Source organism: Aethina tumida, chromosome 1, assembly GCF_024364675.1.
Source record: "Aethina tumida isolate Nest 87 chromosome 1, icAetTumi1.1, whole genome shotgun sequence".
Lineage (NCBI taxonomy): Eukaryota > Metazoa > Arthropoda > Insecta > Coleoptera > Nitidulidae > Aethina > Aethina tumida.
Window position 1 is genome coordinate 60,033,100 of NC_065435.1, and position 61,833 is coordinate 60,094,932.

At 29.2% G+C, this 61,833-nt stretch overlaps 6 protein-coding genes across 9 annotated transcripts; 2 read left to right on the top strand and 4 right to left on the bottom strand.

Moving 5' to 3' along the window:
- The first annotated feature begins 36,290 nt into the window (after positions 1 to 36,290).
- LOC109602814 (E3 ubiquitin-protein ligase COP1) lies at positions 36,291 to 37,878 on the top strand. 2 transcript variants are annotated; one of them, XM_020019253.2, is made up of 6 exons: positions 36,291 to 36,388; positions 36,453 to 36,575; positions 36,627 to 36,938; positions 36,993 to 37,115; positions 37,547 to 37,662; positions 37,715 to 37,878. In XM_020019253.2, the coding sequence occupies exons 2-5, from the start codon at positions 36,469 to 36,471 to the stop codon at positions 37,659 to 37,661; spliced, it is 657 nt and encodes a 218-aa protein (XP_019874812.1). In that variant the 5' UTR covers positions 36,291 to 36,388; positions 36,453 to 36,468; the 3' UTR covers position 37,662; positions 37,715 to 37,878. The 2 variants fall into 2 exon arrangements, with proteins under 2 accessions (XP_019874812.1, XP_019874813.1); XM_020019254.2 differs by having other exon boundaries at positions 37,719 to 37,878.
- A 3,425-nt stretch (positions 37,879 to 41,303) lies between these two features.
- On the bottom strand, positions 41,304 to 44,167 carry LOC109602810 (40S ribosomal protein S11). Of its 2 annotated transcripts, none has more exons than XM_020019249.2 (4): positions 44,070 to 44,167; positions 43,576 to 43,689; positions 43,097 to 43,302; positions 41,304 to 41,457 (listed from the first exon to the last, which is right to left on the bottom strand). In XM_020019249.2, the coding sequence occupies exons 1-4, from the start codon at positions 44,079 to 44,081 to the stop codon at positions 41,334 to 41,336; spliced, it is 456 nt and encodes a 151-aa protein (XP_019874808.1). In that variant the 5' UTR covers positions 44,082 to 44,167; the 3' UTR covers positions 41,304 to 41,333. The 2 variants fall into 2 exon arrangements, with proteins under 2 accessions (XP_019874808.1, XP_019874807.1); XM_020019248.2 differs by lacking the exon at positions 43,576 to 43,689 and adding an exon at positions 43,727 to 43,861 and having other exon boundaries at positions 44,070 to 44,115.
- A 1,479-nt stretch (positions 44,168 to 45,646) lies between these two features.
- On the bottom strand, positions 45,647 to 50,841 carry LOC109602816 (ATP-dependent RNA helicase DHX30). The gene is made up of 12 exons (XM_049961116.1): positions 50,810 to 50,841; positions 49,711 to 49,798; positions 49,566 to 49,645; positions 48,518 to 49,235; positions 48,086 to 48,299; positions 47,574 to 48,030; positions 47,259 to 47,522; positions 46,562 to 47,197; positions 46,325 to 46,511; positions 46,080 to 46,272; positions 45,947 to 46,026; positions 45,647 to 45,892 (listed from the first exon to the last, which is right to left on the bottom strand). Exons 2-12 carry the CDS (start codon positions 49,791 to 49,793, stop codon positions 45,721 to 45,723), a joined length of 3,084 nt encoding a protein of 1,027 aa, XP_049817073.1. The 5' UTR covers positions 49,794 to 49,798; positions 50,810 to 50,841; the 3' UTR covers positions 45,647 to 45,720.
- A 370-nt stretch (positions 50,842 to 51,211) lies between these two features.
- On the bottom strand, positions 51,212 to 53,614 carry LOC109602817 (glycosaminoglycan xylosylkinase homolog). Of its 2 annotated transcripts, none has more exons than XM_020019261.2 (4): positions 53,072 to 53,614; positions 52,595 to 53,019; positions 52,333 to 52,529; positions 51,212 to 51,439 (listed from the first exon to the last, which is right to left on the bottom strand). In XM_020019261.2, the coding sequence occupies exons 1-4, from the start codon at positions 53,483 to 53,485 to the stop codon at positions 51,420 to 51,422; spliced, it is 1,056 nt and encodes a 351-aa protein (XP_019874820.2). In that variant the 5' UTR covers positions 53,486 to 53,614; the 3' UTR covers positions 51,212 to 51,419. The 2 variants fall into 2 exon arrangements, with proteins under 2 accessions (XP_019874820.2, XP_049823560.1); XM_049967603.1 differs by having other exon boundaries at positions 52,329 to 52,529.
- A 145-nt stretch (positions 53,615 to 53,759) lies between these two features.
- On the top strand, positions 53,760 to 55,294 carry LOC109602818 (deoxyribonuclease TATDN1). Its single transcript, XM_020019262.2, has 6 exons — positions 53,760 to 53,934; positions 53,987 to 54,166; positions 54,230 to 54,422; positions 54,472 to 54,669; positions 54,721 to 54,933; positions 54,987 to 55,294. The coding sequence occupies exons 1-6, from the start codon at positions 53,910 to 53,912 to the stop codon at positions 55,078 to 55,080; spliced, it is 903 nt and encodes a 300-aa protein (XP_019874821.1). The 5' UTR covers positions 53,760 to 53,909; the 3' UTR covers positions 55,081 to 55,294.
- On the bottom strand, positions 55,143 to 59,107 carry LOC109602811 (transmembrane protein 214). The gene is made up of 9 exons (XM_020019250.2): positions 58,911 to 59,107; positions 58,675 to 58,850; positions 58,147 to 58,618; positions 57,668 to 58,093; positions 57,466 to 57,608; positions 56,288 to 56,423; positions 55,997 to 56,232; positions 55,825 to 55,943; positions 55,143 to 55,483 (listed from the first exon to the last, which is right to left on the bottom strand). Exons 1-9 carry the CDS (start codon positions 59,038 to 59,040, stop codon positions 55,363 to 55,365), a joined length of 1,959 nt encoding a protein of 652 aa, XP_019874809.1. The 5' UTR covers positions 59,041 to 59,107; the 3' UTR covers positions 55,143 to 55,362.
- Between the last annotated feature and the right edge of the window lie 2,726 nt (positions 59,108 to 61,833).

Genomic DNA, 61,833 nt, shown 5'->3' on the forward strand with positions numbered 1-61,833 from the left:
CCGATAAAGGCATTAGTTGATGCGAACCGGCGAATAACAACACGTGAGATGGGATTGGGTTTAAATTTAACAAATTCAACAGTTTATGACCAGTTGAAAGGCCTGGGATTATCCTCGAAGCTCGATGTATGATTTCCCCATGTTCTCACAGAGAGCAATCTGTGGCGCCGCATTGACGTCTGCGATTCGCTTCTCAAACGTCAGGAAAATGATCCGTTTTTGAAGCGCATCATCACTGGGGACATATACAACAACGTCAAACGCAAGAGGTCATGGAGCAAAAAAGATGAACCGGCTCAAACCATTTCCAAAGCCGATATTCACCAAAAAAGGTGATGCTGTGTGTTTGGTGGGATTTTAATCGTTTTTTTTGAGACTTTACCGGATAACACAACGATTAATTCGGAAGTCTACTGTCATCAGCTGAACAAACTGAATGATGCACTTCAACAGAAAAGGCCAGAACACAAGTTTGGTCACTCGCCAAAAGCTTTTACGGCTTGAATGGGATACAATGCCACACCCACCATATTCTCCAGATCTGGCACCATCGGATTATTATTTGTTCTGGTCACTCCAAAATTTTTAAGAAGGTAAAACCTTCACCTCAAATGAGGAGGTGAAAAACCACCTCGATCAGTTTTTTTCCAGCAAAGACCAAAAATTTTATGAGCGTGGAATTATGGTACTACCAGAAAGATGGCAAAAGGTGTTGGACCAGAACGGCCAATATATAATTTAATAAAGTATTTGTTTATTATACAAAAACTGTCTTTCATTTCCACAAAAAAAGAAAACGAAATTACTTTCCGAACAACCCAATAATACAAACTCTACTAAGGATAAATTCTAACTATTAAGAGCATGGTTAAATACATACATGAAACTTAAATATATTTGATTGCGCTATTTCATTGGTCAACCAAATCAGAATAATATATGCAAAAAAGTATAGAATATTGAAATATATTATTTACATAGATTGAACAAAATTTGAATTTTACCCTTTTATGTCTATAAAATTTCTAAATAATTGTAAATAGTAATTAGTTAAAAATGTACTTGTGTAAACTTAATAATAATATTAAAAAAGTCATTAATTAAAAATATGAAGTGGATTACGTAAACCACCGAAATGATGATTAAAAAAGCCCTAAAATAATAAAAAAACGTAGCCGTGAATAGCATAAAATAAAATTAATTCCCTGCTTTTAGCATATTACAGTTCCATTCTTCTAAAAATGAAACTGAAACCATAAAGCAATAATCAGACCGCGTATTAGTTTCAATTAGCCAACGTGTTTTTTTATGAATGTCCTTTCGAGTAAATTATTAGATACGTATCACATTAACTGGATTATTTAATTATACGCAAAATTGCAGAATTCCTGGAAAAGATGTATAATCAATAGGTAAGTGCCCTTTAATTATTTATAGATGTTGATTTCAGACCGTAATAACTTAAAAAGTTCATTAGGCGATTCGTTACAGAGATAGCTTTGCAGTGTTTTCACCAGTAATGTCATAAATGCATAAGTAAATATGAAAATGTGCAACCATCACGCAATATTCTTATCTATATTAACTCCGGCCATTATGTACTAAATAGTTTCAAACATGGATGTTTATTAAAGGCAACTTGTGACACGGTCATAAATTTTAATGTACTCCGGTATAAATCAGAAAGTTCGTCAATTTCAATTGTGGAACTCGCCCAAACTTCCAAACGAAAACTAAGCGGATTTGCGTGGGCGTGTGCATCGGTCGCTCTGAAGTTACCGATAAACTTGAAAATTTCCTTTTTATTATTTTCAGCCGATCGGCGTTTAAATGGGCACAACGGTTGATTGCCTGTGTCTCCAACACGACACAAAGGATAAAATCATAATTGCGAAACGCCGTACAATATAACATATTTCTTTACTTATGTTTAATTTATAACAGGACATATTGTGAAAGAAGGTGCGGCCGAAATGCATACAAACGCTTAGGTTCGCCGGTGCACCATCATACACTGATTCTCGGGAAAAATTGGGCGATTAAAAAGAATGCCCAATTTCGCACGAACATTTGTTCAGATCGATAAGAGAATATTTCGATTTAATTTGTTGAAAATAACTCGCGAAACTGGGCCCGCAATTACATACCCTACACATGATGTCACCATATTTTTATTTAATTCACTTAAAATGGTATGAGTGGCATTTTGTCATGAATTTTACTGTATTTCATTTAGGTATAACAATTTACTTTTATTATACCGTTTCTATTACTAAATTGCTACAATAAACAAAACTACATATAGTAAAAATGAAATTAAGTTATGTATGTTACGTTGAAAAATATAAGAAAGTAAAGACTTATACAATGTGACACATTTTGTAAAAATTTCACGCATTTATTTAAGTTACATTGCTCTACTTAAATCCTTGTTCGTCGAAATATACAAAATATTACACGAAACTTCATTTAGTCATGACTTCATTCATCATATTCATCAATAATAAATTAACATAATTAGTAACATGTTTTTAAATTAATTTAGTGGATGGCAACGACTGCCGTCAAAACTTTTATTAACTAAAAAACAAAAATAAATATATTTTTTTTAACTTTCTTGTATCTTCAAATCATACATTAAAGTTTTTGTAACAATGTTTTAATTATCAAAATCTTAAAAATCTTATAATATTATGTGTGATGTAGAGTAAAAACTTGTTTGTATCTAAAAAAATAAATTTAAAGGGATAATTTTACGAGCTTCGTAAAAAGAAATTACATATATTTAAAAAAGTTGAGGTCATCATCCCTATTAAGGATATTTAAATTTATTTAATAATTGATTTACACAAATCATAAATTAAAGTGGATCATAACAACAGTTATAATTGTCATAAACTGAAAAATTTTATAATATTATGTGTGAATAGCGTAAAAACTTGTAAGTTATACGAAATATATTTTTTATTATCTAAAAAATATAAAAATATATTATTTTTTAAATCCTGTTTGTATCTAAAAAAATTTAAACTTGGAGGGACAAATATACCAGCTTCTTAGGGAGTATGCACAACCCATTATACTTGAAAAAATTGTGATCATCATTATTATTAAAATATTATGATCTAAAAAGTATAAAAATAAATTATTTTTTAATCTTGTTTGTATCTAAAAAAATAAATTGGAAGGGATAATTTTACGAGCTTCTTAGAGAGAAATCAGATCTCCATATATTTAAAAAAAATTGTAGTCATCATCTTTATTAAAGATGTTTTAATTTATTTAATAATTGATTTACATAAATCATAAATTAAAATGGATGATAACAACTGTTGTAATAATTATCAAAAACTGAAAAATCTTATAATATTATGTGTGATAATAATGGAAAAACTTGTAAAAATACATTATTTTTATCTTGTTTGTAATTAAAAATTTTAAATTTGAAGGGACAATTTTACAAGCTTTTTAAAGAGAAAGTACAACCCCTTATATTTAAAAAAGTTGATGTCACCATCACTATTAAAGATGTTTAAATTTATTTTATAATTAATTTGTACAAATCATACATTAAAGTGGATGTAACAACTATTATAATTGTCAAAGACTGAAAACTGTATATTATATATGAGTTGCTGTAAAAACACGTAGTTAACGTAATATATTTTTTTATTATCTAAAAAATATAAAAATAAATTATTTTTATAATCTTGTTTGTATTAATCCTTGAATCACACTATTAAATAAAGCCAATTACACTCTATAAATAGAAATGATTAAATTAATAATATCCAACCAATATTTTGTCTACAATCTACAAAAAAACAGAAACAGTTCTTCCCATAATTGGCTTCTAGGTGCTTCCTCGTGCTCCTCAAAACTGAGATCATCCTAGAAAAACTGCAACAATAAAATTATACGTCAAATATGGGAACGTAAAAACAGCCTTGCTTTTTTGTTTTGACCATGATTCTTGATCTTGGACAAAAAGATGTTGATGGTTTAACCAAAGGATGATTAATTTTTAATTTGTTTTCAGTACATAATATAGTCGTATGTAAGTATTAATTATTAATTCGTGGATGATTGATGATTGTGTGCTAAGTATACATCATCTCTTCGGATTGAGGAAGTGCTATTGTGTATTGAAACACAATACGATAAAAACGATATTAAAATAATTGGCATAATGAGCAGGTGAGTCACCTGAAATCTTGAAATGATTAGATTATTGCTTAAAGAGAAAATAATCTGAAAATACTAAAGAGATACCGTTAACATGCAAAAACATGTTGGATTAACCACTAACGCGGCACTAAATGTGATAAAAATAAATGTTCTATTATTCACATGAAAAATTTCATTATCATATAACTTAATCAAACGACAGTTATTTAAACATTTATTTAACGTTATTCAACTAAAACTACGTCATAATACATATTTTATTTTATATTAAATATTATTATAATTTTGAATAGTAAAATACGTATGTGCGACACAAAGTAAACTAACTTTTAATTACGGAAAATTTATATTATAAAATTATTTTTTGTTTATTTAGATACATTGTAGTCCATTTAAGGTAGAAGCAGTCCCGTAAGTTTTTTATTTGTAATTCTATTCTAATAGATAATAGCATAAAAGACTACGTACGTCATACAACTTGTTTTCAATTACCAACATTTTTTATAGCCAAAAAATAAGAAATAAACAAAAAAAATTTACGTTTAAATAAGTCTATGAAAATGATAAAATCATATTTTTTTAATAAATTTGTTTGTTCTGGTCAACCATAAAATAAAATGTGAAAAGTATCCCAGAATATCAAATAGTGATTGTATTAATCTCTACATAAGTGCCATAATTTCGATTCCGTCACCGATTATATATATATATATATATATATATATATATATATATATATATATATATATTAGAAAAGTTTTTTTTCATTAAAAAGCATGCGTCAAATGGCTTGAATATTTTAGTATTTGCATTTGGAATAAGACGGTTATTGATATCTGAAATTCTAAAAAGTAAACGAAAATATCAAACTCCCTTTTCAGCTACAGGGTATAAAAATTTACTACAAAATTATAGACTAAATCATTAAAACAAATTCTATATAGAGCAAAAAAGGTTTTTGCTAATCGAATAATCATTGTTGGCACCCCTAGCAGGAATGCAAGCACCAATTCGATATGGCATGCTTTCTATTAAATTATTAATTTCTTCTTGGGAACATTTCCCAATTCTTCTAAAGTTACCTGTATAAGTAGTTCTGGGTTGCCAGAGATATTATAACGACTTCTAATTCTTCTTTTAACATTATCCCATAGGTGATCAATGGGATTTAAATTCGACAAACAAGAAAGCTTTAATTTGGTTACATCTTCCATTTCCAAACTTCTAGCAACTCTACTGGTGTGTAGAATAGCATTATCTTGCATAAATGGGAAAAAATCCCCGAAAGCACCTCTCCAGAGGCTTACTACAGATTGTAGCACCAAATCCACATACTTTTGACAGGTTACTGATTGTCTAATGCGAATCACCAATCATAATGTCATCCCAAAACATAATACTTCCTCCTTTATATTTGGGGATCGATCGGGCAGCACGGGACGTCTTAAAACACGGACCCGCCGATCGTCTGATTTTATGCCAAATATAGTCTCATCCGAAAATAACACATTTCCCTAATCTTCAATTGTTCAGTTTTCATGCTCCAAACACCAACTTAAGTGGCCAACTCTATTTTGCGCTGATAGTTGTGGAACCCTTAATGTCTTCTGCTAAATAATTCTAAAGCGCAAAATCTTTTCCTAACAATTTTGACCGAAACCCAAATACCTGTAGCATGCATAAGTTACCTTTGAAGCTTTGAAGCTGGAATGGGATTTCTTTTCGCTATTTGAGCTAAAAAGTGGTTCTGGCCTTCTGTGGTGACTCTTCCATGACTTCTTTTCAAAACTACAACCTGTGTGATCTCTACCGTTTGTGCAAATTCCCTCTGCGACACAGTGAAATTGACACTGCAGGAAGAAATCTTCAAAATTACATTTTTGTACAAATATTCATTTTTTATTCACGACTAATTTTTTTATGAAAAACAATCCTTTTTGTTAATGTTTTGTATTGTTAACATTATAATTGTTGGAAATAGAGATTCATAAATAGTTACTCCATGTGTGAAAAGCTTTGAATAACTTAAATATTTTAAAAAAAAAAAGAGATGATATCGGTTCAATATTTTTCGTAAAATTAAAAAATGCTATATTTATATAGTCAATATCATTTCCAGTTGAACTGGAAGTAGCGGAAGGAAACAAATCAATCAAAATTTCAGATTGATATCATCGTTCTATAAACCAGTAATAAATAAATCAGTTACTCTGTATTCAGTAAATTTAATCAGAATTTTGACAAATTTAAATAATATTGCTGCAACCGTACTTACCGTTAATGTCTCCAAATAAAGCATTGCCTTAAGGGCAATCGAATATAAAATACAATTCGTAAATAGCCTTATGCGCAAAACGGATCGTTAATATACAATATGCAATAGATTAGTTTGAATAAATTATACCGCATTGGTAATTGATTATCTCTGCTTGTTAATATTGGAGAACTAACCGTTAATTCCACATACATGCCCATACACCACAATCCAATCAATTTTGTGTGCCGATGCGACGTCTTCCTTGGAAAAATATATTGAACAATAAATTTTAAATTAGTATTGATTGTTTGTAAATGAAAAAAAAAACCCGTAGCTCGAACGTAAAATTCTCCACTTCCTGCTAGTGGCTGTACCGTTAAATTACAACTTAATATTCATTCTTTGTCTTGTCGAGCTAATAAAAATTCAGATCATTAATAATAATACTGAATATATTACACATATTAAAGTCAACATGGAAATGTGTTACAGAGCTGAAGGAAGCGGGCCAGACGAAACACAACCAGAATTACTAAAGTTTTGAATAGCCGTAGTAAGTTTTAAATGTTTAATCCGCTTTGGACCCACCTTTGCCAGCCTTTTTTTTCCCGTTCGATTTAGTAATACTTTAAATCCGATTGCAGTGTGGTAATCCTGCCAGTAAATATATTACCATATACGTTGGGTCTACACCTAATACGGAAATGCGGAATGAGCAAAAAGTTATATACATATCATTAATTTCATGTTTTTATTCCTGTCATAACGGTTAGGCAGTTTTGCATATGTAATATTTATGTAATAATAATAAGAATAAACATAAAGGCGTTTATTGTGATTAGATGCACAAATAGTTATTGCTGGTATGCAGTAGCTTAATAAATAACGCGGACACGGGCGTTATGTAACGATTTACGGTAACATTTTTTTTTTCATACATATAATATTAAGAAAAATCAATATTTATTGGCAAAATTAACAATTTAATGGTGATTACAGTTTTAGTAATTCAAAATTCGCAGCTGTTAGACATTCATTCATTAATTCATTTTTATGGCAGTGAAATGGAGGAGAATATTTATTTTCGTATATCCCTGAAAATATATCGGAATAAGTTCAGGTATTTAGAAGACACACAGTATATTCTTGTATTAAAAATATGTAATTTCTAATAAAATCAGCTATTAACATTTTCTAGTCTAAAAATCTGTATTCCTACTTCATTTTAATGATTTTCTCTATAAAAAGGTGATGATGGCCCTATTCCAAGTAAAAGTTAAACAATAAAAATTATAATAACAAACTTCGCAAAGTAAGAATACATAAATTTAACTTTTCATAATTTTTCTTATTAATTTACTTTTACATTAAAAAAGAATTAATTTCTAAAGAATTTTGGAAAATAAAATACTAATTTTTGAAGTTTTCAATAAGCATGCGATTACTTATAAAATCGAGTAATTTATGTCCTGTCAAAATTTGAAAAATCTGATACATTTTGAAAGACCTAAGTCACTTATAAATAAAGCAATATAACTTCTCATGACTCTACTACTTTATTTTCAGTACTCAGGAGTAAAAGTATTCCAAATAACAAAACCATGCAAAATCGAACTAAAGTGGCATTTTCTATATAGTTTTAAAAATCTTTAGCATAAAGGTGCAGTGGTCAATAAAATATAAAAATATAATAAAATCAATAGAATTGATTGAAAATTTGAAAAATTAAATAATATTCCTATTCGATGTAAAAGTTAAACAACCAAACTTTGTTTTGCGAAATATATATATATAGAAACTTTTTCCTTATATTTCGAATGAATTTTGAGGCATAAAATATTAATTTTTGAAATTAATTTTCAAATATATTCTCAAATACACTATATTTTCTATAATTTATGTCTATATAATTATAGTATTTAAAAATTTCAAATACTTACGATTTCTAATAAATCATTTTCGTCGGTAAGAAAATGCCATAGTTTGAAAAATCTTACATAATATATAAATTTATAAAATTTGAATTTATATAATATATTTCAATTTTTGAAAACATTTAAATTTGTATTTACAAAGAATTTTGAATGAATTTTATGTCATAAAGTTGTGGAATTAATTGAAGAAGATATTTATTTTGATATATTCTGAAAACATTGTCAATTTCTTCATTCATTTTAATGAGATAGTAAATAAAAAAATAAAAACAGTATGCCATTTTTTTAAAAACTTTGAATATTTTGAAAGATCTAAAGCTAATCTTTTAAGTAATCGTTTTTCATGTCTCTTATTTCATTTTAATTACTTCCTGTATAAAAAAGGTACAGTGACTAACAAATATACAAAAACAAGAACATAATTTAATGAGGATCAAAAGATTAAATGATATATTAAATTAAAAATTAAACAACTACAAATAAACAAAAAGGTTTTTTCAAAGTATGAATAAATAATTTCAACCTCTTTTTTGATTTTGCATTTCATTTTTATGAATTAATCATCATTTGTCCCATTATAGAAAGAATAAACAAAAATAGTTTTTTTTACAAAATAGGAATATATAAATAAAGTTTTTCTAATTTTATTTTAATTTTTTAATTTATTTCTACATTAGAAAAAAATCAGAATTTAGAATGAATTTTGAAAAAAAAAAATTTTTGAAGTTAATTTCCAATATATATTTTCAATTCTATTATATATATTTTTCACATCAATTATCTCAGCAATACAATTTATTCAAGAAGCATTCAAGACTTACAATACTATAGAAAAAGCTTGTATTTTTTAATAAAATCTAATTAAACATCTAAAGCCACTACTAAATTATTTTTCATGCCTCATATTTCATTTTAAATAATTCCCGTGTAAAAACTTAAGCTATTCCACTTCAAGGCAAAAAAATAAACTATCAAAAAAAGTTAAGAATCCATAAAACTAAATTATTCTTAATTTTGTTTTTAACTTTTTAATCTATATTTATTTTTTTGAAATAATATTCAATATTGTCACATCTGTGTAAATATATACAAAACTAACAATGGGAAACAATCAATATTAATACTTTATTCTAACTTACTCTAAGGATGGGGATGACACTAACCCCTACATGATCGTACCCCACCTTCTATCTCACTATATCACTCCTCGTCTCCCCGCAACTAGTCAACCGTCCTACATTTATATTTTAATTAATTAAACATTAATGACATGACTCCCATGATTTTCTTATTCAGTACGTAGTACCATCAGAGCTAGTGTTCATATGTAACAATATAATAAATATAGATAAGTCTGAACGAATCTCAGATTATTTGTTTCAAAAATCTTGATCAGTATTACTTTGAGAGTGCCTTATAATTTTTATCGGTAATGGAATTTATTCAAAAAGTTATTATTTTGAAATATCCTGAAAAATTACCAGAAAACCTAGTTCCGAACGTTAAAGGGTTACAGTAGTTCTAATAAAATCATCTAAAGGTGGTAATTTCTTAGAGTGTGAAAAATGTGTGCATTTAAAAGGATAATCCCTACATGAAATTAATGGTATTGTGAATTCCTGAAATAATTTGATTTCGAATATGCACTCTAAAAATTTCAAAATATTTAATATTTAATATATTTTAATTTAAATTATTATGCAGACAGAATATATAATCCGACATGATGATGTGACAGCATATTTTACCCTACATTAAAATAAACAGAATAATCAATGTGGCACTCAAATTTTCAGTTTACTCAGTGAGAAACTCTATCATAATGTGGCATAATATTGACCGTAAGCATATCACATAAGGGACAAAATTCTATACACTCAAACTTATTGTTTGTCTTGATAGTAGAACAGGATAATATTAATTTATTGGTCGAGCGCACTTAGGGTAAACAAAAAAAAAAACTAGACACGAAAAGAAAAAATAAATAAATAAACCTATAAACAATGCCCGGATAAATGAATTCAGTAGATTATGTTTATGGGCTTTACTGTTAGAGCATGAATGTTGGTAAATGTGCGGCGCTAATATTGTAGCATTACACGGAACATCAACAACAATTACAATGTATTTGAGCTGGTCGTAAAGCGTTGCTGGTGCCATTCGAAATATCCCCCTATATCAAAATCAGCCTCCTTGTGGCGTGTAAATGCCTTGTTAGGCGCTTTGTTCATATTGGATTAACACACCCACAACTTTGATTGATACTGACCATAAATTATGTCGGCAACGTGAATTCTTTATTGTGTTTTAAAATAAGCTGCGCAACGTAAATTACGTGTACAGGAGACATTCTTCGGTGGGATATCGTTTTTGAACTTAACATTAGAACATTTTACCGCATTCCGTTTATGGAAAGCGTAATTTATGGTACATTTATGGTCAAAGTCAATAATTATAAATGATATCGGCTTATGAAACTGAACTTAAACTGATTCTGATGGATTGACGTGTTTCTTTTAAGTGACATTTAAATTACCGTAAATACGGTAAAGTATGTGGGTACTTATTTTTTTATTATCATTATTATTATTTTACGTAGTCGTCTTTGTAATGATGCCGATTGTCGTGGTCATTGGTCCGTTACGGGGGATGTTGATGTGTTCTTTGTGACCCCGTAACTTCGCAGTATCGAATTTCACAATCGTACAACGGAAACAATGCTGCAAACTCAATAAGAAGAAAATAATAAAACATGACTTTGAATAAACAGTCTAGAAACACAAAAGATTGCACTGCATTACATCAAGACAACCTTGGTGATAAACAAAAGGAGAAAGACGATGCTCTTTTGTCACTCGGCTAATCGATATTTGAATCTGCACAGCTAAATGTCGACTTCAGACCTTTAGGTGTTCTCTGTACCATAAACCATTTGCCGAGATACCCGACTCACCGCTCGTTTTACGGCAATATTTTATACGCACCATGCCATTTTCTGTAATTTCCCAATGTGGATGGATTTTTACGAGAGGACTGAGAAATGAATATTCTTAAGCAATAATTTATTGTTGCCATGATCAATTCAATCACAATATAGTGTTGTGCTGTGGTAGTTATTATAAATGTGAAAAAAGTGTTGTTTATTTAATTGCTAGTTATTTTCTTCACACATCTATTTTTAATCCTTTCATTTATTCACTATGAAATTCTAAGTATCTATATTTAAGTTATTTAACAATATTTCTCACATAATAAATACGATTTCGTTATTTTAATATATTTTGTTGAACTTTAAAGCCTTTAATGTTTATTGGTGAGATAAAGTCAACGAAAATATTTTTGTTTAATATTTAATGGTATTTAAAAATATGAATATATTGTTTATTGCATAAGTGAACATTGAACAACGTCCAATATTCAGTATTTCAAAAGAAAATTAAATTAAAATATCTGCATTTTAAGGCTTATGTTGTTCCTTTATACAAAGCATTTCATAAGAAATAATTAACTATTATGAAATATTAAAATAATACAATATTTCTTTTTTATATAAATATAATTATTCACTAACAAATGTATATTCAACTACGTAACAAACAAACTATAATAAAAAAAATAAAAAAAAAATTAACGACATTTAATTTGACGGTCATTTTTTTTGGACCAGGCTTATAATTCCTATGAATATACAGTAAAATGAATAGACAGATATTGAACAATTAGTTAAAACAAAATAATATAATTAATATTTTATTGCAAAACCTTTATTTTTTATAACAACGCGGCGTTGAGTGAACTAATTTTTGACAATGTTCTTTTGAAGCGGGCCACTCTAAAAAATTAATTTTCTGGTCATGAAAATCTTTGCTTTGCAACTGGTACGCTTTGTGTCGTTATCATGCATAAAAACCCAACGCCAGAGGCATTTGTTGTTTAGTATAAGGTATTCCAATATTACCCAAAAATTTTACGTAAACATATTGATCCATTATGCCCTTGATCCAATGTATAGGACATGTGTCATAATATTGCCTAAATCATAATGTTCAATCCACCATGCTTTACTGTTTTGTACTTTCTGGTGCCATGAGAACCATATAATTCTATGTTACTTTCATCAATCCATAAGATATTTTACCATTTTGGTATATGCCAGTGTGTTCTCTGGCATTTTTCGAATATGCCTTTTCTCAAGTAGTTGAACTTTTCTTGGTGTTCTGGCATGAAGATTTGCACGCAGACGACGTCATTTAATTGTACTAGTTCTAACAGAAAGTGATAAATACTTTTGAATTTAGCTTACAAGGTAAACGGATCGACTTTAATTTGCCAATCTTACGCTTCGATTAGTTTTTTTGTGTTCTTCCACGGGTCAGGACATTTCTAATCATCTTAATAGAACATTGCAACGTTTCCTGAACAAATATTTGAGAAGATTTACCAAATACAACGCACACACTGCTAATATTTTAAGTCAGCTAAGTCGAGTAAAATAAAATGTATTTAAAAACACAAGTTGTTATTCGATAAATCTATCTAATGTACAAATATTTGTATGGTAAATATCTATTTATTGCTATAATTATATAAAATGGATAGATACCTATATTTATCAAAGAGATGCTATTATTTTGCACGCAGCTGCATATATGAACTCAAATATGTCCGTCTTATTAATAACAATTTGTTAAAAAATCAAAACTTTGATTTTGAAATATGTTTTGTTTAAATTGCTTTTTAAGGAATATATATATTGTCGTAAATATGATATATCATATCACATTTTTGAAAAGCTTAATTTTTTCAAATTAAATAGGAATTTGATTATCTCAAAATTTTAAGAAGACATTATTTCCGTGGTATATCATATTACTTAAAAAAGTGTATGTGTCTGTTTTTACCATTCGTAAAAAAATAGACAAATAATTGAACAAAAAAGTTATTTTACTTTTCTGAAATCTGCCAATCTGCACGTTTGAACGTTTCAAAAAATTGAGATTGGACATTTATATCTCTTTTTGACTATCTGCTTTGGAAAATGAATCACTTTAGAACAACCTGTATATTTATATAATAATAAATAACTTTGTAACAATGAATTATTTCATACTAAAACATATTAAATAATTATTTCTCATTTTTATTAACAATATAAAGTTAGGCTTAACTAATAATTTATTTTATTCTCTAACTACTTATGAAAAAAATTTCAAAAATTCTATTTTCATAGAAATTTCAAATTACAAAATTTTTAATTTTTGTGAAAGAAACAAAAAAGAAAAAATATTTAATGTGACAAAGCTTATATTACATACAGAAATGTAACTGTTTTAGTATCAAAAAGTGGATTTGAGGAAATAAACCTTTTTAAAGAAATTGAGCTGGACATTTAAATCAGTTTTTCTCTAGTTCTTCTGGAATATTAATTTATTTAATACAACCTGTGTATTTATATAATAATAATACATTTTCTAACATTGAATTATGTTGTGGTCGGACATAATTAATAATCAATTAATATTTTTATTACATACGTATAAAACTACATAAAACGTTACAATCATATTTGAATTGATTCTGAAATAATAACTTTAACCAAAAAATATTATTTAATAATTTTTGAAAAACATTTTAAAACGTTAATAAATGAGAGCCCAGGCAAACTATAACTGAAATTATTATTATTAGTTTCAATCATTAGTTTTATCAATTTTTATTTACAGATTATTTATAATAGCTAACTGAAATTAAACTTAAAACTGTATTACTAATAATCTGCTGTTAAAAAACAATATTCTCTATATGATTGCAAAAAAATAAATCAATACAACCTTTTTCAGCTTTTAATTATTTTGTACTCATTAAAAACATAATTTAATTCCGTACTGTTACATAAATAAAAATTGAAAAACAAAGAGTACAGTAAAATATAATTTTATTAAGAAAATTCAATTGTCTTCACTTTTACTCTGGACTGGAAAATCAACCAAATTAGGACAACCTGCATATTTATATACTAAAAAACAATACATTTTCGAACGTTGAAATATACCACACTCAAACATTACTATTTATTTATTTTAATTGTTCCTGAAAGAATATTTTTTAGTATAAGAATTTTTATAGCACACTGAAAATTGTTAATAATGAAGAGCTTAAGCACATTATAATATAATTGGGTGTACTTTATGCTTTTTGTCCCAATAACAAAATACTTAATTTGAAGTAACGAGTGATTATAACCGGGGTGAGTATGTGTGTAGTGATTTGAAAGAATGCTGCTTCGAGCCGAGTGAAAAAGTGGAGCTGTACAATTATCTTAATTAAGGCCCCGGCGTGTGTACAAAACCGAAAGTGTTACAGTAACGATAATCTAGATTAGTGTCACTATTATACTAATGTTACATATAAACAGCTCTTTAGTTTCTTTCTTGGTGCTTGATGATGGCTGCGGTTCTGTTGCATAACGTAATTGTTATCTAGCCCAATAAATAATATTTATTGCTTCCTGTTCGATGGTTAAATTGGTATGTAATTATTTAACAAACCCCAAGAAGTCATTAGTCCGATACAATGCAAGTTTATTTGGTAAGATCATCTGAATAGATACGCGGGCACGTAATTGGTCATTTACAGGGCATAGAAAAAAGAGATTGTATGTGGAGACAATACTGAAAAAATTGCGTGATGCACATTCACGTGAGATCCTCAGTCATTTTTGATCTGCCACTGGTGAAACACCATTTGTAAGTTGTAAATGATTTACAACTAGCTTTTTTTAAAAAAAAATTTGGTCGTAAAATTTTATGCGTATCTGAAGAAAACAAAATTGGACCTTCGGTGCACCTTTGAGAAAAACGACTCGAGAGAAATTTAATGGGAGAATTAAAGTAAGCAATAATTATAAGTTTGTCTCAGACGTTTTCAACTATTCATTGCATTGCGAAGGGAATTTACAAGACAGGCGTTTTTAACTGGAAAATGCGTAACCTTACATTCTATCACTGAACAAACAGTTAGATGCAAATATTAATAAATAATTTTCCCCTGGGTAAATGTCACTTGCATAATATGTAATGTATATGCATGTCTAGCAGTGAATTCTTCATACCGAAGCGGAAAAAGTTGATACAATCTTTTCATTATCAACACGCCCTTAATATGAAATGTTAATTTGTTGATTATATAATTTACAACAAAAGTGGATTAATTACAAAGATATTCAAGTTTACCGCATACCAAAATATTTCATACAACACAAATATTTATTAATAATTGTGAAAAAATAGGTTGTTTTAAAACAGAGTCATAGTTAAATATGGCAAAAGAATATTGTAGTTTAATTGTATTTTCCTTATTCAAAGGTTTTTAGTAATAACTAAGATATAAGTGATCAAATTTAAAATTTTAGTTTGGACAATATTCAACTTCTGTTTACACCAATCACTTTGAAAAAAATATTGTTTTTAATTATATTTTCATAATTATTTTATTACAATTTGATATGTAAAAAACACCAAAAATCGTGTTTTATTTCTTAGTCAAATCATATTTTTGTATCCCTTATGAATGGTGTTACCATTTCTATATTATTATTTGATTTAATATTTTAAAATGGTGCAATATTTCAATTAATTCTTTTTAACAACAAACAAACATTGCTAGGCATCCATTAATTTTCACTAGGACAAATATTTATAGTGTTCTTTATTCCCATTAAATTCGTTGAATGATTGATAAACAAAGTTATATACACTAAAAAATTTAAGATATAGAATATATATTAAGAAATATAAAACTGACAAAGGTTTTTAAAGTACGCTAGATTTCGTGCAAGGGAGCATTCCCTTTATTTTACAACAAAATAAGGATTAAAACCCAATTTCTTAAGTTGGTTATTAAAAAATATGTTTACAATTTAACATTTTTAATCATTAATGTGTAATAAAACATGTAATATATCGTGATTAAAATGCTTTAAAATTAATTTTTCCTTTATAAAATCAAATGTAATAAATTTGCTTATAAACTAACATCTGTCTCATAATTATATTATTGGATACTTATTGAAGGTATAATTGTTTAGTGTGATTAGAAATCTGCAATAAAATTATATGTATATATTATATTGCGGTTTACAGCCGAGATATAGATAGTTTATAGACTATGAGCCTGATTTTTTTTTTTGTTTTAACAGCTAAGCTTATTAACTGATTTAACGTTTAATAAAGTAGTTAAAATAATCTGATATATGCACATGATGTTATAAATTGATGGACTAAAGCTTATTTTTATTATTAAAAACTGATGTGCTGTACATATACATTTACCAAATATCAAAAAAATTTATGTACTAGATATTTTCTTTGAAATTTCAAGATAATATGAATTTTTTAATGGAAACTATAGTTAAGTTTGATTTTAAAATACCAAAACTCAAGCTTTCTAAATATATATAATATGTGATAAAATAAATTTTTATAAAGATATATCTAGTAAATTTCAAAATAATTAATATTACTAATTTTAAACAAATTATCAAACTTCTGTCAATTATCATATTTAGTAGCTTTAACATACTTGTGTGTAAAAAATACTATTTTGTATATGAAATTTATCAATTAATAGAAAAGTTTGATTATTCTTCGACATTTTAAAGGCAAATTCAATTGAAATAAAAAAAAAGTTGTTCATATTGAAATAATTTGTATAAATGGTCACAGAAAAATCACAAAATTATATATTTATTAAATGATACATACAACTTAAAAAAAAATAGTTAATATTTTGTTGGGTACTCTTTATTGGTTATAACCACCTATAAACGGCGAGACACAAATTCTTAATTATTATAATAATATTCTATTCACATAATATGGACAATTTATTTAATTTAATGGTTTTTAATGTTTTAATCGAGACTTCATGTTGTTCCATAAGTTTTCAATTGAATGTAGATCCAGACTTTGTGTTGACCAATCGACAACTTCAATATTAGTATGTTTTAACCTATTTTGAACAAATTTGATAACATGCATAAACATACAAGAAACTCATTATTTACCATTGGCAAATAGTTCCATTACATCTCTCATAATGTACATGAAACGATCCGTTCTAATAACAATTTTCTATAAACCAATCCACAAAAAGTTTCCTCCACGTGTTTAAAAGTTCTTGTAGTGTCTTCCTTATTTAGGGGACGACGAATGTATTGTTTAACCACTTAATTCTATTGAATTCGAATTCATTAGTTCAAAGTCCTTTTCATCAAAATTCTAAAGGAAAACATTCATGTACAAAGTTTTGTACGGATATTCTTTTTCATTCAGTCGACATCTGATTGTACTACTAGACGCAATAATATTGTTTGACTGAATTAAATCATTTTTTGTGTGTCTAGAAAACAAGCAAAGATCGATTATTCTAATTTGTCTGTCTATTAAAAGTGTTGCTTTTTGGTTAGGATATTTTAATAATATATTTTCGTTGTGTTAATAATTTTATTATCTATTTTTCTGGATAATTTTTTCTCCCTGAAAGTTAGTCCAATCCAATAAAATATTCATACTAAAATAAATCCTTTCTGTTTTATTAAATTGTGTCACAAAATATGTCAGTTTAAAGTAAAATCTCAAAAAATGTATAAAATATTGAAATATATTTTATACATTGACTGATCAAAATTTGAATTAAATCCTTTTATCAAATATTAATTAATAAAATATATTAATTTTGTACTATTTTTCTGCCCACCACTGTATATGAAATAATAAGAAATATGCAAATAATAAAATTTCAGTTTTTTATTTCATTAAATACACCATATAATTTTAAAACAATTAGTTTCAATTATTTGTTACTCTAAATACTTATTGTAAGATCGAGGCCAACACTTATACAAATATGAATTATTTTGTGTTCGATCTAGATCATATTCCAACCGAATGATAAGCAATCCAAACGTGCCATCGTGAGAATGAAAAACTGACACTCTTTTCACCAACACGAAATCTAGGTTTCTAAACAGGAATGGCGAGTTATGAAAATTCCTGCACCTAATTTCCCCGTGACTAACACGCAGACATGTATGGAGAGTACAAGTCGAACATGATTGAACAATGGACGCACACGTGTAATTAGGCAGATCCTAAATAACGCAGCGATCATTACCGGTAGTCAGGCAGCTTTCCGCTCAGTTAATATTAACTATAAATAAATATGTACCCACGCCTTATTTCCATATTAAGGAAGGTCAAGCAAGGTTAATCTTATTGTTTTTAACGACATCGAATAAAATGTGAATACCGTTACGGGTTATGTAAAATTATGACCCGTTGAATTTTTATTATGACCGTTTAATTTTAATTTGACTGTGATTTGTGTTTTGTGAAAACGATCGCGTTTAAAGTGATGTCGGAATGTGCTTTTGGAAAAATTTAAAGCTGCTGTGCTTGATTACTATCACATTCTGAAACGTAATTTTTGGAAAAATTTTAACCAGTTAGAACAACACATAAAGATTATGTATTTATATCAATATCTAATTTTAGTCATAAAAGCTTTCTCCGAGCCTGTTTTAAAAAAATTGATCTCTATCTGGTCTTGAACTATCTACAATGAGCAAAATCAACCAATTCGGGACACACTATACAATATAAGTGATTTAACATCTTCACAAGTAATCATCATTATTAAATATAACTGTATATTTTTAAACAATTTTATTATTATTTTATGTAAATATAAAATCATCAAATTTTAAAATATTTGTGTTACAAAAGAAATAAAAATTGACAAAAATTTAATAAACAAAAAAGTTGTTATTCCCATTGTTGGTATTTAAAAATCTTAGATATACTTATTAATATCAAATATATTTATGCAAAAATTAATTGATGTCTTCTTTTTATGTTTGCCGCCACTGTATTTTGTATTGTTGGCATTTTTAATCTTGTACGAAGGAGTTTAATGACTCCGGTGACCTTTTTGATGTTATTTTGATATAAATACATACAAGATTTATTACGTAACTAATGATCCAGTTCATTTAGTACATATTAAACAGTTTATGTACCGAGTGGCCAAATAACAGAATAATCTTACAAACTACTAATTGAATATCTATGTAAAAAAATATTAATAATAAAAGTCCTCCTTAAAGAAACGTGAAAAATATTTTAAAGTTTCTAATATGATTGCAAAAGGACCCCACTAACTTATCCGAAAGATTCATGACAACTTAACTGTGCTTGAATGACCGTCTTAGTTCCCCGATCTAAATTCTATTGAGCACCTTTGGGAATTACTAGACCAGCGCATCGGATTGAAAAACGTCAAAAGCAAACAAGAACTTCTTCAAATTATACAGAAGCAGTAGCAACAAATTCATGTTGACACATTGCAGAGACTGATAGATTCTAGGCCTAAAAGGTGCCAAGCAGTGATAGAAGAAAAGGTTACGCCACAAAGTATTGAAATATTTGAGATATTGTTAATTATTATTATTATTTTTAATAGTATTAATAAAATATTTCATACTTTTTTCCAGATCAAATTGATTTTTTATTTGAAAAAATATAAAAATAAATGTAATGATCATTATGATCAATGGACCGATCTTACAGTAATTACATTTATTCATATTTGCAACACATTGAGGAATATATTAAGTAACATTTTTAACAAGTAAATAAATATTCCATTCTTTTTTCCACAACTTTATGTAAATAAAGCATAACACAGCAAGAAGTTTGTTTGATCATATCTGCTTTCTCGACAAAGATATAATGAACTGAAAAATAGCAGACGCATTTCAACTATTTTGCTACAAGCACCCTCGTTACCCTTTTAAAATATATGTTGCCACAGGATTGTAAAAACAAGTAACTTAATAATCTTATTCTAAGACATATCACATTTTATAAGCATTAAAAATGAATAAATTATCTTCCATCCTTAACTGAAAGCTGATATATACTATGTTGTTATTTCCTTAGTACAACGGTAATAAAAAAATACATACATATTAATAATATGAGCAGCAATGTTATTTTAATGCCTTGTCATATCTAATTTATTCCACATTTCATCCACCAAATGACCCAAAGAATTGTATACATAAACCAGTCTACATACACTTCACTCTCATGATTAATTTCTATGGTAATCAATCAATCTCTATGTCACATTGTTGTACCAACGAATGAATAAAATGTTTTTCACATTAGTTAATATTTATTTTTAAGACCCAGTTAATTTTTGTCATTTTCAGCATTACGGTTTCGAGAACTGTGTCAAGGCACCATCAATTACCCGCTTAAACTTTTCCTGTAAATACCAAAACAATTATTTCACCAGTTTCGATTTTAATCTGGTAGGCAGCAACATCGAAAATAAATCCGATAATTGAAAATAATCTGCCATTTCCTTTGCACAATAAATTTTAAGCAGATAAATTATACATCGTTACTCATTGGAGCATCGCAGAATAAAAATAATGAACTTAATCGACGAAGACATTGTTACTTCATATTACGTGAAATGTCAACTATTCCGCCGATCAAGCGTCCCATTCAATTCGTAGCCGTCCGATCAAATCGTACTCTGCCTGCGAGAACTACAAAAGATTCTGTTTGTACCATTTGATATCTATGTTTTATCAGAATGTTAATTACGCACCAGCTTAAGAAGTAAAGATCTAAATAAAAATATATTCTAAAGGTCATATCGAACTAAAAGAAAAAAAAAATAATCTTAGTCGGTATTAATCATTAAATTTAATTCTCAGGTTATACTAATGAATATTTTTTGAATAATTTCACAATATTTTTGTACAAGAACTGTAAAATAGAAAATAGAACAACTGCTCCAGTAGTAAGAGTTCAATGATTTTTCGTGTATAACTTGAGATATTAGAGTGTAGTAAATGATTAAAAATTAAGATAAAAATATTAAATGTCATCATCTAATAAGGCAACCAATTTCGTCCTGCAATGCCTCCTCTACTTGACATTGAAAATCCACCAAAGACTTGGATGGAGCGTTGAATTTCGAAGTCTCCTGCCCATGATTTCCACACATATTCAGTTGATGATAAGTCAGGAGATCTTGTTGTTCATGACCATAAATTTATGTCAAAATGTTGGAAACACTCCAAAATAATCTTCCCAATATAAAGTCTACAATTTCATATATGTATCATTAGATACAGCATAATGGCACCTCAAACTATCATGATGTTTGAATTACCCCTACATAAAAAGTAATAAATTTACCTTTGATCATCATGAATGACCAAGCAAAATAGGAACTTATCATTGAAGATGACTTCAATCCATTCTATATATAAAACTGTCGTATTCTACCAATTTTTGGCGAAGCTGTTGTTGTGTGAAGGAAAACACAAATTGAAGACGTTAAGAAAAGAGTCGAAAAGACTAGATAGATAAACATAGTTTCTGTAAATTACCGGTTAGCAATTGCATGAGTGGTTACAAATGATTCACTTAACGTCTTTCGGAACCTCTCGTACATTCAAACCACACTGTCCAACCATTCCAGACACTACTTCACTTCTATCAAACCCATTGAGGTAACTAAAATGGCATTTGGAATAAGTGAAAGAACACAACAAAAGAGAAATGACGATTGAACTTTATATTATATAAATTTAACTTACATAAAAATTATAAAAAAATATAGACAAAATCTAATAATTTTTGTTTTATATTGACGAATGTACCTACATACCAAATTTTGTAAAAATTGGACACTTCGATTCAATCCTACATTGAATCTCTATTTAAAAATTTGGAGGTTTTAGCTCAAAGGGACAGATGAGACTTACTTCAGAACTTTTTATAAATTTGCCCAGTAATTAAAATAATGAAAATATCTCTTTGACTCTTCCAGACAGTACAACAAAAAGGATGATGATTGTTGGCCGCAGCAAAGATTTTTGGTTCGTGATAAACGGCCATTTTATTCTTCCTCGGTACACTATTCCAAAACGAAACACCCACAGTCCAACGCATATGGAACCTTTTTTCTTTACACGCCTTATAAGACTTTGACGTCTGCCCATAAATATTCTCCGGTTTGAATTCCCGGATGAAAATTGTTTTTTTTTTTACTTCGTTTATGTGGACCGCATTCACGAAGGACATGCGTGCAAAAACATGTTGCGCCGATCGTAATTTAATTTATAAATTATCGCGGCTAGACACAAGCCGATAAAATCCCTGCTGAAAATATGCTACGATCAGCGGGAGTATTATTTTTTCGCTTTGGACGCCGGCACGGTAAATTTTTGATGCACTCAGTTTAATTTGTGTGTTTTCTGGCCGAATTTCACCGAGGAAATTTTTGTGCGCACGATTAATTTTTATCGTTCCGAGACTTTTCTTTGCATTATGTCGCCGTTTTACTGGGACCGCATCCTACTCCTCAAAACCGAGGTGACTAAAAATTGTGTGTGGGTTACAACAATGGAACATACGGACCAACAAAACACCGAATACAATGAACAAATAGACACAATAACATAAATTCAAGTATAACGCCCGAATCATTAACAATATATCAAAACAATGAGGAAAAATGCTTGGCATGGACTCGATTAAAATGAGACGTCCGTGGTGGATGTTTACGGACATAATGACACACGAACTGTTGTCGAAACCCACACAAAACATGTGCCGTTAACCACGATCATGTAGAATGGACCTACTTTTTTTAATTATTGTCTAATCTCGGACGACATATTTCCGACGTAAACAAACACTGTGACCCACTCGGAGTTGATTTGCGGTCGTTTGCGAAATTCTCGAGACTGAAACGATGCATAATTTTGACTAATTGCCGATTTATTGTGGAAGTCGTGGGTGACTGAAAACCAGGGGAAATTACATGAATCATCGGGCCAAAGAATGCAAACGGGGCATGAGAATCGGACCCAAAAGAAAAACGGACCGTTTCGGAATTTTATCGTTCAGATCAAGTGGATCAATCAAATGGTATTTGTTTAGGTGGACCACACTGCGTAGGAAATTCTAATGAGAACTTAATCCAATACATAATTAATGCAATTAATCAATCAATTAACCGGATATCATTAAATTATTTTAATGCGATACGATGCGGCGCACACATCCTCTGGCAAAACCACTTTCTCGTAACAGATTTGTGTTTTTCTAGCCATTGGAAAACGTCCCATCACAAATTTTCACATAATTCGAACTCCTTCGTTGTAATTTATTCATCCGAACACAAAGAACAAGGAAAAAACAAAGCGAAATTTTAAAAGGCATTGACATCAGGTAATAAGTGAACACGTTTGACAACTATTCCAGGCTTTTATTTTAAATCCATTAGTGGTTGGCATACTTCAGTTTGAATAAGTCAACGATAAGATATTTGTGTTGGATACGATCACATGGCAGTATGTTAATCTACGAATTAGTGGAGATACTGAAAACACATAATATCTATTTAGTTCTTCCTCTATGTTCTTCTAATGTGGAGTTGTCATCTTCAGAATATTTAAACCACACTGGTTAAAAATTCAAAAAGTTTACAATTACATTCTTGCAACTTGTAAGTCGATACGTTCGAAGCAGTAACCATGATATGAATGACAATATGTTTGTGTAATTCATAAGCGGTTTATAAAAATTTAAGTGACCACTTCAATTATGGTAATGGACTGTATCGTGCACTCTATCTACTGATTGTGAAACGATAAAATCGTCATATCAGCCATCAAACGTATAGAGTACATGAAACTTTTATCTGACATGGTTCTGCACATATCCTGTGCATGCATGTAAAATGACCGATTAAAAGTTAGATATTCGAAACGTCATAATAAACTTATTAGAATCGACAAGGTAATATTTCGCTAATTGGATACGTAATTCCAGAGAATGTGGCGTATACTTGTAATTGATTAACTGAATAGTATAAATGTTATAATATAAGGAAGATTTCATATTATTATAAGATAGGTAGGTAACAATACATGAAATATAAGATGTTTGATTAAAACCATTGGTTATTTTTGGCAGCACATATATGTGTATTTCATTTTTAATTTTTCAAAAAATTTTGAATCGTATGTAGGCATATTAAAATAAAAAAATATAGATAAAACATTTTTTATTTAAATAATGGTATACTAATGCTTCCATAAAAAATATTAAATGTGATTTTAAGGTGTGTGAATATTTTTTCCAATTTCTAAATTAGTGCAATTATTTAATGAAAATCATCATAATCAATTAAAATATAATGATAAATTATATAATAATTTATGATTTATTTAAAATATTTACCTTTAAAATATTTTTTATTCTTATACTTTTTTCGAGTTATTATTTATTAAAACATAGTCATAAATAAAAGTCCATGTTAAATAGGCACCACACTACAATTGAACAAAATGTTTAAAACAATTAATTGTTTAACAGAATGACAATATATACAATTTTTTCTATGTATTTTTTTAATTCTCATTTTTTAACAATTAAAACAAATTTTTAACGATTCAAAAAAAACATTAAAAATGCTCAGAAGCCATAGTTATTAAAATATTTTATCAAATCATCCTCAAGTAAAATAATAGTCTTATATAATAATATATTTACAGATTTCCTAATTACTTAATTATTATTTCTATTGTAGCTGTCAATAAAATTTAACGTTCAATTTCTGAAGATACTGCAGCGACTAATTAGAAATGAAAAATAACAAGTCACTAAAGACCGATGATATAATGATACATGGAAAATCATTTAAAAATACATTGTTAAAACATTCCTCGGTATTAATTTATGAAATTCTCCCGGTAGAAACAGGTAGCCAACGGTTTCCGTTTTAATGCGCCATATATCCTCCGTGGGGTCAGTAACAATTAACTGGACCAAAAATCTCCCATTGATTTTATTCGACAAAAATCGAAGCCTATTAAATCTTGCAATTTATGTCCGCGTATTTCCATTTAAATCGGCCCCAAGATTGTCTCGACAAAAGCTATTTCAGTTTATTCCTCGCTGCACAGTTATGCAAATCGACAATCAAATTATGGCCAAATCGATTGCACAAAATCGTTAAAAGGCTAATTTACTGTAACGTTAACGATCCGCGGTGTCAATTTAATTTATTGTTTTTGATTGACGGGCTTTCTTGGGATAATTAAATAAGGACGGGACGCGCCCCTTTATTCCGGTGCAAGGCAATCGCACAAAAGGTTCAGGAAATTATACTTTTCCAATACTAACTGTAAGTTCATTAATAACAAAGGATATAATGCTGCAAGCTATCCGAAAGAAAGGAAGAAAAGTCGCATACAATTGCTATAATAATTAATTTTCCATTGTTGTATTTAGGCGATGAACTAAAAATATGGAAAAAATAGTACCTACTTTTTGTGTGGTAACCTAAACATAAATTAACACACTGGTGATAGGCAACCAAAACTGTGTTTATAATCATTTTTATTTTTAATGCTGAATGCTGACTTCATCTTGGACAGTAGATAAACATACAAGAAAAGTCCATGGATACTTTCGTATACTTTTAGTAACAGTGTATATAAAGTAGTTGTAAATATTGCTCATTAGTGGAGAAATTCTTATTTTAAGGATTTAAGCCTGGTGATTGTGCAGTCCATGATAAAACATCAATTGTTTGTCATGCACAAAGCAGAAGTTTTCACCAATAGCAACAGTTAATGGAAGGACAATTGTTGCAGAAGGTTGTTTAAATATTGCTATGCCCTTAAAAACATATTTGGAAAAACGAGATCAGTTCTACCGCCAACTCCCAACCATTATTTTGCCACCTCTTTGTCCAATTTTCAGATCCTCTCTAAACTCTCGATCTATGAAAGTCTAGATGAAAACCCAATCGTCCGTGGATAAAACTGTCGCCCAATTATTTTCAACCCAGTTTTAAGAATCTCCACAACATCCCAATTTTGCCCCAAAGTAGTGCCAATAAAAGAAGAATATTGATACTCTATAATGTAGATTGGCTTCATAAAATTTGTTTCTCCTTTACCAACTCAAGTTTTGTAAGAAAAGATTGTCTTCTAGCACTTAATGTCAAATATCGATCCGACTGAAGACACTTTTGATACATTTCTTGCTAAGAAAAATGACGTTGTTTATATAATTTGATGCAAGAGACATTCAACAGTCCGGTAGAATGAAATATATCAAAATTAATATAAAGATTTTTAAAGAGTTTAAAATATTTAATATTCGTAACAAAAAATAGAAGTAACTTTTCTTTTTTATTATGCAACTGGTCAATCTAATTTTATTTATTCAATGGATAAAATTATAGAAACGTTTTACTTTATTGTCTCATTGGTCGAAATGAAACTGTGAGAAAAATTTTAATTCAGCGTTACCAAGATCGAAAGAAACAAACAAGAAGAGATGGCTAAAAGTAAAAAATAAAGAAACTGGCTAAGTAGTACCTACGAAAAAAATTGTCTGAATTCGAAAAACTGGATAATTCGAATGTCAGAAAACAATCTTATCGTCAACTAAAATTTAATCTTTATATAATTGTTATATATTTAAAAGGATGATAATTATATTCATAATGATAAATTATCATGATATTTACCCTTCCACAATCATTAAGTCATATTTTATCAATAATAATTAAATTAATATCCACGAACAATTTGTATTGCCCTAAACTTCATTTAAAAAATCACATAAGCACTGTTGTTATTAAAAAATTAATTAAATGTAAAATACTTCTCTGTCTTTTGTACTAGCTACCTAACAGTAAAACTGATTTAAAAACTCTTCGTCAAAGAAGATTAAAAATCTCATTACTTTTGTCCTCATATGTATGTGATGTAGACCCCAAATTTTATAACAATTGGACCATTGATTCTATATGTTTTATTTCTACTATCACTTATTATTATTAATTTCACAATATTATTTTTGGTGTTTTTTCAAAATAATTAATTTAAAATTATTTATGTATTAATATTAATTTAAAGTTATTTATATATATGCCCCAAAATCTTATAAAATTATAATAGAAAAAATAAAATATTTTATATGAGGTTTTTAAAAGAAAGAAAATCTTGAGATAATAACAAATCAAGAACGGAGTCGATAACTGAAATTAAGTTATTATTCTAGAAATCCGATTTATGTTGCACCAGGAACTTGTTCGAGTTGAAAAATTTAAGACACGGGCAGCGTTTCCTATCGATCCAATAGTTCATATCCGTTGAATTATTGTAGAGTGCAGTAACAGTAATTAACCCCGGCAATACAAATTTTAATGAACAACATTTACGATGGTTCTTACGATGTGGCACGTCCGTAAATAGTAAATAGTGACCCCGGCGACCTGAAATTAATAAATAAATCATTGTTTAGCCTGTACGCCGATCTCGCGTTACACAAGTGGTACAGGGTGTGGAAGCTGTGCCCGGACACGTCATATCGCCCGATTTAAATGATCAATTAACCGTTGTCGTATTCGCATGGTATTAAGTAATGCGCCGCAGAGGCCTTAACATTCTTTCTGCGAGGTATTTCAGCTGCCGTTGGGTACACCCCTGCAAGAAGTGGACCTTGAGGTAGTTTTTTTTATTTATCGTAAGCGGCATTTATTGTTTATAAAACTGGTCTTGTTGTTGTTATGATTACGTTACATTCGGGAATCGCACGGAAAGTGCAGTTTTACTATCGGTTTGAATGTAGGATAATGAAATGACCGAGGCAATGAAAAGAAGAATAAAAGACGAAAAAAAGCGTGGGTAAGTGTCGGTAACTTAACACTACAAAGCCGGAGAAACGATTCTTAATTATTTTTACCACAGTTCTTAAGTAACGGAGGGCGGTGCGAACTTATGTGGTTTTACGGCGTTCGTCCTTGCACGTCTTATTGAACAATAATATTTTGACAAATTCTACATTGAGGCACGCCATAAAAAAATCGGGGAGGGTCCCTTGAAAATAACTACTTTATCTCGAGTACAAACAATTTTGCTCGTATTTGTTGGTAGAAGAAAAAAAGCTAACAAACGAGCTCTAATTAAAAATGTGAGTTGGCACAATTAATAATGGGTGGAGCGTTCAACACTAGGTCCCGGCATAACAGTAGTTAATTAAAAACTCTCATTAAAAAGACGCAGTCAAATAAATGCAGATATAATGTTAATTGAACATAATGCTACACAATAGTGTTAAATTAAATAGCGCTCAGATGTATAATTTCGCATGCATAATAGTAAATAACAATAGTCAAGGTCGGACTTTTCATTAAGGTCAATGAAACAACTATAACTGTGATAAAATCGTATAAACTACTTTTCTGAAACGACATATCCGCACCTAGCACGATACAAGCTATGCTTTTTCCTTAATTTGTGCAATATAGATATAATCTCATTTCGGTAGCAATTTTATGCGTAACAATCAGAAAGTTTTATGATGATTTAATTTTAATAAATAAATCTACATAAAACCGTAGGTTTAATTAAACTTTCCTATTTTATCTCGGTAATTAACTTAACTAACATTAATTTTTGTTTTGAAATGTTTATAAATCCACTTAGGTATATCATCCAGTATTCATTTTGATATTAATGCATAAACACTTCCTTAAACAAACAAAAATTGTTTCCAGTTTCAATAGTTAGATTTATTGAGTATTTATATATGTATTTATTTGTAGAGTAAGTTTTTCGTAAAAATTACTTAATTTTGCATACATTTTAGTCTATAATAAACCAATAAACGGATTTAATTGATTCCAAAATGTATAATATCTTTGAAAACAAATATTTAACGCTAACGTTAACTTATTCGTTAACTGACTAAATGTTTAATGAGAAAAGAACTGCAGATTATTCATCTTTAATTAGGAACTTTTTGGTAAACTGATTAAATGTTAACGAAATTAACCTTTTTATTAACATAAAACTTTGTAGATTGTTCTTCATTATTTAGAAACTCCGGTAAAAATTAATTCTGTATATTTTCAAAAACACGTATTTATCTATTATTTATTTAACTTGAACTTCATGGTCAACTGATTAACTGTTACTGAAGAAGTTTTTACTAACATATGACTTTATGGATTATTCTTCATTATTTAGAACCATACCAAATAATTTTAAAAAAATTGTTTATCATTAATGTTATGATTAAATGGTGATAGAGTTAAGATTTATTATCACATAATGCGGATTATTCTTCATTATTAAGAAAGTTTACCAAGAAACGAATTTGATTGATTTCGTAATATATAATGCGTTTAAAAATATATATTTATCATTAACCTTAACTAATTAGTTAAATAATATTAACGAAATTAACCATTTTACTAACATACGACGTTATAGATTAATCTTTATTATCCAGAAACTTCAGAAGAAAACAACAGATTTTACTGATTTCAAAATATATAATATTTAAAAAGTATATAAAATTAACTTATTTGTTCACTGCTTAACTGTTAACGATGTTTAATATTTTATTAACTTATGATTCTGTAGATTATTTTTCATTATTTAGAAATTATAATATTTTTGAAAAGAAATATTTAACAATAACGTTAGGTTATTCGTTAACTGATTAAATGTTAACGAGTTTGACCTTTTAATTAACATATGAATTTGCAGATTATTCTTCATTATTTAGAAACTCGAGTGAAAAAACAGATTTGATTGATATCGTAATATATAATATACCCAAAAAAATATATTTAGCATTAACGTTCACTTATTGGTTAACTGATCAAATGATAACGAAGTTAGCCATTTTATTAACATACTACATTAAAAATTGTCCTTCCTTAATTAGAAAGAAAAAAAACAGATTTAACTGATTCCGACACATATAATATTTATAATATATAAAATTAACTTATTTATCAACTAATTGCAGTTCATTTTTCATTATTTAGAAAATTCTAGCAAAAAAAAAAAAGATTTTATTCATTCCGTAAATATGTCTAAATAATTAACTTATTGGTAAACTAATTAACTGTTAACGAAGTTAACCTTTTAATTAACTTCGCAAATAATTCTTCGTTATTTAGAAACTACAATGAAAACATATTTAATTGATTCTGTTCATATATTTAATATATGACTTTGTAGATTATTTTTTATTATTTAAAACATTATATATAAATAGCAATAACCACTGTTTATCGTTAAAGTTTTGTTTATACATACAAGACATTGAAGTTTATTCATCATTCATTATTTAGAAATTTCATCAAAAAACGTTTTTAATTGATTATAAATATATAAAAAACATATTTAACATTAACGCTTACTTATTGTTTAACAAATTAATTGTTAACGAAGTTCACTGTTCTCAGCAATGACTCTCACTCAAAATTTTTGATAAATGAAGAAAAACAGTATTTCAAGAAATTTATTTCCCATTGGTCACTAATAGGAAGCGCCGCTTATTAATTACCTTTTACATAGGAATAAGACATCGTTTAATGTGGAGATAACGGTTTTTAGAAGAGTGATATCCTTCCATTAGCATCTCTCCAACGTTAAATTATGTTGAATGTTGTCAAAAATGTGTGTGAACCGACGAACGTCTAATTACATGAGTGATAGGAAGCCCACATCGACGCTAAAGCCAAATGATAGATTATCGTGGCTATGCAACAGGAACAATTAACAAATTACCTATTATAACGGATGAGATATTAACTGCCTGTACTTCTGTCAGTAGTCGCTCTTGCGGTAGCGGTGTTTTTGCTGAAAAATACTATAATTGCTATATTCAAGGTAGAGACACTATATAAAATTGTGTCGATAGTAAAGATATTTTGATGTGTTATTACTGTTTTAGATTATGTGGAATTTCACAACAGGAATTACAGAAAGCATTACTTATCAAGTGCGAAAAGACAAAATTGTATACTTGTGTAAAACAAGCCAAGGCGAATAAATTAAAGATGAATTTATTTAATTCAACTACGAACTGGATAAGTAATTCTAGATGAAGGATTATTCAATAATATTATTATCTGCAAAAATTTCTTTCAAATTTATATATACAATTAACACATGACGTACCTAAAACCAGATCAGACTTTAATCGAAACCAAAGTTTTAAAAAGTATTAAATCAGAATAAATTATAATCTGGATTTTATTGATTGGCAACAAAATACAAGTTTTTACAAAACTGGACCGAAGGTATTTGAATAAAATATTTTTAATAACTCTATTACATATTCATAGTGAATAATTCCTTTATACGATGATCACAATACATCTCAATTGATTGATTATAGTATTTACAGACCAGATAGAGAAAAACTGACTTAAGTATCCATTATTAAAGTTTTTTAAACGTTGATTACCGTAAACCACATTTTGATGCCTTTGACCGTCCCTGAAATATTTACGAAAACTGAAATTTGGTAGATCTAGAAAAGATGTAATAACTTATTTATTTTGACAAGCGGTACAAGTATTTGTTAGATAATGTAAGATATAATCATAAAGACTAAAGCACCCCATACCATAACACCCATTTTTCGGTGTACATGTCGCTCAACATCAAATTGAGGTTGACATGTTTCTCCCCGACGTCGTCTGACTCTTTTTCTCCCGTCATGTCCACCCAAGCAGAATAGTGATTCATCAGAGAAGAGGGTTGGATGTCATTCCATATTCCACTGTAGTCGTTATCTTCGGCGCTCAGCGTTCAGAGATACCACAAGATGGGGTCGATAATGCTGGAGTCCAATTGCCCTTATACGGCGGTAAACCGTTCGGACACTTACAATATGCCCTTGTTCTCCTAACCACACATGAGCCAAAGATCTAGGTGTCAAAAATCGGTCTCTGAAGGCCATTTTAGATGTCGATCTTGAATTACACCTATGCCCCTACGACGTCCGGTGCCTACAATATCTCAACAGTAGGATTTATATTACCGATTTGTCGGCCCTTTCCAAGTTCACTTAGCTGGCGATAAAATAAAAATCACCAAATTTTAATCGTTTACTCCTTGCTATAACATTTATGTCTTACCAAAGCCAATAACAACCCCCTACTTGGTGTTGCAATTTATTTGGCACAGAGCTGGTACATGCTTGGGACTGTTTTAAACTAATGTGGATGAAGAAATAAACAGTAATTATAATCAACGTTAACAACGTGATTTGCTACTACTACCTTTGCGCATACCTGTATGATATCATACCGTATATTGCGAACGCTTCGTTTAAAAATTACCGTTACCACCGCAGTACAAATACACCACCACTGCACTAATCTTATGTGGACGAAGCGTAAGACATTTATCTGTATATTTCCTACTCTCCTCAAGTACCACGAAGAGTTCACTAAAATATGGATAGATTGTATGCCTTATTTGCCTGTCTACGTGATTCAACAAATTCTTAGGTTGATATCTGGATACTGTTCCGACCAAGATAAAATATTTATGTTTTGTTCTCGCAACCAGTCCGTTACCACTTTAGACTTTTGTTTTGATAGTGACATTGTTTCGTCAATGTATACATAATATGGACCGCTATATGACATCGACAGCAGAGAAGCTACTTCCATACCATACAGTGGATAAAATAAACTTTTTATTCAGTCTCAACTCTACGTCTCTCTACGGGACGTCCAACATAGAAAGAACCATTACTTTTAAACAAGTTGAACTTGTTACTAAAAACTACAGTTTTTCTCTTCTGTGGTCCAATGAATGTGACGCTAAATGAAATGTAATGGGGCATTAACATTTTTTTTAAAGAAGCAGTTTCTTTCCAGGTCTGAATCCAGACAAACCAGTATTCACTAATTCCTAGAGTTTTTGAATTGGTATGAGTCAGGCCCATTTTCACTAAATTGATTTTGATGTGAATCAACCTTTTGTTGTTTTTAATTACGCGAATTATACATTTATTCGTTTTCGTCCAGAATTTTTAAGTTCCACCACATAAAATCAAATAGTAATTAATAAAGAAAAAAAAAATTAAATAAGATGGCCCCCTACTGTAAAACAATATTTTTAATATATATACACTATTGCTCATATGTAGAGCAACATTAAAAAACATAATCATTTTATTAAAAGAACAATTCTTTCTAATTTAAATTAATTTTATAATTAATAAGTATCTAAACATTTCGTGCCTCAATTTATACACGGTTATCTTTATTTACGTAGTTTTTATACAACATTTCGGACAGGGTTCATAAGTAAAGCAACCAAACTCTATATTCAATACAATTGATGTTATAATTTATTTCTGTGTCCGACATCGATTCTTAAAGCTAAAAATGTCTAGAAGTGTCCAGTTAACGATACAAATTAAACAACAATTTGTAAAAAAGTTCCAAAATGGTGAAAAAAGAGCAAAATTGCAGTAGATTTAAATTTAAACAAATCGATCATTTCAAGGAATTTTAACATAAGGAATACACTAGAAGGAGTTCCCAAAAGTGGTAGAAAACGTAAGACTAACAGAGCTGTGGACAGGAAAACAAAAACGCTTGTTGTTCGCGACACTTTTATCGGCGCATCCCGCATAAATAAAAAAATAAACTCAGAATGTTGGTGTGTACCATAAAACGAAGACTAAAAAGAACTGGTCTCTATGGCAAAAAACCAACAAAGAAGTCATTAATTTCTGCAAACTATAGAGCAGCGAAACTACTATTTGCAAGAGAACATGTGAACTGGACAGATGGGCAATGGAAAACAATTTTGTTTTTCAATGAAAGTCGGCTCCAATTATTCGAATCTGGTGGTATTTCATAGGTGAGGACCAATTAATGAAAAGTATAATCCCAAGTACACTGGACCCACTGTGAATCATGGTGGAAGAGGCGTTATGGTTTGGGGATGTTTTTCTGGTTTTAGCATCGCCCCACTAGTAAAGTTAGACAGGATAATGGATCGTTTTGTTCATCGTGTCTCTAGAATCATATGCTTCCATTTGCCGAAGGTTAGATTGTGAAAGGTGAAACTTCCAACACGACAATGATACATACGACTAAGTTCATAAAAGAATGGTGCGCTTCTCAAACAGTACGTGTCATGGCTTGGCCAGCACTAAACCCAGACCTCAATCCAATAGAAAACTTTTGAGAAGAAATTGATTGGAAAATCCCTGCAAAAAAACTGTCAAATATGAAAGAAGTTCAAAATCACTTGAAAGAAATTTCGAACGATTATATTGAAAAGCTACTAAAATCAATGAAGAAAAGGTGTTTAGAAGTTATTAAAAGCAATGAATATAATATTAGATACTAAATAAAAAAAGATTAAATGTACGTAAGGTTGTTTTATTTTAAAGTTGCTCTACTTTTGACCCTTGAATATAACACTTCGTTCAATAAGTCCCGAGACTAACAACGAAAACAACATATTTTTTTCAAAAATCATTTTTATTCATCAATATAATCTCCTTTTAGAGTGATACAATCGTTTCAACGCTTTTCCAACATTTCTATACCATGTTTATAAAAGTTATGCTTCAAAATAGGATTCAGTTTCGGCAATGACCTCCTTATTCGAGCCACTAGTCGCTGGGGTCTAAATCTGGCGAATACGGGGGGTGGGGATGCAAATCAAAGCCCAACTCGTTCAATTTTGCCTTTGTTTTCATGGACATGTGGCTTGCTATTTTGTTCCACTGAAAGCAATCGCGGCACCCACTTGGAAAAAACCTGTGTCATTTCTGCAATCTCACGGACCCCCACTTTGCGATTTTTCATTATGATTTTGAACATTTCACCCATTTTTTCCAGTGTAACGGCTTTCAATGACCTACCCGAACGTTCCCTATTGTTTGTGTCCGTACGACCACGTTTAAACTCAGCATACCACCAACAAATCGTTGGTTTGGATGGAGAGGAGTCCGGGTAATGTTTTTCAAGCCATTGCTGGGCTTCTACGGTGTTTTTACCCATGTTTTATCAACATGCGAAACTCCCTTTTCTCCATTTTTCAAACAAATTACAAAGTGACTTTACTCTAACCTCGATAACTCTACTGTATGTGGTCCGATCGACATAAAATTTTTACACGTTTCATGTAAAGGTTCGTACTAGAGAAACGTGGCCAGTTTGGTACTACTAGGACCATTTCTGGGTTAGTCTCGGGACTTATTGAACGATGTGTTACATATATATATATACAATTTTACCATTTTTTTTCATTTAAAAGAAAATTTTAACCCCTTAACTTTGATAAAATACATGGCCAAACTGTGGTTCACGAGCCACACGCGGCTTTTTGAAAGATTATTTGTGGCTCTCGATAAATGTACCCGAGTTCTCTTTTCATTCCAGAATTATCAAGAAAAGTGAAAAAAATGTGTTTAATTTTTAATATTTAAATTCAATACACACATTTTGTACTTTTATATATATATATATATATATATATATATATATATATATATAGTTTTCAATAAATATAATATTAATATATTTCTGTAAACAATTTTTTTAATATCTTTTTTGCACACGTATTTAATTGCAGCTCGCAAAAAATTTAAAATTTTGAAAAATGGCACGAATTATCAAGAACCTTGGCCCTGAAATATATTAAAACTCGTCCCTAGACGCCCGCAATATTCAAATTCAACCAATATAATATACCATGTACATGTAAATAGTTTTTCTTTAAACAATTTGGTACATGTAAACAGCACCTTTATTTGAAAAACTACGGAAATTCCCAGTTTAAACTATCCAAACTATCAGAATAGACGCATGCGCAGTACAGCTCTTCAGACGGTTTCCGTTCTTTCTTCGGACAAGGCAAATGCGATTTAATATTGAACAGTGTTACCAAAGTAATATTTAAACAAAACACTTGAAAATCGCTGTTTAATTTGGCAGTATATCATTTAATCATTTCCATAGCTGTGCCTTACACGTCACACCGCTGCTCCAAAAAAACTTTTCATGTATTAACTCCTTTCTTTTATTTTATTCCGAATTATCCCGCTTGTGTCGAGTAAGTACTACTGTATAAAATGTTTATCTGCATATCCATTTTATATTCCATTTTTCCAATATAGGCCCCCAAAAGTCACGATGAGTTGTCAAATATGTCGAGCGCCATTTACGAAAGATTCGGATGTTGCCAGTACCCCATGTGGACATCTCTTTGATTACAATTGCATTGTAGAAATACTCGAAACGTAAATTATCTCAAATATGCATTTGATTGTTTATTAATCTTTATTTCGCAGAACGGAAAGATGTCCAAAATGTGACATAATATGTACTAGTGACACTTTACTCAAAGTGTACATTAGTTTTCACGTTTTCGAAGACCCAGAGGAGCAGGAAGAGGAAATTGGGCAGATGAAAGAACAACTCGACACTAAATCTAATTCTCTTAGGGATCTGAGAAGGGAGTACATAGATGCGCGCATGATATGTAATGATCAGATTAATGAAATTAAACAAATGGAGTTGCAACGTGAACTGGCGGTGCAAGGTGTCAACAATATGAAAGAAGATATACTTTCTTTAAAATATACGGTTTCCAGAAAAAAAAAGTAAACCTTTTATATAATTTACATAAAATATTTATATTGTTAGAATTATTCTAGATCAATTACGTTTAATGTCCATGAAGGTGTGGCAGCAAGACGCTTATTGTTTAGACACTCTAGAATACGGCAGCTTCATAGAAGGGTTATGAGAAATCTTAATGGCCAAATTAATCACGTAGTGTAAGTACAAGCACAGTCAAGTAGATTTTAGATGGTAAAATCAGCAATAAAACGAACGAGGAGGAATATTTTTCTGGCTTACATTTATAATATTTTGACGAAGCCATATCTTTAATAATCCTTCTTACTCGTTTTAATGCCGATATGAATATCCATCCAATAATGACTCGATTATTTTAACAATGTACTCCACATACTATTCGAACAACGGGAGGTCAAAATTCGTGTATGCGCGCACCATCTGATCAACATCTTCCATTTAAATGGGTAATTTTTTACATGTATTTCAAATGGACTATATATATCACTATAGTATCTACAACATAGAACTTCCAGCCCACTTCGTTGTATAAAATTGAAAATAGGTGGAGACCGCTAGCCATGTAAATGTGTAATAGCACTTGATGATGCTTCCTATATTTATTTTTTAGCAATACATACGAAGACTTTAAACGTAATCAAAATAGAGAAAAAATCTATTTGGAAACCAAACTAAGGGCATATAAGAGAAAACTAGAAATGTTTGAAGCGGCCAGTCGCATTTAAGGTAAAGATATTGTAATGTATTATAATTTTAATTAACAATTAAATTATTTCAGTTAGTTCGAAACATGGTCTTCCATCTGAAGCTGCCAGAGGATTAGGCCCAATTTGACTGTTTCCAATGTAATAACTTGTTTTTCTTCTGTGTAGAGTGAATATAGTTTAGTTTAAATTTGTAATTTTTAACATTTCAAATATAGATTTTTGGATGTTCCACTTAGTTATCATTAATGTTTTATCAGATTTAATAAAAACAATTTCAAAAATCGCTTCGATTCACCGTAACATTTAGAATGTGCAATAACCTTAATGAAGAAACTAATGAAAAGTCCTTTCTTCATTTTGTTTACTCAATTTTAAAAATAAAATTATCTAAAAGTATTAACAAATCCACCTTCAGAAAATCTCGAATACCTACATTAAAAGTGCGCCTATGTAACAAGTTTATTACCCCAGTTTTAGTGTTCTCCGCAAATTAATTTAGGTGACATACATTTCATGTGGTCGTAAAAAGTTTCATTAGTTCCCTTGAGTTTACAAAACAATTACTTTTCACTCATTGCATCCCCATTCAAACTTTATTCGAAAACTTTATGGGCGATACTTAATCTTCCCATTAAGAAAAATGTCAATAGACGTGTTATATCCTGAACACTAAATCGTGAATCGATGTTACAAATTATTAAATTATCATTAATGTTTGCTGAAATTTGCTTAAATGATGTATTGATGCTCGTGAGCGCATTCCATCGATACCTCCAAGATATAAACTGAGAGAAATCTGTTATTTATTGAATCGCACACCTTCAACAATTTGTTCATCTCGATCGCAGTTATATAATTCATATTCAATGTCACAATGAAGGAAGTAATTTGAGGAACATTTGAGAAACTATTGGCCGATTAGGTATCAAGCCAGCGCTTCTTTTCAAGGTGAGTAGTATTTATATGAATAATCGTATTACACATTGTGAAATCCACGCGGTAATTTCGCATTATTTTAGCCTTTGGAACGGTATTGGATGTTCTTTATGTATCGACATGCATTAGTCTTAGGTAATTTTTAAATTGTTACGTAAAGTGAAGCGAAGATAAATGAAATGAGTATGATGCTGTAACATATACGTGTTATGGTAATTTATAAAATATACGGAAATGTATAATTAAGAGTACGTTTTGGGATAAGATTTATTCCAGATGATGAGAGGTTAAACCCAACAATGTATTAATCAAAAAGAGGAATCATTACATAGTCATCAGACATATTATTACTACCAAATACTATCGACTGCAGCAAAGAAATTATTTCAAAAAATATTACCAAAATGTAATACTCGGCTACCACAAAAAGAATCTCTGAAAGTTTTGTATACATTGTATCACATACATACATACATTGTATCCACAAGGATTTGCACTTGCGGTCGCACCTATTGCTTTTAACAAGTTAAATATTTACCCATTTTCAGTTTTATGAAACCCAAGCCGCATGTATATTGAAACTTCGAACGTTGGGTTTGTCCAATTTCCAGTTTTTTCCTGTCTATAATGAAATGTTACTTGTACATAAATGAAAGTATATATATATATATATATATATATATATATATATATATATATATATATATATATATATATTTCTTTACTTTCATTTATGTACAAGTAACATTTCATATATATATATATATATATATATATATATATATATATATATTTATACACGCGAGGCATTGCAATTCGATTTTAGTAAATAATAGCTCGAAAAATAGACAATAAAAAGTTCTGCGAATGCCACAAAAATTATATATTAAACCACTCTATAGCAGTATACTATATATAACATATTCAATTTCTCAAGTACCACTTGCGACACGCCAATTTAGGATATTTCCTCTTGTTTCAATGAAACAAAGTGGTTAAAACATATGTTATATAAAAACCTGAGTTTTAGAAAACTTTCTTAAGATCAAACTCCGTTGAATGATTTCCCCTTCTACATGAATTTTTAGCTTTTTGATAAACTGAAAAGGTCTTTCCTGACATTGGTAACGCTGAAAGCTGGATTCAAAACACGTTATTAGACCTACACGCAAGCCATAATGTTGTTTTGAGCATTAAGTAAAATGAATCATTGTTGAAAATGTCCACAGATCCATCTCATCAAGTTGATTTTAAAAAGATATATTTCATTGATTTTTGAATAGTAAGATAAGAATATTCAAAGCTTTCTTTGTAAAATGATGAAATTCGTTTTGTCTTTTGTGACAACTTCACTTATGTGAGCCTGGTCATAATAAAAACGAAGTGCAATAATCGACTAAACGCTGAATCTGAATTAAGATTAAAATTAAGCAAAATTACTTCATATAATCGACTCCATTTCCGACTAATAACAAACCCACATTAATTAATAAAAATAACGTATATGTTACTATTTTATTTGTTCTATTTATAATATGTTCTGAAGTGTACACTAAATATTTAACATTAAATTGTGCTGTTAAAATAAAACGTGTTAGTAAATAATCTCCTTGTCTTCAGCCCTTACGGCGAGTAAAAACAAACTTAAACCGTTTATTCACATGTGCAATAGTCTTAAAATATTATCCTATTATGGAAATTAAAGCAACTCGAAATACCTCTCAGAAATCCTATCTCTAGTCCGTGAGAAAAACAAAATATGATGTTTATATGTTCGATTCTTTACTAGCTTACTATTTATAAATACTTTCTCTTACTAAATAGTCGACAGACAAGAGCTTGAACTGTTTTAGGGTAAAATGTATAAAGCAGTTGTTTATGGACACTTCTATACAGAGTATTTGAAAACTTCTGCTAGGTGAGTGACATCTCTCAAATAACGAGTAGAAATTGTTCCTTTACATAAACAAATGTGGTAAATTACGTGGTCAAAGCACATTGAGGAAGTTACGAGTTTAAAGAGCTTTATGCGAAATTAAATAAAATACAGACGTATTAATTAAGAATACACTATTCTAAATATTTGACTGTTGTTAACAGACGAATAAAATAAATAACATAAACATACACATAACTATTTATTTATACCAGGTAATGAATGATACCTGATCGAATTAAATGAATTAGTTTCTTCTAGGATTATCATTTACGTTGAAAAAACTGCGAACAATAATTAAACCAGTTCAGATTCTCAAATGAACCATGCTAATTCCAGAGTGTCAAACATTAGTCATCAAATTCCACATCTTGTATTAAAAATAATTCTGGCACAATTTGCCGAGTCAATCAAGAGCAGAAGACTTATCCATTTTTGTAGAAACTAAAAAAAAATCTCAGAAATTAAAATAATCAAATCATTTAAAATAAAATTATTGAACTTCTCATAGGAAACCGTTGCTATTTCGTGACCAACAATAATTACTTTAGAACCTGCCTTAAAAGTGATTGCTGACACGAAGCTATTATTCGTTGTAGAAAATAACCGCTCTTCAATATAAATGTAGCCGCGAATTGTGACATGTGGGGTGAGTTATTACAGAAATCGCAGGGGTGGATCTTTAAATCGTAGACATGAAAAACCGATTTGGCTTATTGAATTTCCTGCAAAAAATGCTTTCATCCGCACAAATCATCAAATTGAGGAGAAATAAATAAAACCCGGTGTAAATTAGAAAAATTTATTTCTACATCAATTTAAAACTTTTTGAAGCTCTTTTTCGAGCTACTGCCTTTTGTGACTTTGAGGACATTGAATCTGACGGTTTTAGACAGTGGACGACATTCTCCAATTGTGACTACATCTCCGATTTCAACGTCCCTGTAACAAAAAATTGATATATTAGTAACATTATCCAAAATATGTCCAGTCTAAATTTGTAACAAAATACGTATAAGTGGATTTTCAAATATTATGTATCAAATTAATAATAATCCTGAGTTTCAACAGTCAATTTAATTGGTATATCACGTATCATGTGATAATTTTGTTACTTTGTTACACGTTAAAGTTATTCTGTGCGGTTTAACGAAAAGCTTCATGTTAGCTTTTACCTACTTACTCTAATTTCATTTATGAACGTGCAACATTATACACTATGTTGCCCTATAAAAATACAAATACTAGTCCTCAAATTGTTGAAGCCTATCTATGATAATGTTACTGATTATGTATGTTTCTGTAGTCCTATAAATTAATTTATTTGTTACTTTAAAATAAAAGTAGGAATATATATACTAATCATGATGTTAACGTTAACGTAACTATGGTTCTTTCATCATTTATATATGTTATCAACAATGAAACATTAAGCACTAACATAACATTTAAAAAATACCTCTCGATACTACAATGTTTTTGTGCTTACAGGTATTATACAGAAAAGATAATTTATCAATGCAAAATCACAATTAATAAGTAAATTAATATTTACACTTGGTATGTAAGAAGTTTTAAAAGAACAAAAATAAAGTATAAAAATGTTTTAAGTCTATGAATTTTCTTGGATCAAAATATATTTTGCATAACAAAAATATAATTCTTTAAATAATCTTAATATTTATCATATGAATTAACACCTTTAGCCAATCAGGATAATGATTTAAATGAACACGAATATTAACAAGTCAATTGTGGAAACTATTTCTCTACAACTTTGTTCTTGTATGTGAAACTTTTAAATATCCTATATAACAGGGGCATGGATTATTTGTGGCTCTCAATAAATGTATCCTTTTCATTCAAGAATTATCAAAAGTGAAATAAATGTTTATTTTTTAATATTTTGTACTTTTATTTATGTTTTCAATAAATATAATTTCTGTAAAAAAATTTTTTTAATAACTTTTTGCATATCTTTTAAATACGAATTTAATTGAGGCTCAAATTTCTCAAATTAAATTCATTATAAACATGTTTATGTCTATGCTTACAATACAATTTGTGATACAATTATTTATATTATTATTGAATATTATGTTTTCAAACATATCCTGTAATATAAGTGACTTGTTTCCTTTATGACATAATTTTCATGTTAAATATTATATGAGAAATCCTTTTCTTTCACCATATGCACTTGTTTACATATATCACAATACAAGACCAAACATCACTTGTTTTAGGCTTCCCTTAATCATACATGTTGAATTTTGATCAGACCAAGGCAAATCAACAACTACTTCTCAGTCTCTTATGTTCACGAATTGGAAGAGCCACTAAAAAAATCAGTACAACTTTTTATTGACTTTATAAAGTGATAAGTGATATAGGTTGAGAACAAATGCATGAAAAAGAATCTAAAAATAATCTTATTCTTTTTGTATGTAACGTTACTTAAACCAAACAAATAACCAAATATGGATCTCTTAACATATTTCAAAAATAATCAGTCCGGCTAAGAATATACGTATCGGCCGATTATTTCGTAAAATTTTCTGTTAAAACAAAAATTGATTACCTGAAGCACGGTGACAAATGTACAGACATATTCCTATGCCTCTTCTCAAAACGATTGTACTTTCTGATGTAGTGCAAATAGTCACGTCTCACAACAATGGTGCGCTGCATCTTCATCTTTTGGACAACGGCAGTCAAGATACGTCCACGAATCGACACATTTCCAGTGAAGGGGCATTTCTTGTCAATGTAGGTTCCGTCAATGGCCTAAACATAAAATTTTATTAATTTATGTGCATTACAAGTTTTAAGCTCCAATTAGCCCACCAGTTAGTATGTCCCAGACTTATAATTTACCACCAAAACTACAACTACCTACCTACCTGTTGATTAACAATTTTAGAAATTGGAAACTTGTTTATTAATATTTGCAAATGTTTCATCAGTTTCCAATTTCTTATAATTAAAACTAGATATCCCAAAAGCCCAGCCACCTCCAAGACAGTGTCCTAGAAAGCAGAAATAAACATGCACACAAACCTCACGGGGTGTCTTAAAACCCAATCCAACACTTCGAGATAGCCTGTACTTCTTTTTGGCCCCTACTTTTTTGTTGAGGAACACGGTTGGTTGTTTTTGGAAGGCCTTTTCGGTCTAAAATAACAAAAAACATATTAGAAAAGCTATGTACCTCTCTAGGAGTTTTGAAGCCCAGTCCAACTTCACGGTGATAACGAAGGGACTTTAATGATTTGCCCTTCTTTCCTCCTAAACCTTTCTTCCGGTTAAGGAAAATCGTAGGCTGACGTTGGAATGATTTTTCATTCTGAAAAATTAATCAATGGCGTAACCTTAAAACATTGTATACCACGTGCAAACGTAAATACATTTGAGTAACACACAAACTAATGCTAAAACTGGTGTTGTCCATGGTTCACATTCACTAATACTCTGTAATTACTTCAAATATAGCGTTTAAGAAGTTTATTAAATAACAAAAATTTAACAAAATATACGGAGAATAGTCTACTTACTTGATCCGCCATGTTGACACGGTAAAGAAAGAATTACGACAGAGGAAGACGTTACTGTCAGACCAACGGAACTGGAATTGTGGGTACTAACAAAAGGCGCGAAAATTAAATGTAAGTGCGTCTTCGATGTCGCAATGCTCTACGAAATATAAAAATTTGATTTACATTATAAAATTTTTAAATTAATTGATATGCTTATTGTATAATATTATTTTTATTAATATTTTACACTTAGTAATATAAATAAATATTCGTAACATAAGATACATACATACATACATAATTTTTGTTAAGAAAATATTAGATTACAATTTTAATATTTTATAATATTTATTACAAAATATTGTCAGAATCTAATATAAATAGTTCTGCGACTATATACAATAAAATCAGGAAGAGATTTTTTATAAAATAAACAAAGGATTGTATTGATCTTTATTTAAAAAAAATATTATTATGATGTAATCTATCCACCCACCTAAATTAACAAAAAAGTAAACTTTTTAGCATGTAATATCAGGATTTATTATTATAATAAAATACACAGTAATTTTACAGATTTTACTTATTTATTTATTCTGCGGTAATATATTCAGAGAACATTGGATAGAATTTTCATCCTATTACACAATGAAATTTAGTGACAATTTTGAATAAATTTGATCAAAAAACTAAAAACAAATATTAATCCATAAAATACATATATTATTAGATCCTTCTCATACTGTTGTTTATAGGAAACTTCAGTAAGAAATTACCACCTGGTAGTGGTACTACTGGTACAAATAGTTGAAAATTACAATCTCTTATAGTGAGACAACAAGCAATCACAGCTACCCTTGCTGTCCAAATTACCTTGCTTCTTTGATACGAAGAAAAATATTTCAGCAACATTACGACAACTAAGGATTAATATTAAATAATTTTCTTTAAGTACCGAAATGGTATATTGCAAAAATGTCAATATTTACAATGAAATTTTAAAAAGTTATTCTTGCAATATTAATAATATTCTAATATTTTGACAACGTACTGTAAGGAACATGTACATTTATTAAATAATTATTTTTAATCTAATATTAATAATCTATTTTGATAAAATCATCTTAAACAATAGAATATGTAAAATTTAACGATAAACTGAGGCAGTTTATTATTAATTTATACAGTGTCTTGCAATAATTAAATATTTATTTAATACATATGATTTTCATACTGTACAAATTGTTAATAGAATTCTACAACAGATTCCAAAGTTTATAAAAATATTTATTTTATGAAATATTGTTGTTTATATAAATTTATAAATTTTTATTTTAACTCAACTTTTTTAACATAAATATGTTGTGTTAGAATGAAACCAAAAATAGCATTTTAAGGTTAAGCATTACAGTGAAATATTCACAAATATTGGATTTCGACATTAATAAAATATTAATTTTAAATATATAGCATAAAAATTCTATTAAACTAATTAAACTATAATAATTTAAGAAGCATAAGACGGTCAAAAGACTTTTGTTTTAGCCTCAACATTTTTATTTACTAACTTGAATTTAATTTTAAATAAAAAAACTTTATTTTGGTACAAATATTTATTACTTTAAATAAAACTCTAAATTAAAATAATAAAATAATAAATAAGTTTAAATTATTTAACTTTGTCTAAAAGTAATATTTCATTCAAATTGTCTAAAACTTTATTCCAGCATTCACTGACTTCAGTATTTCTATATCCCGCATCGGTTGTAAGTAGTTCATTCATATAATATTCATAAATGGCGTCTATTGCTTTTTTACATTGTATCATAATTTCAGCTTCCCTAAAAAAAATTAATTAATTTCATAAACTAAAAATTATTAACATGTCATATTACGATCTAAGGCACAGAAATTCTATATTTGTATTCTTAAAATACAATATAACCTTGTCAGATGAACTATCTTCGAAGTCAGCCTGAAACATGCGATTTAGTAAGTAAATAGTAAAAAGGTAAATAAATTAGACACCACATTTTTTAAATCAATTTCCTCATTGGTGAATAGCACTACAGCCAAGTTAGACATGAGACTTGTTTCTCCTGTAAACGTTGCTCGGCGTATATTTGAGCTACTTTCATAGAGGTGAATCAGAAAGTTCGAGGGATATTCTTTTCTTTTATAGTTAACACTTTCAGATGAAATTTTAATCTTTTGTTCTCGTCTGCAAATGAGAATTTTTTAATTTTAAAAATTATAGTAAGTAGAAAATATACTTATTATAAAATACATCAACATTTTTAAATGTAGTTTTGGTAATGTCAAAATTGCGATACTTTAATAGGGTTCCCACTCCAGAATAAAGTACTCCTTTAATAAGTTCTTCGTTGTCAAAATAATCATCACTAGATTTAAGCAGATCATGAAATTCATCCAAATACTCGTAGTAATATTTCCATAATTCTAAAAATTATATTTGAATATTACATACAAAGGTTTATTGAATCACTTACTTTCCACCATGGTTAATTTATGATATATTAGATTATTTTTATTGCAGAATATCTCTCTTTCCAAAGGATCATCAATAGACATCCACTGATCAAACAGTTCCATCATGGCCAGATGATCACTGTTATCACAAAATTTCTTTTTTAATACCCTCACTGTCTCTTTATCATCAAATCCAAATGCAAAAATGTTTGTTTCAGTCGAAAACATAGTAATAATATCCAAAACTGGGGTAACGCATTTATAAATTACCGAATTTACAATCGCCTTCGATAATTTTGGGTCTAACGGAAATTTTGCCACAGTCCTTCCTAATGGCGTTAAAATTTCTGAGCTGTCGAGGAGGTTCATATCTTTAAGTTTCTTTACAGCATTCAGAACTGCTTCAGAACTTGGTGGACTAGGCATCAGCTTCATAAATTCCTCAGAGTTCATATTATCAGTGAAAAGTTTACAGTCCAAAACAATTTTCGTTAATGATTTACGCATAATTTCTGGCATTGTATAACTATCCATCATTAGATATTTTGATTTAGGATACAAATGGAAACATTCCCCAGATTGGCAACGTCCAGCTCTCCCTTTGCGCTGATTGGCACTCGCTCTTGATATCCAGTAATTATCTAAATAGGAAATTCCTGAAAGAATCATTAATATTAATTTATTAACTAAAAAAGTAATTATAGTTAAAGCTGGTACCTTTCCCGTAGTGGAAACGCACTTCTTTTGAAATACCAGTATCCACAACATATGAAATGTCATCGATGGTAATAGAAGCTTCTGCTATATTGGTAGATAAAATAATTTTTCTGATCCCAGGTGGTGGCTTTGAAAATATTTTGTTCTGTTCTTCTTCCTGCATTTTTGAATGTAAAAGATGAACAACCAACGTATTGTCATCAGGAATCAAACTTTTAACCCTAACCAAATCATCCCAACCTGGCAAGAAAACCAAAATAGCCCCTGGAATAATATTATTAGAAATAAATGAAATAATAGATTTATTAATTATACCTTCTTCTTTGTTTCTGTGAATATAATTTAGAAGCGTAACTACATCCTTATGTATCACACTGGGAGATGAGCTTCCACACATCTGTTGCGTGAGCTTTAAGTCGAGGTCGCAGTCATCTAAAAAGTATTGTTTAACTGGATAAGTAAAACCTTCAACTTCCAAAACAGGCGCTCCATTAAAATATTGTTGGAAGATATTCGTGTTAATGGTTGCACTCATAACAATGATTTTCAAATCAGGATTATTAGTCAATGCATTTCGCAAAAGAGTCATCAATAAATCCATATCAAGACTTCGTTCATGGACCTCGTCCAAAACAACGTGCGTGAAACTAGTTAAATTAGGGTCGCTCTTCATACGGTTTAACAAAATTCCGGTTGTACAGTATAAAATTCTGCCCGTGTCCTCGTTAAATTTCGATACCATTTTAACTTGATAGCCCACTACTGGCGAAACCTAAAAATAAATCAACATTTCGAAAAAATTTACAAAATATATTCTTTTTAGTTACGATTTCGTATCGTTCACTGGCAACCCTTTTCGCAAGAGAGACTGCTGCAATTCTCCTAGGCTGTGTTACAGCAATCTTACAAGGTTTTTCATCATCAGCTTCTTGTGCCCAAGCTTCAAGTATGTACTGCGGAATTCTTGTGCTTTTACCACAGCCCGGATCTCCCTTCAGGATCACCACCCTATTTTCCCTTAATAGTGAAATAAATTTTTCTCTGAAATATGAAAATAGAGTGTCGCATCTTGTTCATGTGACCTTTTATACTAGCGTGTACTTACTTCCCATAATATTATTATAATATGCCTTATCGACTATTGTTAACATAGTAACATAATTATTTTTAACAAAGAAAAACAAAAGTATTCAACTTACACTTATCTAGTTTTATTGAATAGAATATATATAGAATATTACACTGAGTAGATCACTTACTTAGAATCAGAAATCGGTAGTTTGACCTCTTCATTGGTGAGGTACCTGTCCCAATTGAAACGTTTCTGTACGTTATCAGAAATTTCTGTATCTGATTCTAAAGCTGATACATCTGAATTTGTTTCATCAGAAGCATTCTCCTCAAATCTAGGTGCAAATTCAGTGTCGTGTAGATCACGGATCGCAGTCATTCGTTCCACGATCTGCTCTGGGAGTTTTAGCTGCGGCACAGAATTAATTAGCATTCTCCTTGCATCGTGCTCGTCTACCAGTCTGGGCATTCCCCGTTCGTCAATCGCTTTATTGGACAACAACCAAGACAATGCTGCAATGCTGGCTTTAGCTGAAGCATCCACCTTTGTTTTGCCTACAGCACTAAATTTTATATTTTGGGGCCACTTAAGATGGTAGGTGCACTTCCACTGAAGCTCAGGTTCCTGAATCATTTGGTAAACACAGGCCAATTTCAAATCATTCCTCTTTAATTCATGGACAACCATTTGGAATATATTATGGAATTGGTTTTTTGGGAATGGAAAAAGGGACTGCACATATTCATGCATTCCCAAATCCGCTTTGTATTCGATTTCCATACTGCGTGATTCGGGAATGGTAGACATGAATTTAAGCGAGGTTTGACTGTCAATGGGCTTATTGCTTAAAAATTGTCGATTCTGTTTGGATACCGTGTTTTTAAATACAATGGATGAAATATCACCTAAAAATAAATATTACTTTAAAGTTTTTAAATATATCTAATATTAATGTAGTGGACATAAATGTGAATATAAATTTTAAATATTTTACAATTTAGATAGTTATTTTGTTTTTAATAGCTTTTGTTCAAATTAAACCAGAGTATTTAAATAGGATTCAGAATATGCATGCAGTTAATATGTTTGTGACAAGTGTGACTCTTTCATTTACATGAGTTCACTTCATATTAATTTTTAATCAAAATTATTATTATTAAGCATTAAAGAATAAAATGTGTACAGGAAACATTTGACCCTATAAGTCACATAATATAGAAAATCTAAATTCTTACCCGAGTTTTCTCCCAAGTTTTCTGGTTGGCCATCTGGATAAATATGATTGGACTTGTAACCATCTGTAGTATGAAATATTCTAGAAATATAATATAATAGTAACAAATAATATATAATCCCAAACCATTTCCCAAAATAACTTACCTTCGTATATCACCAGAAAGAGAACTTGTCCAATATCTCATACGACTCTCTTTAATTATTTTATGTGATTGCAGCTGTAACATAGCACCTAGAATAATATTGTAAGAACGCAACTTCTACAAAAATTTTAAAAAGCTTATGTGCATTGAGTACAATTTATGACTCGTTTGACTAAATGCAACTGTGTAATTTAAATTTAATCAAGAAGTGCAAGTTTGACGAATCTGACCTACACCATTTTTTGCTCCTCTGATTGGGTTTAAGGCACTATAAACCAAGAAACGTTGAAGTTTTGTGTTCATTTTCCGGTGTTGTTTACTTATGTCTATTTTCTTTTCAAAATGACTATATTTTCGTTGAGCTAACGTGACGAACCCTAAACACTTATTCTGCTTAAAATGAAGGGTATAATTAAATGAACCCTGAAATATGACATTGATTGGCGAGTTTATTAAAGTTTTATACATTTTGAGTAAGGAACACAAGATAACCAGTTAGATATTTAAGGTTATGTCATTTATTTTGTAAAGGGAGTTGCATATATTTACACATATTCAAATTTATTTTTCTCACTATCAATTCAGTTTTTAAATTCTGTTTATTTTGTTGTAAATGATTACATTAAAGTTATTAGTCATTATTCATTGGGTGACTGAACATTTTAATACAGATGAAAATTAAAAAGGATTATTCCATGTTTTCAAATATTTTCAATTTTTATTTTAATTGTAAGTCGACATTTTACTTTAAATATGTTAAATGATTTTATTTTAATAAAATAAATGTACATTTCATAATTTTTGGATACAGTATCATGTAAAATTTACGTACTAAAATATTTGAGAAAATACTTCAAAACTGTTGAATACAGATCATATTTTGTGTATTGAAATGAATAATCTCGTTGTTATTACTTACAAATGCAAAATATTTTGTTCTAAAACTTAGTAATGAGATGACATTTTAAATCGAATTGATTTTGTTCAATATTATAGGTTTGTGATTTGAAATTCTATAATTTCAAATTAGATGCAAACCTGTTATTTATGTATGTAAAGTTATTAAGTGAATTGTAGTAAATAATATTAAATTTACTTACCAAAATCTGCGACACATCGGAAAGGAAATGCCACAAATGACAAATGACAATTATTTTAAAAAGGACGAGTATGTTTTGTTTTTAAAGTTAGGCAAAATCTGCACACATTTTAATATTTTTAATCCAGTTGGCTATGACTAAATGAAATTTAGGAACATTTAATTCTTAATAAATATGCATTATTTACTTACAACAGCTTAAATTACTGTGTCTGGTCAGGTCTAGGGCGGTGATTATACGATGACGTAGCTAAATTCAGGGGTACATATTTTTTAACCATTTTAATTTGTATTACTAGGAAAATAATTTTATATAGATTGGTAATCCTTTGGGGTGTTTATGGGATATGAATTCAAACTAATTTTTTTCATCATTAAAAACTGTATATTTAAAAATCAGTAAAATAACAATAAATTAAACAGTTAATTATTAGACATATTTGAATTATTCTTATTCCTTGTAACACTTTTACAATATTCAATAGTTGCAAAAACAATTAACAACCGTTTCTCAATAGCAGCCAAATGGGCCTTGGTTACACCAGTTTTAATATCGGGTATTGATTCTAAAAGCTCCTTTAATCTACCTCCCCTTAATTGCATCAAATTCGTTAATGTCTCTTGTCGTAAGCTAAAATAAATATTATATTAATTTAAAATTTACATAGGTAGCTAGAGAAATATTGCAAAATTTAAAATATAACATTTTGTAAGCTATTCCATAAAAGGATTTGATTCAAATTTTGTCAGTATAAAAAATATATTTCAATATTTTATACGTTTTTCTGCTTTTTTGTCACATCTTAAGATATTAGTTTAAGTTAATTGGCCAAAGAAATAGTACATTCAACATGTTTACGTTTCGTAGCACAATTTAACAATACTTTTAGTGGGAAGAAATAAACATTGTACTCCAGAGAAGAGGGAAATAATAATAAACACAAAGGTCCAAATATTGCAGATATAAACGTCTAAACAAAAAACCAACTCCTTTTATAGACAGGCAAATTAGGAGTGTGAATGAAATCCTTTCATATATCATGAGAGATATAAAGAATGGATCTGAATTGTTATGAATGATAATGATCCGAAGTATGCATTGGTTAAAATTAGTTAAAAGATAATCATGTTGAGGTTCTCAAATGACCACCATAATGTTCAGGACAAAATCCAATTGGAATTTTATGAAACGACATGAAATATCGATTAAAACACCAAAAACCATTACATTTAGGTGTACTGTGCCTATTAATTGAACAGTCGTGGAATTTAATTTCAACTAACCAACAAAGGATACCCAACAAAATATTAATTTTATTTATAAATTATTTAATTAAGCCTACTATTTCTGTGATAAGCCACGCTACGTAATTATTTTAAATAAGAATCAAATATTTTGAATACATTAATTAAAGATATGCATTTCCTAATTAACAAAAAATAGTAATGTTTACTATTTCTCTGGTCATCATATAACAATGAATAAATTTATGAATAGAAAATAAAGATACAATACTAACATACAACACTGGTATAATGGTGCTAAAATATCTATATGATTAATAAAAGGATTGCCCAATCCTTTTCCATTATCTAGAATTAATACTGCATCATCCATAGTTTCATAATGATGTCGATCACCATTTTGTATTAAAAAGTCAAAAATTGATATGTCGACTAGGTCATACAGTCTTTTCTTAGTTAGTTTTGTTTTAACCCCACTAAAATTATTACAAATAAATTATGACTATATTATATTCATTCAAGGATGTAAAAATTTTCATACTTGCAATAATTAGCATTTTCTTGCCATGGTGCTCTCTTAGTCTTCTTATATGTACGCTGCCAAGGATTTCTATGACTTGTTAATGTTTTTCTTATATTAAATATCACAGCTCCAGTCAATAAAAAATTATCACTTTCACATATAGGATCCTCTTTTTTACAATATAAACATTTACCATATATACATGTTTTATTATTTCTTTTAAAAGAAGTCTCTATTAGTTTCTTTGTAGCAACTGGTATCACATCTCTGGTTAAAGAAATATTTCTTTCAGCACTTATTGGAGTCAATGGTTTCTTCATTAATATCGACATGTAAAAACCCAAAATTTCAGATCCTATTCTGTCTTTTCCTGCATAAACTGGCCCTTCAATAATTTTATCAATTTCATACCATTTGGGTTTGAATATAACTAACTGGCCGCCCTAAAAAAGTAACTGCATAAAATTGAAATATGAAATAGTATAATACCCTTACTTGTAATGTTAGTAATAGTTTTAATTGTGTGCCCCTTTGGTCAAGATCAGCTTTAATTATTTTGGCGTTTTTTAAAGCATGAATAACACTTCCTAGTTCAGAGCTATTGAAATTAACGACTTTATTTTGCGTAACCCAGGAATTTGCTGTAGCCCACAATTGCTTATTATCATAAGAATGCACCGTTTTAATATTTTCAATTATTCTTTGCGTAAAATTAGTGGAAAGTATTGGTTTAACGAAATAGTCCGGTGAAAGTTCCTCGAGATGCTCCAGGATTTTTTTGGATACGATGTCGTCAATGAAAACCTCATTTTCAGCATTATTTAATACAAACAAAATATAATTAGTTGTAAAAATGTATAATAACAACAGTATAACAGCTGCGATGAGTATTTTCTTTTTTTGAATCATTTAGATTGTATTGTTTACATTTCTTGTTTGTAGGTTAAGATGTCTGTGTGCAGAGACGGCGAGGAAAACCACTGAAATTATAGCACGATCTGATGACGTCATCACTATAAGGGTGTAACATTATATTCTTTGTTATAAGCTTTAATTTTTTGTTATTGCTGTATTTACATATTAAATTTATTAATTTATTTATACTATAAAAGTATTTTTTTAAAATGTGTTTTTAAATTAATTCTAATTTGAAGAATTTATCTTTAATTTATCGTATGTTCAGAATAAAATAAATATATAAATTAAAATATATTATAACGACTGCATATTTAATTTTTTCTTTAAAGATCTGATCGACAACGCAACCGTGAAGTACATAAGTGTTCTCCGGTAGGTAGTCTGTGACATCAAGCATAACCTATCAGAAGAAACGATGTCTAAAATAAGAAAATATATAGGTAAAAAATAATAGAAGTCACAAAAGCAATTAATAATTGAAATTATTTCTAGATATTGGCGCGAATTTAACAGATGCCATGTACAATGGCATTTATAATGGTACAAGAAAACATGATCCTGACTTGGAGCATGTTTTGCAAAGGAGTTGGATTGCTGGTTTGGAAAAACTTATAATAACTGGTGGTAATTTAGACGAGAGTACAAAGGCTGTAGAACTGGCTAAGCAAGATGGTGTGTATATTTTTATTCACAATTAAAGTGTATTTTCAATGTTTAATTGTTGTGTATTGGCAGACCGATTGTATAGTACAGTTGGTTGTCATCCTACCAGATGTTTAGAGTTTGAAGAAAATCCTCAAAGTTACCTTGAACAACTGAAATCGTTGATTCTATCCACAAATTCAACAAAGAAAAAAATTGTGGCAGTTGGTGAATGTGGTTTGGATTATGATAGATTACAATTTTGTCCAGCAGATGTTCAAAAAAAGTAAGACCTAGCTTATAGTTTACTTTTAATTTACAAACAACAATTTTAGGTATTTTGAATATCAGTTAAAACTTAGTGAAGATGTTAACTTACCGTTATTTCTGCACTGCAGAAATGCTGCTGATGATTTATATGATATACTCTCAAAATTCTCCAATTTGAAGGGCGTAGTACATTCCTTTGATGGTACAATTGAACATGCTCAAAAATTTATAGAATTGGGATTTTATATTGGACTTAATGGATGGTAATAACTAAATGTGCATATTATTACATTTAATTAATTTGTAATTTTTAGCTCACTGAAAACAGAAGATAATTTAAAAACAGTACAGGCTTTGCCAAAGGACAAAATATTAATTGAAACTGATTGTCCTTGGTGTGAAATTCGACCAACTCATGCAGGTCATAAATTTATTACAAAGGAAAACCAAAGTATACCTTCTGTTAAAAAGGAAAAATGGAAAGCAGATTCTATGATTAAAGGCAGAAATGAACCAAATAATATAAGGTTAATTTAAAAATTAAATTATAGAATCAACGTATTTATTATAATTGTTTTAGGCAAGTCTTGGATATCATTGCCGCCGTTAGAAATGAAAATCCTGACGAATTATGTGATATCATATATAATAATACCATTAACTTATTTTTTTAATAAACGTTTTTATTTGCCAACCAATAGCTTTTTTCTAAAACAAAAAAAAAACGAAACACAAGTTAATCAAAATTATATATTGCATAACAAAAATGAGACTTTTATACAAATACAAATAAATTAATATATAAAAAGATGGTCAACAAATTTATATAATAAATACAATACATGTGACAATAAGTCTTCATAAATTGTTTTTTTTTTTTTGTTAATTATGGTAGAGGTGGTCTAATGATCTTGGATATAATTAAATTGAAAAATGCCTAATAAAATGTCATATCCTCATTTGATGCTAGTCTGCACTTTTTCATACAGCCACGAAATGTATTCAGAAGCCTTCTGTTGGGTCAATTTTAATGCATCTGTAACTGCTCTCTGCATATTCTCAGGGGACAGCTGACCACTAATAAAAGAAATAGATTTTATTAGAACTGATAGTAAATTCACAAATTAGAAAGTAGGCTATATAACAACCATTTATTTAAAGAAAGTTTTATAAAACCAATAAAAAGTGTAAACCACTATTTGTTGATTTTATAAAAACTGGTAATTGTAATTAAATCATTTTCATTTCAAATTAAATATATAAACCTATAGAAAGTATAATTAATATCTGGTGATATCTCTCACAATTACCAGGATAATATGCAATTAAAATATAAAAATAACTGTATTTATGTGATTAATGAAAGGTTGATACTTCATTATCAATTGTTGAACAATTAAACAGGCTTATCTACTTACACAAATACTTCGTTCTTCAAGTAATCAACACCTCTTGTGTAATAAACAACAGACATTTGCCAAACAGAGTAAGCAGTTTTCTGTGATTGCTCAATCAAGCCTGGTGCATAGGAATCAATCTATAAACAATAAAAATTGTTAAGCTTGCAAATATAAGTTTATGATTACTTACTGCTTGAACTACGACAGGGTACTTTTCAACTGCATACTCTTTAACATTCACAGCCAAGTTATAGGTGATTAAACTCAAGTCTTTGGCCAGTTTTACATAAGGCTCAGAAATATCATTGATTTTCTGTTTGTACTCTGGAAACTGGCTTTCAATATTGTTGTCTATATTAACCCACAACGCCTGGGACTTGTTTGCCACAACATTGGTGTAATAGCAGACATCACTTTTAGTACCCTCTGAAATTTACAAAAATTATGATTGATGCATTTTATTTATTAAAAAGAAACTTACTTTGCAAGCACTCCTCATTTAAATATTTATATGTACAGGGGCCAAAGGTTACAGCCAAAATACCTAAAAGGGCGACGAAAAACAGACTACATGAGCAACTGCTCTTCTTCTTGACTACCAATTTCTCTTGAATTTTCTGCAAACAATATGAATTTATTAACAAACACTCACTTAGGAAAAAACATAATTGGTTATCAACACCCATGATATCCATGTAATTGATTAAAAAACAAATCCAACTCTTCCTAAAATCTCTCACCTTTTTGGAAGCCATTCTTATTGATATACAGAAACGGTACAACTGCGAAGGTACGTTACACGTAGTCCGTGCCAGGAAATTTTACTTTCAATTGCAAGTTTATCGACCAGCCAGCCTTTGAAAAGCGCAAGATCAAAACTGACAACTATTAGTCATGCGCGCGCAACAATTAACGGTAATTTCATGGTCGATCAATGTCCATAATTTCGAATTTTTATCAAAATCGAGTAGGCACAGTTTAACAGTTTCTATGGGAGATCCGTAACAATTTTAATCCATGGCAACCGAAATATTTAAAATTTCATAATGTCAAAAAGAAAAATTAAATTATTTATATCTTAAAATGTTAATAAAAAAACTACTATTTTAAAATGTTAGATTTATCTTATTTAATAAATGTAGTGAAAACGTGCTCCTAGCTTAAATATGAACTCTTATTTTTCGTATTTCTTAATTTATCATCTTAACATGTAAAATTTTTGGAGATTCCGCAAACAAACCTACAGGATTTTATTAATATTTTATTTTAATGCCTAGTGTCGAAAAACTAAAAATTAAACAAACTCCGAAATAATGGGGATATGGGAGACTGAAAATAATCATACCTTGAGTAGAATCATCAAAGGACGTTTTAAAATGTAATCCTCATCTTTATGAATTGACTGAAGGGACGAATCGTGATCCACTCGTGTCATATCTAATAACTCCCTAACGTTGAGCCCGTTCTTTAGAAATTTAACATAAAATTTGCCCCAAAATATAAATTTTCACCTAGTTGTCAGTAAAAAGAAAGTATGCGATACTTTCCAGCGTTAATCCAATTATTTCTAATGAAAAATGATCACAACTTCAAATTAACTTGAAATTGTTAATCATTTTTAAAGAAAATAAAACTAAATAATAAAATTTGAAAGCATACCTCTACATATTCCACGGCATCTTCAAAAGACTCTTCTTTTTTCTTTCTAGTGGACAATTCTTCATTAACCATCTTTATGTTGTTGAGCGATTCGCCGAATGATTTGTCTCTCAATTTTGTTCTCAACTGTTCCCAGTTCTCATCTAAAATAAATGATTTATCATTACCATGGTTACTTAAACAAAAAAAAAAAGAAACTCACAAATGTATTTCAAAACAACGGCGCTGGCTGTCACGTTTTTTCCATAAATCTTGCTCCAAGTAATTAAAGCTGTAGCTTCACGTTCGAAAATTTCTATTAAAGCGTTTGAAAGGCAATTTTGGTAAAATGTATTGCTATTGATAACGATTTTCTTTAAAAATATATCCACATAATTATTATATTGCTCCTTAGTGCCTCTACATAACAATACAAAGTGTAGATTTTGAACTATTTCAGATAAACTATTTCTTAAATCAACGGGAAAATTTTTTTTGCTTGAAAAAACAAAGTTGACTACAGAGAAATACTCCTCATCTCGAAGTTCCAAATCTTCAAGGTGTGACTCAATTAAATCAGCTAAATATTTCACGACAAACCGAGAGTATGCTTTCATTTCCACCAATGGTACCATCAGCTCGTTGAATACTAAAATAAGTTAATGATACTACATATGCACTTTATAAAATAATCTTAGTCACCTTTTAAACCACACTCCCAGTCACTAAGCCCCACTTGACCAACTGCCCAGAATATTGACAAACCAATATTTGACCTGTTTTGATATGAATTTCTGAGAATAATATGTTTGTTAATATTGGCAGTAACTAATTTTGGCTCATTGAGGGCAATATGTTGCAAAAAGAATCTCCAGCCAACAGCTGGTAATCCTTTGCCCATATCAGTGGCCATTGAAGTTAAAGCGATGTCAAAAAATAATTGAGCATTACTTCTACCAGCTTCAGTCACTGATTTCTCAATTATTAACCTTATGGGTGCTGGAATTACACTAGTAGGAAAACCAGCAGATTTGTTGCCAAACACTGGGTCAGATAATTCCAATGGCATTTTATGATTTAAGAACTGCACTAGCTCCTTAAGCCATACAATAGGGGTGTCAGGATATAAGTTTTTACTTTTCTCAAATATGCTCTTGAACTCTTCTACATTAATCTACAACAGCCAAAAATTAAAATAGGTGAATTAAAACTTATTGGGTTTGTACACACTGAATTAAGTGCACTTTCAATAGATTTGGGAGGTTTAGGTTTAGTTGGTTCCTGAGATTTTTCAGCTTTTTTTTGCGGTTTTTTGACCTCCTGAGGTTTGGATTTCTCTTTTGGTTTGCTGTTGTCTTTAATGTTCTTTGCATTCCCATAAATATTTTGTACTTGGGACTTGGGAACTGAAATTAATTCCATAACAGTATGTTTACCATGAAAAAAAAGAAACGAAAAAAACTCACGGACTTCTTCGATCTTAACGCCGTTTACAGAATTTTTATTTTTTGAATCTTGCTTTTCGCTGCCTTTCGGCACCGGTAACTTGCTCTGCTTGTTTTTCTTGCTTCCTACCACTTCCCATTGTCCAGACATCGTACACACAAAATTAAACAGATATTAAAAAAAAAGAAACCAAAGAACAATCAGCTGTTAACGATGGAGCGGTCACACGTTGAATTTTATGACGTTTCGCGGCTCCACTTTTTCAATGCTCCACGTCATTACACGTCACAGTAAGAGTATGGATTTTACACGTTTGAGATATTGAGAAATAAATTAAATTAAATTCGTTATTTTGCAAAATTATTTTATTTTTTTATATATAAATTAATTGCTGAATATCTCCAGCTATCGTAATTGTTCTTTTTAATTTACGCTGTTAGTATCAAAGAATACAGGGGCAATCCGACCAAAACTAATTTAAAATGAATAAAATTAATCCATTGTATAATTACTAGAAAAACATTTTTCTTTGCTATTCTTATCATGGAAAATAAGTAGATATAATTTGTATTCAAAATAGTAGTAATTAATTGAGAAGTATTTTTTTTCGTATTCTATAAAATAAATTTATTTTATATTTATATAAATTAACTGATGAAAACTTCACGCTATCGTAATTAATTCTTTTAATTTGCACCATTAAGATCAATGAATAATGTTTGAATATTCAGACTATTTAACCAAAATTGAACAGAACTCATCTGATTTAATATTAATCAAGTTGATCCAATTGGATAATTATTAGAAAATATTTGTCTCTGATATTCTTGTCAGGAACAACAATATATGCAATTTATATCCAAAATAATAGTGATAATTTGATTGAGACTTATTTGTTTGCCTACACTTTTTTTCTGTAAAATTATTTTATTTCAGATTTATATAAATTATGTTGTGAAAATATTACACTTTTGTAATGGATACTGGTAATTTGCACCGTTAATACCAAAGAATAGTGTTAGAATATTAAGATTGTTCGACCTAAACTGAACGGAACTCAACTAATTTATGATTTCTGTTAGTTTCTGCAAGTTGTATTTAAAATAATAGTGACTCATTAATTATTTTATTCTCAAAGAACAGTGTTTGAATAATGAGTCTGTTCGACCAAAACTGAACGAAACACAACTCATTTAAAATGAATCCAGTTAAATGATTATAAGAAAAATATTTGTCCCTGTTATTCTTATCAGGAAGAACAATAGATATAGGTACATTGTATATTCAAATTAATAGTGACTATTTTATTGAGACTTATTATTGTTCATTTTCTTTATTCTGTAAAATGATTGTATTTTATATTTATATAAATTAAGTGGTAAAAATCTCACACTATCATAATGGATCCTTTTAATTTGCACTGTTCAAATCAAACATAGTGTTTGAGACTCTCCGACCTATACTGAACGGAATTCAAGTGTTTTAAATGAATGCAGTCAGATAAATATTACAAAAATATATCCCTTTATTCTTGTCAGGAAGATTCAATATATATACAAAATAATAATGACTATTTAATTAAAACTTATTATTCTTTGTATTTTTTGTTTTATAAAATTATTTCATTTTATATTATATAAATGAAGTGGTGAAAATCTCACGTTATTGTAATTGATTCTTTTAAGTAGCACTGTTAATTTCAAATAATGGTGTTTGAATATTGAGATGTTGCGACCAAATGCATCTCAACTGATTTGAAATTAATTGATCCAATTTGACAATTATTAGAAATTGTCTCTAGTATTCTTATTGGAAAGAAAAATAGATAAATTGCATTCAAAATAATGGTGAATAATTAATTACTTTATTATGTTGTGAACAGTGTTTGAATAATAAAACTGTCCGACCTAAACTTAAAGGAACTCAACTGATTTAAAAAAAATCCAGTTAGATAATATTGGAACAATATTTGTCCCTGTTATTCTTGTCAGAAAGAACAATAGATACAGATATAATGCGTATTCAAAATAATAGTGATTAATTAATTAACACTTATTATCTTTCGTGGTCTTTATTCAGTAAAATTATGTATTTTAAATTTATATAAATTATGTGGTAGAAACCTCACGCTATCCTAATTAATCCTTTTAATTGGCAACATTAAAATCAATAATGGAATATTATCATTCTTCATATTTTATTTTAGAATTATATAAATTAATTGGTGAAAACCTCACATCGTTATAATTGATCCTTTTAATTTGCATCATTTAAATGAATGAATAGAAGTTGAATAATCAGATTATCCAACCAAAATTGATCAGAACTCAACTGATTTAAAATAAATCCAGTTAAATATTTATTAGAAAAATATTTGTTTTTATTCTTGCTAAGAACAATAGATACAGATACATGTATATTCAAATTAATAGTGACTAATTAATTAAGTCTTATTATTCTTCATGTTCTTTATTCGGTAAAATTATGTATTATAAATTTATATAAATTAAGTGGTGAAAACTTCACGCTGTCGTAATTAGTCCTTTTAATTGGTAATCAATAATGGAGGTTTTAAAATGAAAGGAAGTAAGAATGATACGTACAGGTACAATGTGTATTCAAAATAATAGTCTCTATTTATTTGAGACTTATATTCTTCGTATTCTCTATTCTGTAAATTTATTTTATTTTAGAATTATATAAATTAATTAGTGAAAACCTCACACTATTGATCCTTTTAATTTGGATTAATTAAAAACTAATCAAATTGATACAATTGGATTATTATTGGAAACATATTTGTCTCTGGTATTCTTCTCAGAATGAATAATAGATGCATATAGTATTCAATAATAATAGTGATTAATTAATTACTCTATTTTGTTAAAATACAATGTTTGAATAGTGACATTGTCCGACCGAATATGAACGGAACACAACCGA

Bases quoted from the DNA above. Each gene is read 5' to 3' on its own strand.
- LOC109602814 (XM_020019253.2), top strand. From the start codon at position 36,469: ATGAGTTGTCAAATATGTCGAGCGCCATTTACGAAAGATTCGGATGTT. The intron at 36,576-36,626 runs GTAAATTATCTC...TTTATTTCGCAG, and splicing joins ATTGTAGAAATACTCGAAAC to AACGGAAAGATGTCCAAAAT. The intron at 36,939-36,992 runs GTAAACCTTTTA...GAATTATTCTAG, and splicing joins ACGGTTTCCAGAAAAAAAAA to ATCAATTACGTTTAATGTCC.
- LOC109602810 (XM_020019248.2), bottom strand. The intron at 43,303-43,726 runs GTACATAGCTTT...TTTTATGTTTAG, and splicing joins GCTTCAAAACTCCTAGAGAG to GCCATTGACGGAACCTACAT. The intron at 41,458-43,096 runs GTAATCAATTTT...TTTTTGTTACAG, and splicing joins CATTTGTCACCGTGCTTCAG to GGACGTTGAAATCGGAGATG.
- LOC109602816 (XM_049961116.1), bottom strand. From the start codon at position 49,793: ATGTTACAGCTGCAATCACATAAAATAATTAAAGAGAGTCGTATGAGA. The intron at 46,273-46,324 runs GTATATTTTCTA...TCTCATTTGCAG, and splicing joins GTTGATGTATTTTATAATAA to ACGAGAACAAAAGATTAAAA. The intron at 45,893-45,946 runs GTAATATGACAT...AATTTTTTTTAG, and splicing joins GAATTTCTGTGCCTTAGATC to GGAAGCTGAAATTATGATAC.
- LOC109602817 (XM_049967603.1), bottom strand. From the start codon at position 53,485: ATGATTCAAAAAAAGAAAATACTCATCGCAGCTGTTATACTGTTGTTA. The intron at 52,530-52,594 runs GTATGAAAATTT...TAATAATTTTAG, and splicing joins GAAAATGCTAATTATTGCAA to TGGGGTTAAAACAAAACTAA. The intron at 51,440-52,328 runs GTTAGTATTGTA...TATTTATTTTAG, and splicing joins CCATTATACCAGTGTTGTAT to CTTACGACAAGAGACATTAA.
- LOC109602818 (XM_020019262.2), top strand. From the start codon at position 53,910: ATGTCTAAAATAAGAAAATATATAG. The intron at 54,167-54,229 runs GTGTGTATATTT...GTGTATTGGCAG, and splicing joins AGAACTGGCTAAGCAAGATG to ACCGATTGTATAGTACAGTT. The intron at 54,670-54,720 runs GTAATAACTAAA...TGTAATTTTTAG, and splicing joins TATATTGGACTTAATGGATG to CTCACTGAAAACAGAAGATA.
- LOC109602811 (XM_020019250.2), bottom strand. From the start codon at position 59,040: ATGTCTGGACAATGGGAAGTGGTAGGAAGCAAGAAAAACAAGCAGAGC. The intron at 58,619-58,674 runs GTGTGTACAAAC...TGGCTGTTGTAG, and splicing joins TTGAAAGTGCACTTAATTCA to ATTAATGTAGAAGAGTTCAA. The intron at 56,233-56,287 runs GTAAGTTTCTTT...TGTAAATTTCAG, and splicing joins AAATGAGGAGTGCTTGCAAA to AGGGTACTAAAAGTGATGTC.